The sequence below is a fragment of the Poecilia formosa genome, unplaced genomic scaffold (genome assembly GCF_000485575.1).
Source record: "Poecilia formosa unplaced genomic scaffold, Poecilia_formosa-5.1.2 Scaffold14, whole genome shotgun sequence".
Taxonomy (NCBI): Eukaryota; Metazoa; Chordata; class Actinopteri; order Cyprinodontiformes; family Poeciliidae; genus Poecilia; species Poecilia formosa.
Window position 1 is genome coordinate 2,204,275 of NW_006799953.1, and position 72,089 is coordinate 2,276,363.

At 39.2% G+C, this 72,089-nt stretch overlaps 2 protein-coding genes and 1 long non-coding RNA gene across 11 annotated transcripts in view; 1 reads left to right on the forward strand and 2 right to left on the reverse strand.

Annotated features, from left to right (window-relative positions):
- Positions 1 to 5,303: 5,303 nt before the first annotated feature.
- On the reverse strand, positions 5,304 to 15,329 carry LOC107835582 (protocadherin alpha-C2-like). Of its 4 annotated transcripts, none has more exons than XM_016668300.1 (3): positions 12,729 to 15,329; positions 11,316 to 11,352; positions 5,304 to 9,414 (listed from the first exon to the last, which is right to left on the reverse strand). In XM_016668300.1, exons 1-2 carry the CDS (start codon positions 15,144 to 15,146, stop codon positions 11,341 to 11,343), a joined length of 2,430 nt encoding a protein of 809 aa, XP_016523786.1. In that variant the 5' UTR covers positions 15,147 to 15,329; the 3' UTR covers positions 5,304 to 9,414; positions 11,316 to 11,340. The 4 variants fall into 4 exon arrangements, with proteins under 4 accessions (XP_016523786.1, XP_016523785.1, XP_016523784.1 ...); XM_016668299.1 differs by having other exon boundaries at positions 5,304 to 9,417; XM_016668298.1 differs by lacking the exon at positions 11,316 to 11,352.
- Positions 15,330 to 19,975: 4,646 nt separating this feature from the next.
- On the reverse strand, positions 19,976 to 26,232 carry LOC103134004 (protocadherin-10-like). Its single transcript, XM_016668296.1, has 4 exons — positions 23,287 to 26,232; positions 22,146 to 22,204; positions 21,949 to 22,061; positions 19,976 to 21,583 (listed from the first exon to the last, which is right to left on the reverse strand). Exons 1-4 carry the CDS (start codon positions 25,819 to 25,821, stop codon positions 21,306 to 21,308), a joined length of 2,985 nt encoding a protein of 994 aa, XP_016523782.1. The 5' UTR covers positions 25,822 to 26,232; the 3' UTR covers positions 19,976 to 21,305.
- A 39,847-nt stretch (positions 26,233 to 66,079) lies between these two features.
- LOC103133923 (uncharacterized) overlaps positions 66,080 to 72,089 on the forward strand; it is a 67,081-nt gene continuing 61,071 nt past the window's right edge. For 3 of the 6 annotated variants that reach the window (XR_475790.2, XR_001661394.1, XR_475789.2), the window contains exons 1-4: positions 66,080 to 66,617; positions 69,628 to 69,765; positions 70,512 to 70,625; positions 70,700 to 70,775. This is a non-coding gene — a long non-coding RNA (uncharacterized LOC103133923). Of the gene's footprint in view, positions 66,618 to 69,627; positions 69,766 to 70,511; positions 70,626 to 70,699; positions 71,132 to 71,248 lie in introns of those variants that run through there. The other 3 variants (XR_475787.2, XR_001661393.1, XR_475788.2) reach the window with 3 other exon arrangements.

Sequence of the window (72,089 nt, forward strand, 5' to 3'; positions counted from 1 at the left end):
CCCCTGTTTTTCTCCACGACACCTATAAGTGTGCAGGCTGCGCGTTATCTAAGCACAGGTCATTATCGGTATCTGTATCAAAACGCAAACCGATGTAAAATAAAGGCAACCGGACAGATGTTGTCTGTGGAGATCTGCGGTTTCCTATGGCAGATTTTTACAGATGCTGTAACAGATTTGTACTCCTGTCTTGTCCAGCGTGCCTCCCTAAATCAGAGTGACAAGCTGCTCATATCAATTCCCTCAGCAGAGCTATGACTGTTTCATCTTTCTAACAAAGCCCCATCTCAGACTCAAACGAGCGAAGCATCAATTTTTTCCCCTCCGACTTGCCGTTGGAGCCACACATCACTAGACACTTGCCGGAGATCTCCTCGGTTCATCCGTCCGACTGTTACGCAAACCGAAGCTCTAGGTGAAAAAGACTCCTGACCCCATTGTGCATGGGCTTCGGCCAGAGGATCGCGGAAAATGGGTCAAGCGCTCACAGCGTCTCTGACACTTTGACTGATGATGTTGCAGTTCCAAAAGCAAACATGGATTTTTTTTTTCTTTTTTAAATCAAGCGTGGCTTTCAAGAGTGACAGAGCAGGCGTACCAGCTGACATGACATGACCTAATGCAATCATGATTTTCAAAGAAGTGAAAAATCGCATCACCGTGAATCAGTGTAGATATGTCCATAATTATAAAGTAACCCAATCATTTTTAATCAGTTTAACTTCAACCTGTCATTTTCTGTCTTTTCTCCTGAACCCAAAAGAAAAACTGACTGCTTTCATCGGCGGACACATTCAACCGGGTAATAATGAAATTCAAGAGATAAAGCAAGGTTTTACATTCAAATATTAATGATGTACGACGAATGATTAAAAATAGTTATTAAAAAAAATAAGATTCTACATTTGTACCTCTTGTATCTTTTTGCAATTTTTCACAAAAGACCAACAAAAAGTAATGTTTAGTTTGAAAAGTGGGATATTCTTTTTATGTGTTGAAGCGAGTCTTGCTTGAAACTGAAGCTGCAAATGTTTTTGCTGTTTGTCTCTATCAGCTTTGCTAATTAGCGGCTGGAAAAAAGAAAAAAAGTACTCATTCTTCTTTACAAAGCACCTGTGGCTTTCTCAGATTGATTGAAAACAGCCAGTGAAGATCAGTTTTCAAGTCTTTCAACTAAATCACCGTGGTCGTAAACTGAAATTATTCTTTTGTAGCTCTGGCTGTATGACGGTGTGATCATCCTGTTGGAAATTGAACCAAAGTATCAGTCTTAAGTCTTTTTAAAAATCTCTAATTATTCCAGGAATACCCTGAATTTTGCGCGTTCGATTTTTGCATCGGGACTTCATAATTGTTTCTGGTGAAGAAAAGAATTCCCACTGCATGATACACCCGCCACCATGTTTCTCTTAGTGCATGGTATGTTCATGATGACCAACACCACACATAGCATTTGGTATTTGGACAAAAAAAACAAACAAAAAAAAAAACACCTTCTTCCACATATTTGCTACGCTTCCAACATTGTTTATGACACACTGTAAACCAGGCTTCTTATCGATCTCTTCATGCCATTGCAATATAGACCAAATTTTGCAGTAAATGACCATTAGTTGTTATGCTAACTTTCACACCTGAGTTGTTGATCTCCACAGCTACAATAGGGCTTTTGGCTGCTGCTCTATATTAATTCCTCCCTCTCTGTCAGTTTATGTTGTCAGTCTTCTTACCCAGTAAGCAACTGCAACAGACAGACAGAATTTTATCCAAGGGTACCAGCGTAAATTGGGGTGCAAAATCTTCAGATGTCAAAAGATGTTGTAAACAATTCTTTTGCTTTCCCTTCACTATTACTCATTACTTTGCGTTGTTCTGTCACAAAGGCGTCAGACGAAATACATTGAATTCTGCGGATGCAAATAAAGTGACGTGCGTGCATGTTTGTGCACAATACTGCTATTGGTTGAAAATATGCTTAGGCACCTACACATTTGAAGTGTTTTTTTTTTTTTACTTGCAACGCTGTACTCAATATAGAACAGCAGTCTGTAGTGAAAAAACACTTACTGGATCAATACACTGGGATCTGCAGGTCTATATCTCCATGCAAACAGGAGCAGTTTTCTCTGTGATGGAGAAAGAATGCAAAATTATTTATGATGAAGACTGAAGACTACACATAACAGTGTTGCTTTTAAGAATTTAATGGCTCACTCATTCATCTTTCCACCTCATCTTGTCGTGATGAAAATTGTGTTTTGTACTAACATGGCATTTTAGTGGTTTTGCATCTGCAGCTTCCTGCAGATGGTCAGTGTTCACTAAGTCTGACCTTTTAGACTCCTATTGTTCAGGCAAGTATTTAAATTATGCACAGGGCATTTGGGTTATGATAGAAGAAGAGGAAATGGGCAAACTATGTAAAGGTGTTGTTAAAAGTTATTAAAAGCTTTGACATAATTCAATCTTTTACTGCATTAGCACTATATCCCATTGCTAAAATACCACAATGTTTTAATTTGTATTACCCTACCCTAACCCATTTATCTATTGGGAATAATATACAAAGTTAAGAAATATTTATAATAGTATTTTTGAAACATTTGTTTTTTTAGATTTATCAGAGTGTATATAAAGTTTTAAGTCACCATGACTTCCTTTTTCATTTCTTGGCAGTAATAATGACAAGACTGCGGCTCATTTCTCATAGGCATCCTTCAAAAGACATGTGCTGACCCTCATAAGTCAGGAAAAGGCTGAAAGTATGAATTTACCAAAAAAGTGACCCATTTCTACAGGCACAGCATCAATTAAAAGGGTCTAAAAATCTGGAACTCCGACCAAGAGGGTTGGATGTAGACCGAGATTCTCAAATGTTGGACAACTGCATCAACGTGTGATGTCAAGGTCTAACTTGGTCTCCATAGCAACAATTAGATGTTATCTATGTACCGCAAGTAGTTGTTTGGGACACATTTCAGGAAACAAAAGCTTCTGTCTCCTTTTGGGATTTCAACTGGAACCCTGCACTTTTGCCAAATGAGGAGAAAATCGAGCTTTTCAAAATTATGGATCTTTTCCCATCCGTTCTTCTTTTCAGCTCATCGCAGTTTAAATACGGGATTTAGATCTGGGAACACAACGAAAAAAGGGTTATTTTTGGTTGCTAGGAAGCCTTATATTTGTAGATTTGGCCACTGGATAATCTTTGAAAACATATGACAAGATTTACAAAGCAGGACAACAGTAATGACAGCGGATGAATGATTTCTCTCAGATGCTCCCACTTTGTTAAAAGTAGAAGGAAAAGTCCCGGCTAATAAAAGTCTCAGCGTGGTTTTGCCTGAAACAATCATTTCTTAATGTGAACACCAAAACAAATATGACCTAAATATATATTTGTAATCGAATTTGAGTGAGATATTATGCTTTTGCAAAAAAAAGAAAAAGAAAAAAAAGAAAAGATAAATTTATTTCAAGCCTTTTTGTGCATCTTTACCAGAGGTGCCAATAAGCCTGGAAGGGTTATGAATGAGACGCTGACTGCTGTGTTCCTCCAGCCAGTCAGTGCATGCAGAAAGTGCTTGTGAGGAGATATATCTAGAAATCTTTTGCAGCACATAAAGGTTTTTGAGAAAAGTACAATCCATCTTTTCCTTCAGGTTATTAAAAGCACAATTCTACACTTCCACAGTTTGGTTGAGAAACACTGCCAGGGACATTGCCCACTCTAAAGAAAAAAAACAACAAAAAACGGAGCCCACAGGGGAGAGGAACTGATGGCAGCAACACTCAGCACACGTCTGTAGCCCATGGTGCACTGCTTAGTTCTGCTGACCTACTTCGGATTCGCACAAGCAAGTTCTGGAGCTCCAGGTCTAATAATGTGGCAGTTTTTAGGAAACCGAGTAGTGAGATTGGTTGCGAAACGTTTGCTTAATAATTTTGAAATTTAGTGGATTACACTCTTATTTGATCTCAAATTTTTGGATCGTAGCACAAGCGCTGTCATATTTTCACAACATTTGAATCCATTCAAAGTCTTCATATTGCAGACCGTTTCCAAAGCTTGTGAAAATGCTCAGTTAGTCGCATTACATCAAATATCAATGCATTGTCGTGGGATTTTATAAGCTGGACCAACACGAAATGGAATATAACTGTAAATTACACCTTTTCCGTAACATTTTATAGTAATGCGAATTTGAAAACTGAGACATTCATACATATTTAGCGACCCTTGCTCTGACACCCCCACATAAAATGAAGTGCAGCTGAAACATCAATGTCTGGATGAAAGCATTTTCATGTATCATTGGGTCACACGACTACTTTTACAAGACACTGTTATATATCTTAATATTACTGATACTTAGACAAATACTGTTACTGCTTAAAAGTCAGATGGCATAAATAATCTACACAAGGCATCAGCCTGTGCTATAAACTGTCTATCAGACATGGGAGCCTGCAGGACTGCAGTCTGAAAGCCCTGTGTGGCTCACAACAAACAGACTGGAAGAGTCCTATTATTATGAAAAAGCTATTTGTCTGCTTCTGAAATTACATCTCCTTTATATAGTTTTTAATTTCGAAGAATTAGTACAGAGCTTTATAAAGAGAAAGTGGGTCAAACTCCATGTGTGAGGGAATTTCAGAGGAATGGCAAGGGAGAGAAGGAGGGGGTGGGGGGGGAGCATTTTAAGAAGTCACTTTTGATGACTTGTGCAATACATTTCTATCACAGACACAACGGAGAGATGGATTAAAAATCTTTATTCAAACTAGCATAATCAGGCGTTACATTAAAACCCAATAAGCAACATCAAAACCGGTCAATTAACGAGACATGAAAGTAAAGAAAGCCCATTCTCACTCATACTGTCTCTGATTGGCGAAGCGGGATGAAACCGGAGAGCGTTTGGCACAACTCTTGAAGCTTACTGTACAGCATGAACGGCAAAGTAGCTGCTAGGAAAAACAAAACAGAAAACAAAGAAAAAGACAATTAACTCACTTACAGCCTACTACACTGAGCACAAGCATCCCCTGTGCCATTCGATCACAGTGAATACAGAAGATATCAAAAAGGTATGTTGTATAAAAACACAAAGTATAAAGCAGTTTAATTTACAATTAATGCGTCTATTGGTTCGTAACAGAACCACTGTTCTGAGTCTAAAGGTGCCTATCCAACAAGCAGCTCAAGATACTGTAACCTGGGAAAAACAAATCGATTACACATAAAAGGAAAAAAAAACAACAAAAAAGAGACAACAAAAAAAACTGCTGGGTTATTTTTCCCTCTTTTATGGGTTTATTCTGCTGGGACAGAAGTCGGGTCACATCGACGTCAGGTTAAAATTTGCGACTCTGTCAGGTTTCAGTAGACGCCAGGAAGAGACTCGCCATGTTTTCACGGCCGAACATTTCGAATAACGAATCAGAATTCACTGAATCTCCTCCACAGAAGTTAATCAATTTAAGACTATAAAAATAGAATGTATAACAATGTCAATGTGTTGAATTAATAAGCAGTTCACAATAAAAAAATAAATAAAAATGTTTTGCTCACTGGCTAGTGCTAACTCTGTTCAACCTTCACATTTTAACCAAAGAACTGGCCATGAAGTTTATGTAGATAGGCCTAAAATCTGTATGTATTTATGTTTGCTTTTTTTTTTTTTTTTGCAATGTGTTAGCAATAATTGTTTTGTTTAAATTCATTTTTATAGTTTGCTATGTTTTGGAGTTGTGACCAAAATTCTGGGTTGATGCTGTGTTACCTCACCACTGAATCTATAACTATAGTTATAATAAAACAATATATTATTTTCTCAATGCTTCTTCTAGCTGTGTTGAAATTTGATGCTTTGACCAAAATAATTTGCCATATTCATAGAATCTGCTTTAAATTTTCATGAGATTCTGTTTTAACTTTGAAATGCGTTTATAGATTTTATTTTTTTTTCTATTTTTTGTGTTTATGCCATCAGGAAAAATCATTGGTAGTGTTAACAAAAACACTGGGTAAAAACCCAGAATATGAAGTCAAACCCATAACTCAAACCTATTGAGTTATGGGGTTAAATTGTTAAATCAAGCCCATAATTTACGGAGCACCAGTTTAAAAAAAAACAAAACAAAAAAAAAACAAAACAAAAAAAAAACCCAGCAGTTTTTAGTGTGCACGAAATGCTATTGTTTCATTTGTCAACAGTCATCTTGTACAAGGCAGAAGGCACGCGAGGAGCTCATCATATGTGCAACCCGATAACTGCATTAACACTGTTGGAATCAATCAGTTCTGCCACTGATTGCACATCTAACATGCACTTGACCCTCATTATGCGACATGTTCAGGCTGACAAGCAGCCAGCTAGATGCTTTCATAGGTGAGCAGCACAAAAAAGAAGAAAATAAGACGTTGGGGGGCGCGGGGCGGGGAGTTGGAGGTAACATTTCACTGACTCAGAGCGTGAAGCCGAATACATCCAGAAATATTCCCCCTTCGCTGCATTTCCGCAGGAGTGCTGCATGGGATCACATTTACATTCCGTGCATATCCCAAATTCAAACCGCTGTCATCCGCTTAATACATTTTGTGCACTGTCAGCAGAGTCACTACAGGAATACTGTCGCTGTAATTAACACAATGTTCTCTTTCCTCTCCTAATCCAGCCTCCCTAAACTCAACGCCGGTTACATTTGATCATGCAGCAGCCTAATTAGCACTCTTAATAAGCTTCCTGTTACAGAGAAATTGAAGTCCTGGACTTGAAGGCGGTGCGGCAGCACTACCTTTGAGGTCATAAAATGTTTTCTTTCTCCATTGTTTTATTCATGTACACAACTAAAACGACGGCACTACACTATAAATATGCAACAAAATGTCCTTTAAGAAGCTCACGAAAGCAGCCATAAAAGTTACTACATAAAATATATATAAAAAACATTAACATTTATCAAAGAATATCTTGCCGCTACCTCCAATCATACACTGGCCAAGATTATTACTTCTTCTTCTTTTTATTTTTTGTTTTTTTTATAGTTTTACTCTGGCTATTAAACATATTTATGATTATTTATATTTTACTTTAGATTATGACCTCATATATCATCTTTCTTTTTTTTTTCTACCAGTTGTGTAATTCCTAAAATCATTTCTTTAACAGTTTTTTTGGGGGGAGATATTTGGGGGGAAATTCCTTCTAAAAGAAACATTTGATTTTCAGTCGAGTCGCTTTACTGTTTGCGAATGACGCATTTATGAAGCTCTTCCCTCTGGCAAAACTTTGTAATTGTCACCGGCAAGCTTCCTCTCACCTCAACAGGAAGAGATGAACTGATTGTTTAAAAATGTACAACAGTTTTTGATTTTTTTGCTTAGAAACTTGAGAGTTTGCATTGCAATGTACAGTTACTGTTAAAAGTTTACATGCAATCATCACAAACTTGACTAACGTACATTTTTGGTTTATAGTGATGCATTTGAACAGTTTTTTTTTTAAAGTTGGATAAAAAAAAATAAATTTAATTAGCACATTAATTAGGAGCAGAAATTTATCTTGGACTTCTGCTAATCCGGGCAGCAGGGGCGGAGCCGTTGGTGGTCGTTCCCATGGGAAGGGAACTCACCAGAAAGAGCGCGCCTCTGCAATAAGCAGTTCCCCTCCAAAACAGTTGGTGGCAGCAGTAGATGGTTGGACAGCATATCTTTATAAAAATAGGCGTATATTTATTTGTTTCAAGAAAATATTTTCTGTTTTTTGTGAATTATTTGGAAAATACGCATGATGCTCTCCAAAATGGCTCCCGCACAGATCTGTTGTCGGCCACCTCTCAGTGATACGGTCTCAGCCTATGAAAGGCTCTGCCATTGAAAATAAAAAAAAAATAAAAAATTATAACAAAAAAAATATAAATAGCTCAATTATATACATATACACCAACACTAATATTCTGGCACAAACCAAGTTTTTCTTTATAGTTTTGTCTACAAATTTTCAATCGGTTTCATTTCGGGGTTTCAAAAGGTCAATCGGGAAGCTTAAAAAAAGCCTTACCGATGTAATTATGTTGTGTTTTTTGGGTTGATTTACCCACCTGAACTCTAACCTGCTTCCAAATTTTAACCATATTATACAAACTGAAACTCTCAGATTAAAAAGACATTAACTACAATCGTCAAGAACCAAAGAATCACCAAGAGTTCCACTATACTCCAAAAATAACACTGAAATTTTTACAATCTTTAGAAGGAGACTAATTTATTATAATATTAAGAAAAATGAGAATGTTGGGAGTAAATGTAAGCTTTTCAAGGCCAACAACACAGGGACATGTTGTTGGGCTGTGTATGAGTATATTCGAGTCAAATTATAAGAAACCATCCACAACAAAGTCAAGCTTTTTGTCAAATCATCTCTCAGTGACGATCTGAAATAAATAAATAAATAAAAACTGTTCAAATAAATCACTAAAGCTCCATAATTAACATCAGGTATGGTGATGAGTGGATGTAAACCACTCTCCAGAAACGCATGTCTTGCACCGATTGCACATCTATTGTTGGTGAGCGTTTTATCTTGTCTACCCTCATAACGACTCATATTTGAACTACAATCAAATAATAAGAAGGGAAAGCTTTTTTATGTTTACCTGTTTTCTTTCATTCTTTTTTGTCATTTTCTTTTTTTAGACATTCAAAACTTGTTAACCACGACATTGTATATAAAAAAAGACCTAAAGCTGAATCACTGATTATTACTAGGTAAAAGTTTGAGTCTTATCAAACAGAAAGATTCTCCATACAAAATAGGACAAAAAAAACAAAACACCTAGTTTCAGGCCTGAATGTTATAACCAGCTACAATAATGGATTCATCAGATGGAAGAAGCTTATTCACCCTGATTCGTGTGTATATTTATGATTAGGCGTGTTGTTTCAAACTCCAGCATTAAAAAAAAACAACAACAACAACAACAACTTTATGGCAACTTAGGTAGATTTTAAACTGATGGCTTCTAAACCTACAACCCATGGTAAAACCTGGACAAAAAAGGCAAATGCATCCACTGGGAGTCTTTAGTTATGTTCTATGCCAACGAGCTGGAGTCAATGCACTACAGCTCGTTTGTGGTTTGTCCAAATGCTAGTTAAGAGAAAGTATTCATACCTAAGAGCAAAAACAAACAAACAAACAAACAAAAAAACACACTGGTAGAAGGATATGGTGAATACTGATTGATTGTTGGTGTGTGGGATTAAAGGAAACAGGGGAAATCAGGAGCTGGAGCAGAGGGACTGACGATAGAAAACTGTTTATCTTCTTTGCAAGCCCCTGGAAGGTTTCAGCCAGAGACTCCCAGGAAGAGACGATTACATCACCGCAGCTCTCTTCTGGGCTGCTGCTGAAAAAAGAAATGAAAAAGAAAAACAAAACAAAACAAAACATGATATTAGAAATCAAACAGTCTTGATGGAAAGTTTTAGAAAGTCCTCACTCATGCAACAGTGGATTGTGACTGGTTACTGCCACCATCAATATCATGTCGTTGGACTTACGGGTCATTCAGAATTACGGGGGCAGGGGCCAGATCAATGATTTTTGCTTCTTTATTTTAATGACTTATTGGTTATTTTATTTTGCAGTTTAGTTTATCAAAAGAAAATGTCTCAAGGTCACTAACAGAAATAAAGAAGAAAATGTACAGCTTTTGTTCAATTAGCCCACAGATGATACTGTTTAAGCATGCACAAGCAGTCATCACTACGTCTAATTCTGGAGTCAAGACTGCAAGCTGGGATTGGGTGATATGCCATATACCTCAACTCTGAAAATAGCAACAGCATTGTTTGAAATACTATTTTTAAGTCTGCAAAGGTATGGTTACATTAAGGCATGAAAGGCTATTATTTCCAATCTGTTTTTCTCTCTTGAATTTTAATGTACAAGAGAATTGAATTTGAATACAAGTCTGCAGTACAGCAGACGCCCACGAGTAGCTAGAACCTGTTGAGATTCCCCCCTTATTAATGCCTATTTTATTACTTCAAATACCAAATATACCTTAATATGCCTTAACAGACAGTTTAAACCGTCTTAAGGCTCTGCATTGTTGACCCAAAGTGCAAAAATTAATTCTCCTTTTTACAGTTGCATGACATTTTGTTCTCAGTCTTGTCACAACCCCCTTGACAAATATTGCATGCAAAGCTACTGTGTAGTTTTTCAGAATTTCATGGGAGTACTTCTTTTGCCAAAAGAATGACAAAGACCCAGTTCCTTCTGGCAGAGCAGGATGGATAGGTTTGAGAGCGGCAACTGAAATATTTTTGACGATACAGTCCAATTAATGATCCTTGAAAATAATGAGGTCATAAATATTACTAATTCAAAAATGTAATTAAATGAACTTGCTGTGTGCAGATTATAAAAAGCTAACTTCTTGATGTAACTGGCGTCATGAAGAAAAATGGGAATATTTCTTAAGAGAAAAATGTGTTTATAGAAAAGCACATAATCATAAACCTTTGGGTCATTATATGTATATTTTTTTAGTTGAATTACATCCCATATGAAAAAGAAGGTACTGCAATATATTTTTGTAGCACCTTTAATTTTATTAAATAACAATATCAGAATTGTTCAAAATGCACTAAATTTCATGGTGTTATATGATAACATCATAAGCCTTTCATGCTAAAATGTTTTGAGAAATATAAAGTCATTAAGGTGTGGATAACACCCAACCCTATTACAAACAACTTCAGATTGAAATTGTCTCAAATTTACAATTCTGACACATTATAAACATGTTTTGACAAAGGTGTTGTTTAAATGAACAGATGACCTTATTTCCTGACAATTGGCTGAGACAATTCAGTCCTTAATCTCCTTAATTTTTCAGTCAGCGCCATCGCAGAGAGACGTGCACGACATGGATCTGACCGGCCGCCAATTTTAGTCTAATCTCAGTTCTCAATATAAGCTGGTTTTCTCGTTTGATAGAAAAGCCAATTCCCCTCTCCGTGCTCACGTTAGAATTAGATTGGAACAGATTGTTGTGTTTGTAGGGGGACATTTTGACCGAAGCGTAAGCAGAAATATCGGATTCTGTTCTACTTAATCGGGAAAATATGTTGACGGAGAAAGGATAACACAGAAGATTTGCACTGGAAACTGTGGCAGTTCAATTCTCTTTCTTGCTTTTGTTTTAGTCTAACCAAGAATGAATATGAAGTAGAAACGGACAGTGAATGTCTATAAAATAATAGTGGCTCTACAGATTGTAGTTAGCAACCAGCATACCTCCAGTTGTAGAATGGACTTCCTTTCATTTTGAGTACTTAAGAACAGAAAGAAGAAACAAGTTCAGTGGGATGTGTGACACGCAAATGCACAAAACAGATACATCATGCACAACTGCATCTCGCCCTCCATCTGCACCTGTGCTTGCATATTTATATTGTTGATTCTTTCAGAGCACCGCTTGGTTCAGATTGCTTTGTAGCACCAGCTGTAGGAAAAATAAACAACATCTGGATGGTTCTCGGCACATATACACCGACGACGGTCTGCTGTGCACCAGAGTGCTGCTTGAAATTTATAACGGATCTCATTTAGTGCAGCTCTATCTCTTGTCCTCAGAGAACCCCCTCCAACTCTGGGCTTCTTTGTAGTGCTCCCCCTCATACGCCTACTACTCTTGCTGCGATTGTGTGTTATGTATCTGCAATACATGACCTACATACCACATAAGACATCAAACACTTGCAGATTTGGGAGGTGGAGGAAAGGGGGGGGGATCTTGGCCTAATTATGGCTAAAAATGCAGATAGTTTGATCTACTGACGCACAGCTAATCAAAATCAGCAGGACTCTGTTAGAAACTGTGTTTCGAACAGAAAACTGTTCGATATTTCTCAATATGGTACATGCATTAAAGTGTAAGGGTGGAGCCGGCTTTGACTGTGCGCATCACTTGCTGTACTGTACATCAAAACCTTTGTAGTGCAATTTAAAAAATAACGGGATCTCAGAGGAATTATGCAAATCTTCTTCAATAAGTGAGTTGTCAGATGTACGGAGTTGATTAAACACAATACCTCTGAAGGAAATACAATAAAAGCATATGTTACAGAGACGTCAAATTTCAGGAATTCTGCATATTTTTGTCTAATGGATGGATGGATGGATGGATGGATGGATGGATGGATGGATGGATGGATGGATGGGATCCCGTACCATACATATGTTACCCTAAAAAAAACCTTGATGTGAATATAAAGCACTCAAAAAAAAAATTCTAATTTGCAAATGTTGCTAAGGTTGCAGCAGTATAAACATTTCCCACCACAATCACCAGCTCAGACATTTCACAGTTTCATTTGATACCATAGCTATTAATATTCTCAAGTAATTTTCAACCTTAGCGTAAAACAGTTAAAACAGTATTTCAAAAGCTGAAATATTCAATACTACTACTTAAACAAAAAAAAAAATAGTGTGTGGCACAACTTGAATAGTGAAACAAAATGATCATAACTCAGTGAGCTGTTTGCACAGGGAAAAGTATATACCGCTGTGACCCTGTGTTTGAAAAGTAGGCTACTAATAAACCTCCAATTACAAAGGGGGAGGAGAGATGAAATACATGCAAGAACATTTTTTATAAAACAATATACCCTGTGATATCAAAGGCTATCTACCAATTCAACATACCTCCAGTGTGGATGCTCTGGAGTCTGTGGTTTCACTTGGGCCTATGCTCCTGGGTATGCTGGATACAAAATATCCTGCTCCTTTGGGAATGATTGGTTGTCTCACCACCACCTTGCCCTTCCTGGTTTCTGCGAGGAACAAGCTATACCAGTAGGCATCACTGGAGATCAGGGTGGAATCTGCGATGGTAGAGCTTCTCTGGCTGATCAGGCTATTTCTGTTGGCTGGGGGCATCTTGATGGCCTTTGGCTTTGGCTTTTGACATTTGAGGACGATGATAACCAAGATTGTTATCAACAACAGAAAGGACACAGCGCCTAAACCAATTACGAGGTATAGGTTTAGGTTGGTGAAGACTTCGTATTCTAATGGTAACTCTGTTGTCTCTAAGAAGGTCATGGCGTGCTCCACCGTTGATATCTTGATGGTAACAGTGGCAGACAAAGCAGGTTGTCCATTGTCTTTTGCAACAACTACCAGCCTCTGCTGCCTTGGGTCTCTGTAGCTGAACATCCTTGTCGTTCGGATCTCTCCGTTGTACTGATCCAGGCTGAAGAGAGTTGAGTCACTGATCTGCAGTAGCTGGTAGGTGACTCTGGCATTCTGCTCAGAGTCCGCATCAACGGCAACCACTTTGGCCACCAAGTGACCTTTCTCTGTGGACCTCGGTATGACCTCCTCAACAACTGAGCCGTGCGCTCGCCATGGTGATACAATGAGGGGAGTGTTGTCATTTTGGTCCAGGATGACAATGTGAACCGTCACATTGCTGCTCAGAGGGGGGACACCAGAGTCCCTGGCCTCAATGTGGAACAGGAACTCCTTCTCTCTCTCATAGTCAAAGGTCTTAAGGCCATAAAGGTCCCCGTTCTCAGGATTGATGGAGAAAAGCATGGACATAGACATGTTAACTATCTCTTTCTCCATTATGAAATAAACCAAGTACTGGTTCTCATTCAAATCTGGGTCATGTGCACTTAGGGATGTCAATAACGCTCCAGGTGGATTGTTCTCCATAACATGGATTGTGTAGAAGGACTGAGAGAACATGGGTGCGTTGTCGTTGACATCCAGGATCTCCAAGGTGATGGTTTCATTCTCAGACAGGGCTGGGAAACCTCTGTCTGTCACTATTAGTTTGATGTCGTATTTGCCTTTGACTTCTCGGTCCAGCGGTTTCCACACCAGCAATTCGAAGTAACCTTCTGAGGACTTGTTCAGACGAAAGGGTAAGGCCTCCTGCTGGTTCAGGTGGAGGTCTACGGCGCCATTGTCTCCAGAATCTCTATCACTGACGCTCACCACAGCAATCAGTGTCCCCACCGAGACATCTTCGGCCACCGATCTCTTCAGGGACTTGATGGTCACTTCTGGGTAGTTATCATTTAGATCTGTGACGTAAACCATCACTTTGCAGTGTCCTGACAGCGGGTTCGCCCCTCTGTCCTGAGCCTGAATGTACATCTCAAAACTCTGACTCTCTTCATAATCGATCACCCCCTTCACTTTGATCTCGCCTGACTGTGGATCTAGGGAGAAGAGCTCCTGCGTCTTCTCCGAGGTGTACAGGGTATACGAGTATATTAATTTCGCGTTTGTGCCTTCGTCTAAATCAGTCGCGTTCAATGTCATCACCACCGTCCCCGCTGGAGAGTTCTCCGAAACGTTGACAGCAAAAACGGGCAGACTGAACGTGGGGGCGTTATCATTGATGTCCAGCACGTTAATAATTATGCTGGCCGTACCAGAGCGGGGAGGCACACCTCCATCCACCGCAGTTAAAATCAAATTGTGAATCGCACGCTCCTCTCTGTCCAGTTTGCCGTCGAGCACTAGATCTACGTATTTGGAGCCGTCGCTGCCCGTCTGGATGTCAATGCTGAAGTATTTGCTTTCGCTCAGATAGTAGGTCTTGACCGAGTTCGCCCCCACATCCGCATCCACGGCGTTGGTCAGGGAGAATCTCTCACCGGGAGGGGTTGCCTCAGAAACGTCCAAGTGCATTGTCTTCCGACGAAAAACGGGCGCGTTGTCGTTGATGTCCAAGATCTCCAGCTCGATGTTGAAAATGCGAACGGGGTTGGAGAGTATGACATCCATTTTCAGGAAGCATGAGGTTGTTTTAGTCATGCATATGCTCTCCCGGTCCATCTTCTCGCGGATGACCAGCTCGCCCGTGTCTTTGTTAATGTCGAGGTAATTTTTGCTGTGAATGACATCGAGCTTCGCATTGCGCTCCAGCAAGCTGCGAACGTCCAGACCCAGGTCTGAGGCCAGGTTGGCAACAAAGGAACCCTCTTCCATCTCCTCCGGTATGGAGTAGCGGGTGATGGAGAGCGCAGATCCCCACAGCGCGACAAAAACCGTGAGAGCGGCCACGAACGAACGAGTCCGTGTAGTTGCACAATTAAGCGCCATTGTTAGCGTTAACACAAGAGATAAATGTCACAAATCTGTTCTTACGACCGTGTTGTCTTCGTGCAAAGGATCACCGGTGACATTTCTAGCCTCCGCGAGTTGTAGCAGCCGCTGCAGCAGGCCATCTGAGGTGTGGAGCCGCTGGAGGAGCGGTGTGCGCGCTGACGGCCAACGCAGGGGCGTAACACAGATCCAGGAGGCAGCGGGGCTTTTTGTTTATCACCAAATGGTGCCTATCATAATAGCTGCACTGAAGCAAAAATACCTTTACATAAAATAATAATAATAAAAAAATAAAATAAAAAAACGAATCTATGTTTTAATAGTATGTTTTCAAACTGTTTTGTTTCAATTTATTTAAACCACTTAACCAGAAAAACAAAACAAAACAAAAAAACCTGCACATATTTAAAGATCTTACAGTAAAACACAAAATACACATTTTTATGTTAGAGTACCTTGAAAAATATCTCGACTGAAACTTGAGCTTTATTATTGTTCTTTCATTCATTGTTTAGTAAACATATATACTTTATATTTGCCCCTGCATCATGTTTCTCTTTCTTTTACAATATAATCTGATAGGTGTGGCATCTGAATATATCGCCAACTGACTTCACTCTGAATCAGAATTCATCACTATTAGTTACTTTTTGTCAAATTCATCATAACAAAGTTCCTCTGATCATTTCTTGCTTGTTTTCCATTTCTGAAGGTTTAGAGTGATTACATTCCCATGTATAATGTTATTGAGGATGTCTGAATGCAATTGAACAAGATGCTGCCAGTATCTGTATGAGTTTATTGTAAATACCCACAAATCTTCCGCAGTATGAACAGCCTCTCTGCTTTGACAGAATAACACAAGATGACAAAGAAAGCAATATGACTGACTTGTCATCAAACAGTTTGTCTGTGAGCAGCCTGGACTCTATTGTTCACATTGTCTCCGCACTGTCAGCGCTGTAGCAGTTTACAAAGTACAATTGGAGAGATTAGGGAAGCTATCCGTCTAGTTTTAGACGCTCTTTGAGACCTTCTGGATGAGTCCTTGATTCTCTCTTGGAGGGATTTTTGTAGGGAAGCCACAACTTAGAAGTTTCACCAGTGCTCCCTATTTCCAATTTATGTGAGTTATTGCTCTCACTGTCATCCGCCACATGGAATTCCAATGCCTTAGAAACGGTTTGGCAGTCATTCCAAGACTGACAAACGTCAATAACTTTACTTCTCGTGTTCTCTTGAATTTCGTTAGATTATGGTATTTTGTTTTCCGGAGATCTCTTAGCCTACTTTTCTTCTTACTACTTTTATTTCTCTTACAAATCCACCTCATAAAAATTAATAATGAATTTAAATTAAAACCGTTTTTTTTCTTCTATTAAATGATTATGTCATGACGACTTGAACATTTCAGAGAACAAATGGCAACAGCATTTTGAAAATGTAATGCACAAAATTTGCATTCGTGTTGAAAAATATCTGGTTGCGAATTGCAAGAAAGGCTACATGAGATATGCGGCTGAAAGTCTATGAAATATTGTTTGCAATCATTACGATGCCTTTCTGCCATCTAGTGGCACTGCCAGGAAATACATCTATCTCTTCAAACGTTTTGCAACTACTACTACTACTACTAATAATATTTTATCTATAATCTATGTTTATATTAAAATCTGTCAAACTCCAATGGATTGTAGACATATTCAGATTCATATACGCATATTTAGATTCAATTACACAGTCTTGTTTTATAGTACGATCAAAGTTCATATACAATTGGTAAAAAAAAAATATATATATATATGTATAAGCATGTGGTGTCAGTGAGGAGCAACAAAGCTCTTTCAACAGCAGAGAAACTACAGCAGAATGAGCTGCCATCTGTTGTGACCAACTCGGCGCTGGAAGAAGAGGAAGCACAAACAAATGAAACTAAGGAACAAACAAGGACAGAAGCGCAGAGTTAGTGGCAGCAATTGGTCCATTAATGGTTTTGCCAGTGAGAGAAAAGCAGCTTAGAGAAAATAACCGAGGCTGTAGTACTGTCTACAGGACGGAAACCCATAAAATGGTCAACAAAGAAAGGAAGAAAAAACAGAAAGAATTCAAAGTTAATCACTTTGATTTGTTACAACACCCTGATTTCCTAAATACAGATCAAATTTCTTTTTTAAACATATTTTCACGCCTTCTGTTTCCGAAGACTGATATAGCCAAACTATAGACAAGCAATGATAAGATGCAAAAGTGAAAATAAATAAATAAATAAATAAATAAATAATCAAAACAAAAACAACAACAACAACAACAACAAAAAAATATCACCATCTCAGGCGCTGGAAGACTTGATAGTGAGAATCTGTGGGAAAATAATGCCCTCTAGTGGATATTAAAAAGAAGCTCACATGTCCAGGAGGAGAATATAGTTTTACAAATGAATAGAAAATATGTCAGGGAAACAATAGTTTCTAAAAATGATTCTTCCAAAACAAAACTACCTCATATTTATTTTCATTGTTCAGATCATGCAACATGTTATTCACAAATTCTGACTCTTTTCTCTTGCGTGTGATACATTTTCAAATAAATTTCAGGCTGATGAATTGGAATAATTGGCAGTATGTAGCAGTGGGACTGTCGGGATTCCTCCTTCAAATCCCTTCAACTCCCCAAATGTCATTTCGGACAGATGGAAGATTATTATTATTATTTTTTTATCCATCTGACATTATTTTCCAAGGGTTTGATATAAATTCAGAGACTGGCCCCTGGCAGCGCAGCGTTTTGAGCGTGAAGCTGTTCACTGAGGCGGTCAGGCTCAAGCAAGCTCAAGATTAACCCAGTGGTCTGTGGCGGCTCAGTTAGAGGCGGCGGATCTTAAGGATAATCTCTGTCGCTGCAGTTTAAAATCTGAGGTTTACTGACCAGAATGTCAGGAAGAAAGGTTAAAAGACATTTTCTGCCTTGAGTCTGAAAAAGCTCACATTTTTCCAATTCACCCCACCGCCGTCGCAGTCTTGTCTTGTCCCTGGGCTGGAGCTCCTGTCTTTTATTAGCAGAGAAGATTAGTAGGGTTCACGGCGCTTCATTACATCTGAGTATGTTATTACATACTTTATCAAACTGGGAATTGGCAGAAACGGAATGGATTGTTCTGAATAAATAAGACTCTGGAGCTCAGCTTTGCTCAGAATCAAAGTCAGCTTCTAGGGAAATACTAATCCTATTACTTTTCCAAAGGTTGCATAGACGACTAATTTTTCTTTTTATCAGGTTTCTCTCAGCCTTTTGAGCACGAAAAGATCTCCTTGCAAGCTGAATTGTATGTTAAATGCCTTAATGCTGTATTGACACAGAGTCCCTTTGTTGATGCTTTCTAGAGACACATTTTTAAGTTATTTTTAAAAATTTAAACCAGCTCTGGAAGCTTTTGGAATGCTCTCCTACTCCACTTTTCTGGCATTTATCCATGAAACCCTTCTTATTCACCAACATGTTCAGTTATAGATATATTTTTTTGTTCTACTTCCTGCAATGACCTCTTATTTCTTTATGTTCTTTCTCAGATTTTCTATCCAAACAGCTTACGGAAACAAATCGGTGTGTCTGGTTGCCTTTACCACGTCAGGGCGACTGGACACACTTATCCAAGTTCATTTACTGCGTTTATTCAATTGCCAACTAAAACAAACGTGAACAAATTTAGTTGGATAAACTTAGCTAAACATGTGATCGATTAGAGCTGCATTCTCTCTTTTTTTTTTCTGTGTTGCAAAAACAAAAAAAGGAAAACAGAGGAACATTTTTGGAGCTTGCTTGTTTAAAATAAATAATGATAATCAGGGGAATCAGGGTGGTTAGTAACTATATGTTCCCATTGACTTAATGCGATTCTTATCTCGCCTATTCAGTTGATCCCTTTTTACTCAGTCTGCTCTGCAAATAAATAGTGTGTTTGTGTGACATTGGCTAAAATTAGAGAAAGCCTGGGTCGGGTGGTTGTTTTGTTAGGTTACTACGTTTTTGCTTAATCTGTTTTACAAAATAAATTTAATAATGTTGCTTCAGTTAGAGGTCTTAGTGGTGGTGGTGGTGGTAGTAATTTAGTTTCAGGTATCGATCGGAAACAGAAGCCCGGTTTGCCATAAACAAACAACCAAACAAATACTAACACATGACCACCTCTGCTGTTTCCCAAAGCTGTTCTCCTGGGTCTACATACATGTGTCTGTGTGTTATTGCTCGTTTTCCAGAAGCACGTGTGGCGAGCACACACAAATTAACCGGCGGAGTACGTCAGACAGTGCAGAGGTGCCTGCAAACAGACAGGTGGGAGGGTATCTCTGTCTGGGAACGGCCTTCGAAAGTCTTGTGATGGGGACGAGAAAACCACAGGCACATGGTGTCAGGGCAAACGCAGATTGGCTCCAGGATCCAAACAAGGCAGTCACCACAACATCATAAGTTCATCCACAATGCAACCCTCCCCTCCCTCTTCCCCCCACTCCGACCAAGGCCAAGTAAAGGACTCCCTGCAGAGCCATGGTGGTCGAACCCAAACCAAAGACGCCAACTGCTACCCATCAACAAAACCAGCGGGGGCTGGACCACACTGAGTGAATTAGCAGCCTCTGCTCAGTACACGCCTTGCAAGTAAACTGTGAATTTGCCCCCCTGGCTCCACCAACACTCGGTCTGAAGCTGACCCAACCGCCACTTGGATTTAATTTTTTCGTGAAGCATCCTTGGGCTTTTTTTTTTTTTTTTTAAATAAGTTGTCAATAATTATATTATTGTAGTTGCAGTGAGAAACAAAAACCAAGAGCGATTTTCAAAGAAGGATTTATTAATAATTCATACCGATACCCTATACATTATTCACTGGACCTAAAGGGATCCCTCTGACTGAATGTAATAAAAGATTATTTAGTCACATGTGGATCATATCTAGTGAGCTGTAGGAAACCTGGAAGTCATTTTCAAGCGGCGACTTTGCAGCCTGGGTAATGACTGCCTTTAATCAAACTGACAGGAAAATGACTGCAGATTTTTCATCCAAAATATACCTGTGAATATCAGCACCCGCAGAAATGCGTCGTTTTTATCAGAAAAACAAACAAACAAACAAAAAAAAGAAGTAAAATGAATCAGTTGTAAGCAATTTGAAAAATTATTTCTAGGTTTGCTTTGTCATTTTATGTTAGGATTCATTTTTAAAGTAATGATCATTTTTTCAGAAGAGCTGCAATAAATTGAATTGAAAAATATATATATGTTTATGTGTGCTTCAATAGAATAAAGTAGAATGTTTATGTACAATGGACTATATAGTGAATTTATTTACTTTAATACAGGAAATACAAGGTTTGTTAAGTTTCTCAAGCGGTTTAACAAAAACATATTCTATACTGCATCCCAAACTCCCACCCTACTCCATCTCCTCAAAGACATATGTAAAAATCCTTAAGATAAACTAAAATAAAATAAAAAAATATGTGCTGTTATCCATTGAAAAACTGTTCTAGGTTCCCTGTCTCCATTGCCATCCTGCGAAAAGTACTTGTGAAAACTGGTAATTCATGTACCTGGTAAACAGAAAGTCATGAATCAGAAAGAACAAACTCCTAGACACTGATTAAATAATAATAATAATAATAATAATAATAATAATATAAAGCCTTCTTCAGATAGATTTACCTCGACAGGATCTGTGCTCTCTTTGGTTTTGCAATAAACAATGACCTTTTTATGTAGAATTATTTTTTTCCCCATTCAAGAAATGTATTCAAGCAAGAGCGTGGACATTCCTTATGTTTTTCAGTGGAAGGTTATCCTGCTCAAATGAAAAATGCATTGATTTCAGAGCTTTTCAAACATTTGTATCAAGGGTGGAAATGAAGGGGAAGGCTGCTGTGCTAAACAGTAATATATTTCACTTTGTTTCAACTTGTTTCCTGTCAATATGCATCAAGAATGACTGGGTCGCCCCTGCGACACGTTCGTTATATAAACTTCAGTACAAATCTGCCATCGATCCGCAGAAAACTGACAGTCTTGTGTGCAGCTTGGGGCAACACTCATAGTCTCTAAGAAAAAGTTGGATCTTGTTTTTACAAATACGCTGCTAACGTAACAGTTTCGAAGTGTCCGGCCGTCTCATTTGAAAATGGAATTGCTTATGACGCTGTCGTCGTCCGCATCAAACGTCTGCTCGTAGTTGGAGATGAATTTCTTCTTCTTCTTGCCAAAGGTGGAGAAGGTGTTGTAGACGTCCAGGTCTCCTCTGGGCGTCAGCTTCAGTGTGCTGTAGCCGGACGGCGTTCCGGGAATGTAAACGTTGTGCTGATAATCTGCTCCCTCCGAATGAAGCTGAGCGTGCTTCGGAGTCCACGAGTAGTTGGGAGGCGCTCCCTCTTGAAGAGATCTCTTGCAGTCTGTTTAAAAAAATGAATAAAATGAAAAATGTGCATTAATTAGCCTACATTGGGGCAAAATTCAGGAAATGAGCTCATATGTAAATACACTTTACTTGATCTGGACACTGTGGCTTTTAAAAGCATCTTCCTAATTCAGCTTTTTAGCAAATAATACCCCTTGAGGGGACTTAAATAATTCTCATACTGAAGCGGTAAAATCCCCCTACGTCCCCTACTTTTGGGATTTGGCATTATCTGCTTTATGGTTTATCATTTCATGTCTTTGACAAAAATCCCTCTGGAACAGACGCAGGGAAAGCCTCGCGCTTAATCTACTTATAACCTCTTTCATATATGCAACGGTATACTAAAACTGGACCTACCGTTCATTTGGTTTCCCCAAGTCCAGTACTGTGGCGCCACAGTGCAGGCGAAACCGTCAGGGTCACACTTTGCCTGCCTTGAAAGAGTTCCCTCCATATTAGCTGAGCTATATCTAAAAAAAAAAAAAAAAAAGAAGTCTTAACTGATAATCTGCATGAATATTCCAGATTTTAACTGAACATCTGGATAAACTCACCTATAAGCCGAGTTACGCTGGTTCTTGGTCCAAGTCAAGTTCTTATGCGAATACTTGAGCTGCAACGTAAAGACACTTTGTAAATCACAATGAGATATTGAATAAATATGATCGAGCGAAAAGGAAGCAATAATGATCAATCAATCTGAGCCACGTCTACCCACTTCAAACAATGAACAGAGTGGCAACAGAGGTAGAGGACTTCCAAAGCTCACCGTAAGATATCTGCGCCAAAAAGTAACAACTTGTGGTTTTTTAAGTGCTTTATAACAATCATTGTAGATAACGTACAGGTCAGCCAGCAAGTGACGTTGGAAGAAAGTCACTGTCTCTCTCCATATCACTCATGAATGCAGTTTTGTAAACTCTACTGAGACTTTAAATGGAATTATGTGTTGCAGTCCAATAAGGCCAAGATTGAGGTTTTTTTTTTTTTTTTAGCAGCAAAGGGTGAAAATGTGGAAAAGTCCTCAAAGCTAACTGTTAAGTACGGTGGTAGATCAGTGGTGCTGTGGGACTTAATCTCATTATATCTAAATGTTTCTGGCACAACCTCATCTATTTCCAAGATGCACAGAGAAGGACAAGGATCTGGTGACACGAAGACTGCAGCAACACTTGGAGTACCAGGGAACAACTTTATTAACAGATCAATGCAGGTTTTGTCTTGTATAATTCAAAGAGCCTGAGAAACTTGTCTGAGTCTGGCTTCACGATCCCTTTAAAACTCTGAGACGTTTGAAAATACACGGGCACTACAACAAAGAAATGATTCATCAGGCACAAAATCAACTTTCTTTCATGGCCTTTTCTTCAGGATTTATCAATGTAAGTCGTCAATCAATCTCAACTCCGACCACCATCTCTTTTCTCTGGAAAAGAAAGGCATTCCCCAAGGCATGGTGCTGCCAACACCGTGTTTCACCGAAGGGATGGAAGTGTTCCTGGTTCTTGGCTGTGATCGCTTTCTGCAAGCACATAGTGTGTTTGACCAAAGGTTAAACCAGAAAATCTCACACTGCTTGGCTCTGCAAAATCCTATTGAAGTAGAGAAAATTTGGGGCTATAGCATAAATGTGGGATACCAATACTTTTTTCACTGCCCTGTCATGTTTTTTTTTTTCTTTTTTATGACCTTTACCTCATTCGGGGTCGCTGCTCTGTTGTTGGACAGCTCATTGCGCTCCAGCGTGCTCCAACCTGAGGTCAGGTAGTCCGTGCTCTTGGTGTTGTTCTGCTGAACCGACAGGACAGGACTGCAAGGTTTGAGGAACATAAAGTCACTTTTGGATGACTCCGGGGTCAGGCACATTTTGTAGCAGTACACCTGCGGGTGCGCGCCGCCGCCAACGCCGTTCGTCTCCGCGCATCCTGACGCACCTGCAGCGGACATGCGGACGTTCAGGTTGGACTTTTTGAAAACCTCTGTGGTGGCGGCGGTGGTGGTGTTGGAGGAGGGCAGCTGTGAATGGGAACAACAGCCGCAGCAGTCGCCGACGGAGGGGAGGCCGGACGTCTTGCTGGGCACTCTGCCCTTCAGTCTCCTCGCTGTGACGAGGACGATGATGGCCAGCAGGAATGTGAAGGAGACTGCACCCAGAGCCATGATTAAGTACAGGGTGAAGCTGGAGCTGTGATGCGGGCTCTGTGACAGGTCACCCAAATCAGGCTGTAAATCTGGCAGGCTGTCAACTACTGACAAAATGATGGAAACCGTGGCCGAGAGGGGCGGCTGACCATTGTCCTTCACCAGAATGACCAGGCTGTGCCTGGTGGGCTCTTTCTCCTCTATCTGGCGCATAGTCCTGATCTCGCCCGTGTACAGAGCCACGCTGAACAAGCTGGGATCCGTGGCTTGGAGCATTTGATAAAACAGACGCGAGTTCTGACCCGCGTCCGCGTCTGCCGCGTTGATCCGAGCCACCAGGTAGCCCGCGTCCACCGATCTGGGCACGTTTTCGTTCGGCGCGGTGCCGTTCTGCGTAACGGGGGACACGATCACGGGCGCGTTGTCGTTTTGGTCCAAGATGAAGATGCTGACCGAGACGTTGCTGCTCAGAGGGGGGAACCCCGCGTCCTGAGCCCGCACCGTAACCTGGAAGTGTTTCAGCTGCTCGTGATCGAAGGAGCGCAGCGCGTAAATGTTCCCGCTGTCCGAGTTTATGGACACATACGTGGACACCGGCATCCCTTGTATGTTTCCCTCCAGAATAGAATACGACAAGTACGCATTCTGACCCGAGTCCGGGTCTTTCGCGGTCACGGAGCAGACGGACGCTCCCGGCGCGTTGTTCTCGGTGAGGTAAACCGTGTAGGACGGCTGTTTGAAACTAGGCGCGTTGTCGTTCACGTCGGACACCTGGACGATGATTGTTTTCCTTGTGAACAAAGGAGGGGAACCCATGTCTCTGGCAGTGACGGTGATGTTGTAATCTGCCACAGACTCTCTGTCCAGAAAGTCTGAGGTCACTAAGGTGTAGTAGTTCTTGAAGGAGGAGTGGAGCTGGAACGGGACGTGGTGCGGAATCTCGCAGTCCACGTTGCCATTCTCCCCCGAGTCTTTATCCATCACGCTGATGACGGCTATCACCGTCCCGGGCGGCGCGTCCTCCTGCACAGGTGTGGACACCGAGGTCAGGATGACCTCCGGCAGGTTGTCGTTCTTGTCCAGGACGTTGACGAGGACTTTGCAGTGGACCGCCACGGCGGAGGGACCCTTATCTTTCGCCTGCACGTAAATTTCGTGCATCCTAGCCTTCTCGTAGTCGATCACGCCTTTCACCTTTATCTCTCCCGTGCGCGGGTCCACGCTGAACAGCTGGCGCACCTTTAAGGGCGCGTGGCCGCTGAAGGAGTATGCGATATCCGCGTTAGGACCCTCGTCTTGGTCCGAGGCGTTGAGCTTTATCACCACCGTGCCTTTTGGCGCATTTTCTGCCAGCCTCACTCTGTAAAACGACTGGTCGAACACCGGCGCGTTGTCGTTCGCGTCCAACACCGTGATATAGATTTGCGCGGTCCCTGACCTCTCCGGTGCCCCTCCGTCCACGGCGGTCAGCACCATCTGATGGGCGCTCTGCTGCTCCCGGTCCAGCGGGGTCTGCAGGACCAGCTCGGCGAACTTGCTCCCGTCGCTGCGCGTCTGGATGTCCAGGTGGAAGTGCTCGTTGACGCTCAGCAAGTAGGTGCGCAGCGAGTTGGATCCCACGTCCAGGTCCTGCGCGCTCTCCAAAGGGAAACGCGATCCGGGCGCAGCAGATTCTGAGATGTCCAGGTTGATCTCGGTCCAGGGGAAGCTCGGGGAGTTGTCGTTCACGTCCAGGATCTCGATCTCCACCCTGTACAGCTCCAGAGGGTTTTCTATCACAACTTGCAGGTGGAAGGAACAGGACAAACCCTGTTCGCACAGTTCCTCTCGGTCGATCCTCTCGTTGACGAACAAGACGCCGTTCTCCAAGTTGACCTCCACGTACTGCTTCTTGGAGCCGGACACTATGCGGAATCTGCGCATGGACAGCTTGTCCAGATCCAAGCCCAGGTCCTCCGCGATGTTGCCCACGAAAGCCCCGTGTTCCAGCTCCTCCGGGATGGAGTAGCGGATTTGTCCCCGCACTTCGTCGAGGCAAAAAGTGAGGCAAAAAGTGAACAGGAGTCGTTTCAAGGCTCGCTCGCTCATGGTTTGCTGTCGGAAGCGAGAGAGATGCACCCCGGAATAACGTCAAAAGTTCACATCGGTCGTTGGGACTGGAGCTGCGACCCCCGGTGTCTGATAGAAAGTGGAAAGAGGAGAGATGCGCAGGGGCAGAGAGGCTCTCTCCTGAGTGTGCCTGCGTGCGAGAGCGTTTATTATTATTGGCCCCACTGTTTCAATACGTGGGGTGGGAAACGACATCTGCTCGGATAATCTCTGCTGCCTACTAGAGCTCGATCAGATTCCTGTCACAGTCCTTGGGCTTTGACCGCAGGTTAAAAGTACTGCGCTCAGTTTTTTCTTGTACTATGTGGCGCAGTATTCATGCGCCACATTAAAAGTTGGCCAAAGAAGACTTCAGAAGTTCCCGGATTTAAGTTTTTCCATAAATCCGTTACAATAGAAAATCACAGTGCCTCGCAAAAACAAAAAAAAAAATAATAATAATAAAAATCTCCACATCACTTTACACACTTTGCGGCATCACAGCCACAGATTTCGGTTTATTTGGGAATAAAGCAGCTAGCTAGTGCATCAATCGTGCAGAGGGTAAGAAAATAATAGATCTATCACAGCTAACTAGTGATTGCAATGGTGATGTACATTTTTTTGGTGGGGGGGGAGGGGAGGTCTTTAAGACAGACTTCTTCGATGAGTAAATACATGTAGAAATGTAAAGTAAAATGTAGAGATTAACCGAGTCAAAATGTAGAAACCGGTTGGAGGGATGAAGCCAATGAAGTCTCCCCTCCCACAAAACAAACAAACAAAAAAACAAACAAACAAACAAACACTAGAGTTACTTTGAGTGAATGAACATTTTGTCCAGCTTTTAGGGTACCTCTGTAGACGTTTTCCACACCGAGAGAAAAACAGTTTAAGATCAAGTCAGATTGGATGGACAAATATCACACTTCATAACTTGCCACTCATTCTCTATTGGGTTTAAATCTAAACTTTGGGCCATTCTGTGAACCACTGTGAATTGTTGCACTTCTGCCAGGCTTTGAACTTCTTCACAACGTTCTCGCTAACCTGCTGTGACACTGTAAACAAACTGGAACCTTCACAGCTTTAAATGAGGTAAAATCTAAATGAGCTTGCGGTTGTGATGGATTTTATTTTGAGGTTTCAGAGTAAAAGGGGGTGAATATACATGCTTCCCGTGGTTTTGAGGTTTCTAACTAGCAAATAAAAAAAATATGGTGTATTTTTGGCATTATATTCAGAATTAAGCAATTTGTGTTTGTTTGTTAGTATGTGGTCGTTAGGTAGGAATTTCTTTTTGCAACTTAATCTGTAGAGCAACATAGCAATGTAGTCTGTTTCTTAGGTGATCATGTAAAGTTACAGTAAGTTGTTTTATGCGTTACGCTACACAGCCTAAATGCGTAAGTCTGACTGCAAGCAGAGTCAACATCATTTGCAAACTCTTTCATAAATTACTATAAATTAAGCTTGAATGTTTCATTGCCTTTTCACCTCCATCTTTCAATGCATCAACACTCAAACAGAGCAGCTCTGTCTGTTTTCCTTTTATTTATTTATTTATTTATTTATTTATTTATTTATTTATTTATTTATTTTTTGTGCTCCATCCTTTTGCTCCAACAAACCCATTTCTCCTGGTTTAAAAAACCGAAAACACAATCTGTCTGCACAAACGAAACGGCAGCAGATGGTGAGGTTTTCCACGGGCTCATGCTCTTTTTAATTAATGGAATGGAGATTAGAGGGCATTTCCCTGGATCATTAGTGAACAGAGGAATTAAGACATTTTGTGAGGAATAATCCCAGGGCTATCCATGTGATGCACATGTTACCTCTTCCCCCCCCATTTCCTTTCTTTCTCTCTGTCTCTCTTCTTCTCTCTCTGGTCATATTGACCTGCTTTTCGAAGCACTAAGTGCACGGCATCACTTACACAGGGCAGGAACTAAGTAGCTGGGATAAGGGGACAGAGCCACCACATTTAGGGATAAAAACTACAAAAGAGATTATCTCTCCGTTGCTGCCTCTCTATTAAGCTCTCTCTCCTACACACTCATCCCGACGATCTCAGTGCCTAACTCAAGGGCAAAAGTAGACTATCAATCCCTTTTGTCATTGAGCACAATTTAGATTTAAATCCACAGAATTAATATAGCTATAGGATTAATATAGGCAGTGCATATTTTCAAGCTTTTAACACTGATGCGTTCTCTTTTATAAGACAGATGCGTGTCATGTTTATCTTCTAACATAATGGACTGCTTTGGTTGTGACTCTCCAGCACCATGCAAAAGTATGCCCACGCTGTTGACTTTCAACCACATTACGACCAGAAATCGAAATACGTTTTATATTGGGATCTTACGCAACAGACCAAAAGTAGCTTGTGTTTATGACGTGGAAGGAAAGCAATGCATGGTTCGAAAAACTAAATCTAATTCAAAGCATAGATTTAGAAACATAGTTCTGGTTGCATGCTTGGAGTCACTGAAGATCCACCTTTACCCCAGTTTCAATAGTTTTGAGATTTCCATGTAGTTACAGTTAAACCCTAAATAATTAAAGCGGCAGTGTTATGTATTTTCCAGGCACATATTGCCGTTTTCTAGAACAATCAAGAAACTATGTTACCTTCAGCTGTAACAAAAATGCAGCGTATATAACAGAAAGTAAATTTGACTTTGCAATTTGACATCTTGAAATTGGCCTCTGTCTCTTTAAGAAGCTCCTGCTCTTTCCAACACTCCGCCTTCAGCATGCTGACACAACAAGATGGTCACAGGAGATTCAAACATGGATGAAAGAAATCAAAGCAGTACTTCAGGTACGTCTTTTTTTAATGAAGGAATAACATTATAAAATTGTATTAAGGTTAAAAATCAAACAATTTTACATAATATCACCCTTTAATATTTCACTAAAGAGATGAAGTATTGAAAAAGAAGTGTTCATTTTAAAATCATTATCGGCAATACAGTAAACAACCGCTTCCTTTAATTCCTGCTTAGCTTTTTCCAGGTCTCCACTGGTAATTTGAGCATTTATGATTGTAACTGTTTGAGATTGGAAGACCTCCTTGCCATCACCCTAATCTTTAGCTCTTTTGACAAATTCTCAATTAGATTCATGTCTGACCTCGGATTTGGCCACTCCAAAAGGCCAATAGTACTTCCAATCAGAGGCCACGACATTTGTGACAAATGTCAAAAGTTGTCTGAGGCTATTTTAATTTCTACGTGAATGCCTACGTGAACAGAGCACATTGTAAAGTTTAAATCCAGGGGCGTTGTTTTACAACCCAACCCTGCTTTCATCACAGCTTTTTTCCTGACCTGTCTGTGGTATTTTTTTTTGGCCTTCATGATACCGTGTGTTCACTGTAATTCTCGAACAAACCTCTGAGGCCTGAATTTACAGAGAATGAATCACCTGCAAACTGACTCCATTTGCAAATTAGCTAAGATCTGGAGTGAACTGGTTTAAAGATGTTGGAGGAAAACTGAATACAAACGCACAACAAGTGAGTTTTAATTGCAATTCAATGAAATCTTGCATGTTGTGTTGTTCTGTCGCACATCATACAAGTAATATTCATCCGAGCTCTGGTTGTGAGGTGATAAAAATGTGAATAAGTCGAAGGGAGGTTTCAAGGCGTTGTATTTCCTTGTTATATTAACGAGACGGCGAAAAGAGCACGACTCGATAACCGCAGTGCGAATTTATACACCCTGCTGAACATGAAGCTTGGTAGGAATCCTGGTGGCACACGCGCATTTCTCACAAAGAGTGATAGTCTGAGTTCATAAAACAAGTTTAATTAAACAGATAACGCCACCAGAAGAAAGGGAGCGGGTTAGATCAATTTGGGTAATCCATCTTTACACGCAGATTCTCACATGAAAGAGAGAGTGATTCAACACTGTGTAAGAAACAAAATCCATTAGGATATTACCTCATGCGTGTGGTTGATTGTGGGTAGTATTAATGTCTCTTTTTGCAGAAGTGTTGTTTTATGCTTTCATCTAAGAAAAATCCCCGTTGAATGAAATCATTTGTCTTTGGGTTTTTAACCGATGCTCCGACAGAGCCATCTGTCGTGATGAGCAAAGCGTGTTTGCGGAGCTCTCTTACTTTTGAACGCTAAAATCACAATATGTCTGTAATGTTAAACAGAGTATAAATGGGTGATATAAGATGTGAAACTGCTCTTCCTCTGCCACAAATAATTATGCTGCTCACAGGTTTTCATCACCTAAAGCGTTAAGGTAATCGAGGAGTGTTTGTTTCCTTTAAACCAGGCAGAAACGCAATCAGGAAGACGGGCGTCAGGCGTGACTGCTGGCCTCTTAGACCAGTTAGACGCATATTAAAATAATCAGAGCCATATTTCTCTGTGGAAAGAGACTAAAAAAAATGTCTATAAATGGTCCACACTGCGTCAGGATCCAGTTCACAGGAATTGTATGCAGTATATTGTAATTATAGTCATCAATACAAATTCCTCATGCATATCCTTACACTCTAAAAACTGTTTTGTTAAAAACAACCCATTTTTTTCTGTTCTGCTCAACTCCTCTTCCATATCTATATATTTCAGCAACTGCAGACTTCATTTATTCAGCTGTGTGTTGTTTTTAGTGCCAGTTCATGTCAAAAACCACATTAGGAAACCTGACTATTTCATCCCAGCCACCATTAGGCTGCGGTTGAAATAGGATGGCCTTCTTGAAAAAGAAAATGGCGTCTGTCTGAACCACAGACAGGCATGGAGGCTATCTGCCTCAACCAGCTGTGGGATAGAAAAAAAGACAAAAAACAACTTCCCCCTTTTTATTTCAAGTTGGTTTTTGAAAAATTGAGTTAAAAAAATACATTACAAGGATCAATGACAGTTAAACATAAGCATTACATTAAGAGAAGCAGTGAGGCAAAAATTATTTTACAGACAAAATATCTAAGAACCTTTTAGGTAATTAAATGCAGCAGCCAATAACGTTTTTAGTCTTGATTAAATTTAGTCAACACTTTTTGCACATTTTAGGTTTTCTGGGAGTTAGTTCTGGAGCTGGGGAGTGTAGAAATAAAATGCCTTCAGTTCTGGTTCTGGGAACATTGAGTTAACATGTCTCTGATCATTTCAGCAATATGTTTAGGCCCTTTGCCAACTTAGACCGATAAGTGGGCATACTTCTCATGCCACCCCTGACGAGATGCCGCCCTGGGCACTTACCCATGCCGTCCAGATCAGAAACTGCCATTGCCTGTGTAAAAGAATGCGTTGAGCTTGAGGGGTGGACTTTCCAGTATGCTAGACCCACACCGTCACACTCCCACCACCATGATTTGCTGCCATATATGATTTTATATTCCTAGAAAATGTTTCACTTCTAGACCACAGAACATTTTCCCAAAAGTATTTGGGAGTTTTTTTGTTTTGTTTTTGTTTTTTTCAAGGCAATGTGAGGCAATTTGAAGTATTTTTGCTCAGCAGTCGTTTTTACCTTTGAACTCCACTACATCTTTGCCTCGTCTCCATCTCATTTTTGAATTACATGATATATGTTTGATATCAAGTACTTTAAAAACAAAAACAATAGGATTTATTTGTTAGATACATATTTGTCCCACCTACTTTGGTCCAAACACTGACGGATAAACATGTACCCTATAAGTAGCAGATGATGTGGACAATTGAACAGAAAGGAGAGAGGAAAAAAAAGTGGCTCTTTCAGCTCCAAGTCAGAGATTACCAAGTAATTCGGGTCACTGCTGGATATGGAGAGAAGCTTTAACAATTAACCCAGCAGCAGCAAACAGATGTTTCTGTGCCACAGCGCACCAGCATGCGAGGAGAGACAGACTGCTCAGTGTGCGCAGCCTAGTTTTCCTTCCTAAGAGGATGGGATGTTAGACAGCCACTTTGAGAGGCCTCTCCTCTCTCAGCATGGTGATCGCTTTTAGAGGGAAGGAGTCAGACAGAAGGAGAGAGATTGCAGACTTTGATCTCCTTTGTTGACCTGATATTCCCATCCCAAATGTTAGCCATAATGCTCTGATTTTATCGAAATAGATTTTAGACGTTTCTGTAAGCGTGGAGCAAAACGGCCTCTTCAATTCAGACTTAGTGCTGGTAAAGCAAGCTTAACCCTTCGCTGCCCGAACAAAACACAAACACGCATGTTAACGTATGAGTAGAAAGTGAAAGGTAAACGAGACAGGATATTTAGAGTCTTATGAATAAAAATACGAATAGGGTTTGGCGCTCCTTACTCTGGTGTCGCCAAATAAGCTCAAGCAAAGCCAATTTCCTTCAGAAGTTTTCAGAGTACACGCATTGGTAATTCAGTAACCAAATATATAAAGATACTTGTACCTCATTTCCTCTGGCCTTGTTAGAAACAAAAGAGAAGCAACATCATGCTTCCCAGTAGGAGTTAGAATGGACCAATTAAACAATTCAACAGATATTCTTTGGCAAGACTTGAAAAATTGCTGCTCACAGACTCCCCCGTCTGAACTATGGTCCACAGAAAACACATTGAATTGAATTCTTGTTAATGTAACACGGCAAAATGTGGAAAAAGTTCAAGAGCTGTGAAAACTATGGCAAGGCTAGGAAATAATGGAACACGCTTCTGTCGTTATTTTGTGTTTAGATTCTTACCTGAAGAATTTCAGAAGAAGTTGTTTGGAGAAAAACAAACTTTTCTTGAAGTATTCAGTTAATCTCTCTCTCTCTCTCTCTTTTTTTTTATTTTATTTTTTTTAAAGGTAACAGACCTTTTTCTTGGTTTGATGTGTGACTGCAGGGAAAACACAAGTTTATCTTTGGTAACTATATTCTACCCAAGAGAGGAGCTGCAATTCATTATTTACGTTATCAATTCCACCGGTGCTTTTCTTGCTGTGGAGAGTCCGAGCGACTGTTTGAAAAAGGTCCACAGTTCAACAGATACCAATGGCGAACCCGCGGCGGTGAACCTAATTATTTTGGCTTGATTAAAGCCTTCGCTGGACCCTGCTTGTACACACAATGCGGCGGCCAAACCATTTCACCCCGCCTTATTTCCCCAGAGGTGTTGCCCCACGCTGGGATGAAAGAGACCCTCATCAGCTTCTCGTGTCCCAGTGTGATTCCATCGTTCCCCAACAGGAGATCCAATCAAGCCATGCAGTCACTTGTGATGGTGCACAATGTCCAAGGTTGTGAACTGAAAGCGAGATTTTTTTTTTTTTTTTTTTCCCCGTTGGACATTTTAATATGTCAAAGAGTGAAATACACAGCTTGAGAGATTAAAACAAATGTTTGAATTTTTTTAATACAGTGATTTTGAAGGGTTTTTTGCATTTCGCCCACCTCATTTGCGTCTCATAGTTTAGGCAAACAAAAGCCTTGTAATTACTCAGGCTTTTCTCACCAGGACAGTTTGAAAAGACAGCGGTGGGAAGTGTATAATCAGGAAAAGAGCATCACCTCTTTGCATATCAGAACAATCTTACAACAACTTTGGAGATATTTTGTCAGAAAGAACCTAATTCTAAACCCTGCAATGATGCTCAAGCAAGTCTTTTCCCATCTCCATTTAGGGATTTGAAACATTGATGGAAATAATTTGTTGGAAGTTTTGAATAAAAAGCTCCACCTGTAATATCTGATAGCACTGCTTATTTGAAAAACTACTGCATCAGTCAAATTTAAGTTGAGTTTAACTCCATCTATCAATTTTCTGTACACCCTTGTCCCTTAGTGGGGTCAGGAAGGTTGCTGGTGCCTATCTCCAGCAAACGTTTTGGGCGAGAGGCGGGGTCACCCTGGACAGGTTTCCATCTTTCACACGGTATACATCAATACTTAAAAATATGACCTTATATTTTAACATTTACATGTTAAAATTCGTATTCAATAGTGTGAATGCCTAGAGCATTCACTCTAACGAGTGAGTTTTTAGTCTAGATTTAAAGGAACTCTGTCTTTTAACTGCTTTGCTGGTTTCTGGAAGTTGGTTCCACACTTGTGGTGCATAGACGCTGAGTGCCATGTTTGGTTCTGTTTCTTGGGATGCAGAGCAGACCAGAACCAAAAGACCTGCATGGACTGGAAGGTTAATATAACAGCAGCAGATCTTTCATATATTTTGGTGCCAAGCTGTTCAGTGATTAATAAACTAAGAATAGTATTATTAAAATGCATTCTCTACTGTAAGAATACTACAACGATTTTAGAACTGATGTGCTATATCCCCTTGGTTTCAGTGAGAACACGAGCGCATGTAAAAGATGGCATAACTTGTGATGCCTCGACAAAGCTGTTAAAAGCTTCATGTTCCACAAATGTCTGTGCCTCATTTTTTATTTCAAGGACTGCGTTTTCAAAAGCTGACATTTAGCACTCGCCTGTTTGTAATTTACTTCTGATTAGGCTCGCTGTAGTGCTGCAGTTGGATTTTTGTTCTCTGTTTGATACAAAAATACCACAAACCATAGAATCTGACATCTTTTTTTTTTATAAGAGCGGCTTAGCTTGATCCCTCAGTTACTGCCACAAATCTCTCACTGGGATCTAAAGGTAAAGAGGAGTTTTTTTTTTTTTTACATTCTGCTATTGTGGACTGTGCTTTCAAGCTGTAGCAAAACAAACATGCGAAATCTTGGAGAAAACATAGACAGAGCAACAGCTTATGAACATTTACAAGCATATCTTCAAATTAAAATAGCTGTGAGTAAAGGAACACATGCGGTGCCCCTCAGACGTGTTCATATGGTCATGAACGGTGCGTTCTTTTTCTCAATTTTTATATTTATTTGTGATTTCATTCAAACAGTTGTTTGTGGACATCAACAAACCTCTGCCATATTTCCCATTGGGTATTTCACCAACCTAGCAGTGATGTTAAATAGCTTGGTTTTCTGGCACAAACCTGTTTCAAGGATACTCCATTAAGTAGGGTTGAGGTCCTGGTCATTCCAGAAACATATTCAGAACCAATTTTGACGCGGTTTGGGATTGCTGTTTTGCTGGCACGTAAATTGCGCAATAGGGAGAGCGCCGTATTTCTTTAACTTCAGCTTAAATCAACATGAAGATCAGACACAAATAGGTCTTTCAACAGGACAACATTTGCAAATATGGCTTTAAAATATACCACTACCAAAGGGCAGCGCAAAAATATGAATTTGAGGATTTTATTGAGGGAAGTGGTCGGAAAAATGGACCCTGGAACACCCAAACTTCATTAATTACATAATAATCAGCACTGAGGTTCACTAGCATATTGGCCTGATTGAAGGGGTCTGTAGTAATTCAATAGTAAAATATTCATTAAAATAACAGCTTGCCAAATAAGTGTGCACATAAGAAGCAGTGATATCAAGAAAGGTATTTCCCTCGAGGGCATGAAAACATTTCAAGATTCTATGTTTTTTATCACTCTCTTTCTTTTTTTGATTGATACTCCTTTACATAATTATCTTAAAATATGCCTGGCTGTGTTATTCCCAACAGGGTCTTTCTTGTTTGGAAGAATCACCCCAGATATCAGCTGAATAATCTGGAGAAAATCAGGATCAAATGCTTCGTCAGAAGCCCAAGATTCTCATGACAAACCTTTGCAGCTTCAAAATCTTTTAACTTTAGGTTGCTATGACGAGGGATCGAATGATATTCAATTAACTTCGAAGTTAATGAACATTAACTTAATCACACAAACCTAATTTGCTCTTTGTTTTAGCCCCGCCACAGCATAATCTACTGGTATCATTTCATTGAGCTCAGGGATAAGTGCTAACACGGACAGGGCAGCTAACATCACTGTCATTTATTTGAATTAAAAGAGCAAAATAGTTTCTTTAAAAGGGAGTGGAGGGAGCGGCAGCGGTGGTTCAGGGGACCAACGTGCGGAGGGCTTAGTCTCTTCCATGTGGACGTCACGGGTTTGAGTCCTGACCCGATGACCTTTTCTCACACTTTCTGTCCATCAACTGTCAAATAAGTGGCAACAAAACCTTTCAAATAAAAGGTTTTGACTAAAACTCTTTTGTCAACTAGGAGTCATTTCCTTCTAAAAATGATGACGTCGTCGTGAGCTCATAGACTTTGAGTTTGGTTGTTTGTCATATATTTCTGCTTAGAGAATGTCTCAGTTCTGTATTCTTGTTTTTGTCTTCAGTTTTTTTTCAGTGTTTTTGATACTTATACTTACTTCATATTTGTAATTATTACTCTATTTAAGTTTTCCCTTTCTGTTCAGTCAGCAATCCCTCAGGACCTCATTGTCATTGTATCCTACTGACAGCTGCTATTCATTCAGTGTAATTATTCTCACCTGGTCTTTCCTCCACTTATTACTTCCCCTCAATTTTTAATTACACTGCCTTCCTTCTCCCCTTGGCAGATTTGTTAACCGTCCAATCTCTGTGGCTCCCTTCATGAATCTGTGCTTCAGTTTGTAAGCTTGTTTGAGCATTTAATAAATCCATCATGCCCTTCATCACTCCTACCTGCTTCCCATTTGCAATTGTGTTCTTTTTTCTTCCACGAAACAAGATTGATTCAATTAGCAATTTGCTCCGGGTTGCCGCCAGTGCAGAGCTTAATCGCTAATATAAAACCACCACAAAACAGTTTGAAACATCTCGAAAAATAACTACTTGAAGAAAAAAGTGAATCTCATACTGACAAAAAAATAAATAAATAAAAAATTAGTATACACATTCATTCTTGACCACTCTGGAGAAAAACCTTCACACAACTCTCCTACGGAAGTCATTGCTAAATAATTAATTGTGCTTCATATTTATAAGAAGAAGCAGTGAGACGAGCAGTTTCAGAGATTATCCTTTTCATCTGCTTACATTTGGACACCAATCAGTAGACTTAACATCTCTCTGCAACACGTCTTGTAAAAACATATAAACTTCAACCAGGAAGTCAGTTCGTATAATGATTTAAAGGCAAAAACAAAACTTTTTTTTTTCATCATTTCCAAATCAAACGGTGAGCCAGTGAAGTGAAGCCAGCTCTCAGGAAATTAGCTCTTGCTTCCCCGTTCAAGGTTAATGAGCTGAAATGAGGTGCTGCGCTTTGCTAAATCTGTTGAAATTAAACCTCCACTATTTATTGAATCAATTAAAAATTAGACACACAAAATGTTAGCTTGTTGTATGAAGAAATTGATTTTCATGTGATGATCCAATACGTGGCCTAGAGCAACTCAAACAGATATAAACAAGAAAAATAAAGCAGATATATTTTACCCCATATGGACTTCGGCGTTTTTTTTTTAATGCTTCAACTTTTATTTATTAGACAAAAGTTGGTTTTAAACAAAGATTTCCTTCTCTGAGTCAATAAGCCATTCTAACCAACGTTGCTCTTTGTGAAGCTGTAATTGCCCCTTTTTGTTAACTTGAAGAAGCTCCACATGAAGTTCAATGGTAAACATAAGCTGAATGGTTTGGATCTGATGCCATTTTTGCCCAGTTTTTTTTTTTTTTCTTAGTGTTGAATCATGAACACTAAGGCAAGAAAGACCTAAAATACTTTAGATATAGTTCATAGATTACCACTCCAGGAAAGGTTCACCACTGCATGTTTTTTTTTTTTTTTCCCACATTTAAAGTTAGTTGCTCTCAGTGTGAGAGCAATTAACTTTAAATTAGAAATGACTTCTTAACCCTTTCCTGATGGATGTCATTGTTATGTTTTCTTGAATTTTATTTAGTGTAGCTTTTGAGATTTTTAAGCCTAGTTCATGTTGTCATGTTCTTTTTCAGTAATCTTACAGGTCTGACGGGATCTTGCTGTGGTGTGACGTGGTTAGTTTCGATGGCTTTTGAAAACCGTGTCTTGAATTTATTCTGATATTTTTCTGATATCAAAATGGGTTTGATGAACTGAAATCTGACCAAAATAAACAGGTAGGAAATCTGTGAGGAAACAATTTACCACAGAAGCTCTCTCACAAATTAATCTACAGTTTCAATTCCCCCTGCCCTGTAAAGTCTTAGCACATTAATATTATGTTCCTTGTTTGTGCTTTTCTCATATGCCATATATAGTGTTTTCTACATCAGTGCATTTTGCTTTCTACCATTTTGTTCCCAAACTACTCTGCCATTGTCAAATTTTGTTGACACAGGATGAAAAGATAGAAATAAACAATGTAAAACAAATACATAAATGGCATAATAACACGCATAGATTCTTATGAACTACTTACAAAATGTTAAATGGCAACTTATTGTAAAAAGATGAAGTGATTAAAATTATAACTGACTTAATCAAATAATGTTTCAGTGTTTACTATAAAATCCTTTGACAATGTTTCTTCTTGCCTTGTAAAAGTTAACACACATAAGTCATGCTTTCCTCAGACTCTAGTAATTTTACAAATGGTACTCGTATCTTCTCAATCTCCAGTCAAATGAGGCAGCTGGCTGATCTGCCAGAGTTTGCTCATGTCAAAGTACACACAGGACTTCTTAAGGTTTTCTTTTAATGGTTCTGTTCTTCTTGCTGCTCCTCCACAAAAGCCAGACGTAACAACCTTTGAAATAGAAGTCTAGGAGGGTGAAACACAGATAGCAAATTAAATTTAGCTATAAACAGCTTAAAAAAACAAAAACAAAAAAAACAACAAAAAAACAACTCAGCGTCAAAGTGATTTACATTCGGTAGTTCTGGATTTCACACATGACTCAACAAATAAAAGAGAAAGTAATAATCTTCAGGGTCTCTTAAGTCAGAACAACAAACAAAAATACCAATTTTCGACTGAAAATAACATAATTCTTGTCTAAAGAAAATACAAATATAATACCTCAGCTTCCTGGCTGACCAGAAAACAGAAAATGGCAGGGAACCCCCACCAAACCTGCCATCTAAAACAAGAGATCTTAAAATGTAAGAGTTCACCGGATAAGAATGTCTGATGACAGACGTCCTCTTGGCATGAAGTGTGACAGTCAACAGAGTCACAGAAGACCAAGGGGAAGAGGTACAGTAATGGATGACTGAAGGTTTTATGCAGTCCACTGACGATGGAAGGAAGAAGGATGAGGAGGAGGAGGAGGAGGAGGAGGAAGAGGAAGGGATTTCAGTTGTGCATCAAGGTGTGACAGGAGGCATACAAACAAATAGAAAAGAGACTCTCTCTTACTTGAAGAGTCAGTGGTCATGACACCAGATTTGTGGAGTGCACAGCTGACAGTCGTCCTCTTGACACGTCATTTCAGCTGAGCTGTAGATCTCTGCAGCTCCTTCAGAGTTACCATGGACTGTTGCCTCCTTCTCTGATTAATACTGCCCTCGTCCAGTTGGACTGAGCTTTAAACTTCACAAGATTGTCCCTAATTTGTCAGCGGTCTTCTTCGGTCTTTGTGATGCTGTTTGTTCTCTAACATTTTCTAACAGTCCTCTTAACAGAACAACCGGATTTACACTGAGACTGTACCGTTCACTCTTTAGGTCACTTATGCTAGATATTGATTTAACTGGGTTTTATTCAGGGCTACCAACGCAATTTGCTGAATATAAATACATGCCATTCTTTTTAGATTTCTTTTTGGAAAAAAAAGAACACTTCACTCAAGGCATTGAGTAATTAGATCTTGTTTTCTGTTGTTGTTGTTGTTGTTGTTGTTCACCTTTATGTTCCCAATAAATGTAACTCAAGGTTTTGGTTTTAAAGGTACAAAAAAGTTCCAGAGTTATGAATACTTTCTGCAAAGCATGACCGACACTCACCCCCTCGCCAATAGTGTTGCAAATCATCTCAGTATTTATTTACAAAAGTTGCTTGTTAGGGTGAAATATCTCAGCCAGCACTCTGTTCAGCTGGTGTTTTCCGAACACGAGGAAGTGATCAAAAATATGTACATTCTGAAAAGCCCTTGTTCCTTGGAAATGGTTCCCGTGATTGGATCGCTGACCCAGGCCATACACGGTCACAGTCAAATACTCAGCAAAGTCACCGTTTCATTTTGTTGTGATTCAGTTTGTCCTCGTGAGAGGAGGGTAAATATTAGGAAGCCGAAGAAATCTGGCTGTGATAAAAGCCAGACTATGACAGACAATAGGGAGTATCCTGATGAAGCAAACATTGGAAAAGCACTTCAGGTTAAAGTTAACCAAGAAGTACAAGTTAGATGCCAATCAAACAACAACAGTGATAATAAAAAAAAACAATGATGACAACATGTCAGAATAACATATGAAAACAACATTTACAAATTGTGAAAAAAGCTAACCTACCACGTATTATATTTTAATTTCATATCCACTTATTCCTGGAGCTGCTGCTGGAGAATTTTGTTACCATCTCTCTAATTTTCAAATGGCTGATCAGCAATTTAGCCTTAGACATCGGGTGAAGAGCTCTGTCATCTGCGGGGAGCTCAAACCAGAAAGAAGCCGTTTGATATGGTTGGGACATCTGATTACGATGCCCCTTGACCGCCTCTTTTTCCTGCCACGTCCCAACGGGAAGAGACCCAGCGGGACGTAGCACTCGTTCCTACACTGGGAGGGAGGAACCCGTTACAGAGAGTAACAGAAGACCCGGAACTCTCTGGAGGGATTATGTATCCCATTTCGCTTGGGAACACTTTGGGATAGATAATTAGTAAACTAGCTACATCTTTTTTTTCTGTCACAATATTCACAATCCTACAGAAATGTCATTTCAAAGCTCAAACTTGTCCAAACATGCCAACTTTTGGTGGTGCGGTTGAGACATGCATATTCCACCGCTCGCAGAAATATTTGGATTTCTCATTGGTGTCAGACAAGGAATTAAGACGACTGAGGCTGAAGAATCTGAAGTCAGAGCGACCACTGAAAGCCTTAAAGGTGTGTCCTAATTAAAGCCGAGCAAGGTGAGAAATTCTTACCCCGCTGGTTGGGCTACGGTCAACCACCGGAGACGAGAAAATCGGCTTATGAATAGAACTAAAAGAACTGCTGAGAGCAGATCAGGTATGATTTTATGGTTCGGGTGAGTTTTTTTTTTTTGTCAGCCCTTTCCTCGCGTTGTTCAGCTACAACAGAAAATTACCATCCAGAGATAGTAAAAGAGACAACTAATGCGCCGCTCAATACAGAATTACATTACTTTTTGACCTCCGTTCTCATTCTTAGCATTGGAGTTGACAAGGCAGATAAATAAGCCGGTGTACGCTATTAGAGTCCATTTCTGCAGGTCATTCCCTCAATTGAAAGATAAAGTAGCTTCCATGATGTTCTTATCCCAGCTAGGATGTAAGAGGAAATGTTTTTACATGTTTTTTTGTTTTTTTTTTTTTCTGGATTTGCTCTGCAAGAGAACAGTTGTTTATGAGTAAAGATGAGAGACCAGAAAGAGAATTTACACAAAGCATCATGTGAGCAAGGAGAAAGACGAATAAAAATAGAAAACTATCACATTAAGATATATAACAAAGAGTTATTACATCAAAGTTAATCAGAATATATTTTGATACAATGCAGAAGTTTGTTGTCTTCTCTTCCTGAACCATAAAGTTTAGTGTTTGTTCTTTATCATAACTTCATAACTGAAATTACCCACAGCACAAGATTTTCTTTTTTTTATATCTCGCAAAGCAAGAGCATATTTAGAGCTTAGAGCACACATAAAATTTTATATCAACAAATTACCTTAGAACTGAAAAGAGACTCCACATGGATGAATGGGCCTCAATGGCCCATAATTCTTTTTTTGTTCAAAATAATTTTTTCCTCTCTTTTTTTAAATCAGTCTCACTGGAAGGTCGGGGGAGGGAGGGGGGGACTAAATTAAAACCTCTTACATTTAAGAAAGATTGAAGCTACTGAACTTTTGTATAACTAAATGCTGCAGCAGCGTGCTCTTCTCCAGTTACGCATCTCGAATCACATCCGTCTTGCAAATTTCCAGTTTGCTTCTTGACAGCCACCATTACTTGTGGACTATATATGGACAGATAAATGCATAACCCAGTTATGTCTGCTTAATGCAACTGGGTGAAGTTGGAGGAGAGTTGCTCCAACTTGCAAAAGGACACACGGCTTTTCTAAAAGCAGAAGGGGTCAAATGTTGCGTCCAGCTAATTCTGGTGTGGTCTAAAACACTTGCCACTCAACTTACTTGGGTGATACCGATGCAGCTTTGCTGTCGGCTTCATATCAGTATGCTGCTGAAAACCAGCCCAGTGGCAGCTGAATATGAACAATTTTTAGACACAAAGCAAACTCTGTCAGCTGTACCCTATCCGGATGAGGTTAAAAACTACTTCATTTCGACCCCATTATGCACTCCTCAGCAGCCCGGATAGCAACAAGTTAGAGCCAGGGAAGCACTTGACAGAAAGAGACCCCTGTCTCTAGCACATGTGCCAGTCACCATTAATGCTTGTTGCACCAGTAAGGCTTTTCCCTCTGCCTGACACTCACTTGTACTCAGTCTACCCTCAATTGCTGTCACTTGTGTCCTAAAGGCTGTCATCTCCACTTTGTGCTCCATTGCCACCGCGTCTTCTCCACTGCTTTATTTTTCCCAGTTCAGTCAAGCTTGTGGCTGTTTGTCAGTAGAGGTTGATAGCCCTGTTATTTGGTTTAGCTGTCTGCTTCCCTGTTGCTCTGCCACTACATTTTGGCTCCTGTGAGACATTTTATTATCCATCAGTGCCTTAGCAACACCGATTTCCAAGAGCAGCTCATGCTCATTATTGTACTCAATTTAATGACCCCACTGTCAGACATTCTGAAAAAAAAAGAAAAAAAAAAGATTACCACAGCTAACAGGAATCCATGAGCACAAATACAGATCTGCAGATTGCCTAGGAGATTATTTGTTTGTTTTGTTTAAAATCCCTTCTTTCCATGCCTCATAATGTGTCTATCAAGAATGCAAGTCAAAATCATACCTGTAGAGGTCAGCATCTGTCTAATCTTTATCTAATGGAATATGTATGCTGTGTGCAGAGTGACATCAGCCTTCCTCTTTCAAGCAGCATTTCTGCAGGGATGAGACAAATTATAACGCTTAGCTAGAATCAGATACTATATATATATATATGTATATATAACTGCTGAAAGTAAATGAAAGTTTCCTCCTTGTTCCAATTTCCAAGCAATATCATGCTAGAGCTCAGCTCCACTTGGAATATTTGATTTACACAAAAAAAAAAAGTAATTTTTTTTTTTTAAACAAATGAGCAATTAGTCAATACTGCTTTCATGAGACAAATTATAACGCTTAGCTAGAATCAGATACTATATATATATATATATATATAAAACTGCTGAAAGTAAATGAAAGTTTCCTCCTTGTTCCAATTTCCAAGCAATATCATGCTAGAGCTCAGCTCCACTTGGAATATTTGATTTACAAAAAAAAAAAAAGTAATTTTTTTTTTTTAAACAAATGAGCAATTAGTCAATACTGCTTTCATATTAAAGCTGGCATACTCCACCGCTTTCCCATCATAATGTGACACTGAGATCTCATTTTGGAGAATAATATTTTGCAAGCACATGAAGAAAGGTGTTCTTCATGCGAGTCACAGATCTTGTAATTATTCGCCTATCCTCATTGTTCATAAAAGTTGAACTCCTTGGCATGTAATGGTGCTGAATTAGTGTGATGCCTTTGATATCTACTGAATAAATAATTTAGTATATGCAGTTTTATGTATTGATAGACTAAGGACTTCATACATTATTGCTTTTTTGAAATTCCACCAATGGTGGTCTATGGATATGAGGTCAGGGAAAAGGGCGGGCTTCCCATAAAAGATGTGCAGCGCCCCTAACCCCCCATTATTTAAAACTTGAATAATCCATGAAATAAACATTTACATAAGCGCTAATTAAAATAAATGCATATTAAAATTATATAAATAATTTAAAAAAATAATTATATTTTCAGAAATGACTAGATACATATTTAAGTAAGTACATAATTAATTCAGAAAATGATTAATATGTTTTCTTTTGATATGTGTATATATATTAAAACATTTGGTCATTCTTTAATCGTTTCATAGTTGTACTATATGTTATGTTTATTTTCAGCTCTTCAAGAAATTCGGGTGGGGCTGATTCATTGCTACACATTTGGCTGGTCTGAGATTCAGTTGCTACACAGGTTAACCAATAAGATGTTGGCACATAAAAAGAAATTCCATCTTCAATTAAACATGTTAAGTAATTATTTCCAAATGTAATTATTTAATAGTGCGGTTAGTTAAGCGTTAACCCACTGAAATGGTTTTAGATGCACTTTTAATTTACTTAATGGATTTGTTTTTATTTTAATTACAACATTAGCTTAGTGTTTGGTGTGACGTGCCGAAGGATGCTTTCTCATTATTTAGATTCGACTTTTATACAAAAGGCAAGCAACAAGAAAAAAAAAAAAAAGGTTCCATTTGCAGAAGCATGATAAATTATTTCATTTCATCTGTCAGGTCCTGTTAGCATCTACTTAAGGACTTTTGTCAACAAATAAGAGTTTTTGTGTTTAAAACTTGACACAAAAACCCACTCCTCTTGTTTTCCTGTTCTCAGGAAGTAGTTATCGCAAAAATGAATCTTTTTTCATATCTGATATAAAGTAGATGTTGCACGTATAGTGAGTGTGTGTATCTTATCTCATCCAAACATATTTAATATATTCCCTGCTTCATCTAACCTTTTATAATTAGCTAAAACATCTTCATGTCACAACACGCCAAAACAGATTAATTGCAGAGGCTTTAGGTAAAGCATGTAAAACACAAATTAATCACAGCTCTTTGCAGCCACATCTTTTTATATATATTTATAAATATATAAAAGCAGATATATAATCCTGGCAAAGAAACAAGATTGTACGTTTCTCCAATTCAGCCGGAGCTGAGCGTTACATCACCCGAAGCTCCGCCGATGAATAAGAACGTCTTTCATCGAGACATGCACCAACAGCGCATCTGACGCACGTGTTTAATTGGAAAGGTCAGGAAGCAGCACTGTCGGATGGAACCCCACTCCCCTCTTGCCGTGCTAAAGCAATTTGGGTCTTTGCACTCACACATATTTAAAGCGTGTAATGGAGATGTATTATCGGTTGCTGTAAGGATCGTAGAAAAAAAAACACACCCGCAGCTGAAAGCTCCTAGAAATCAAAACAGCAAACTCACAGTCATCAATCAGAAAACTCCTTTTCTGAGCCAACGTGCTGCCTGATATTTTTTATTGCCAGTGTTCCAACTGGATTTGCATTTGTTGTACGGACATTTAAGAACAGGCTGGAGCCTTTTTATGACTTTGTCGTTAAAAAAACCAGAAGAATTTACTGTAACATATGGCCAAACAGAAACAACATTTGAATGTAAATCTTTGTTTGGAGATGCGGGTCTTGCACGGGTGGCACCCTTTTCAAATCCAAAATATCCCACGCGACAAGAAAATACACACTACATCCAGCAGAGACAACTCAGCAAAAAATAGAAACTTTAAATTATATATCAGAACCATTAAGAGCTAAAAGCAATAGTGCTACGTCTATATTTTCAACTACAGCTACACAAATGTGTTTTATATTATTTAAAAACTGATTTTTTTAATGTCCTACCAAATTATAGGAGTTAAATTGTATAACAGGGAGGATGAACCCATCTGACTGGACATGTTGCTAAGAAGAACTGATTGTTGGTTTAGGGGAAATGAAGAAAAAAAAAAAATTCTAAAAGTGGTTGTGCAGCCCTAAGGAAATGCTCCCCTGGACAAAGAGCCATAAAGCTAATGTCAAAAACAGCCACAGCTGATTTTCAGAAGAACCTGCTGTATATGCTGCATTTTGCATATTTGTCAGGAAACCTTACCATATGATGAAAACTGCGTCGGTTACTGTGAATAGTATTGTAGATTGCAGAATCTGAGTAGTAATTTGAGATCCAAGAGCAAAGAAACAGACTTTGACAAACCAAACAAAAACTGCGTTACGGTTCAACAGAGATCCCCCGTTTCTGCAGTCTGCAAAACACTAAAGCTAACATAGCAGTGTGCACATAGACGGCAAAAGATCATTCGGTGTGTCGGGTTTGCTCGGAAGCGACAGGTCGGGTCTGCATGCATGCAGTCAGATGAGAGATGCAGTTCAAGTTGGAGGGCTGGCTGAGTGGGTGGACAGGTATTGGATAGAGGCTGTAGAAACGGTGAGCAGAGCCAGTGAAGATGGGTTAATTTCACCTCCCACAAATCCTCCAACACTTGATTGCCTGGGTGGGCAGTGTCTGAGGCAATCCTCCCTGCCCTCCTCTTTGCTCTGGCATTACACGACTGCTCAGTGGAGAGCAACTGGCAAGCTATGGCCCCTCTCAGCTGGATGACAAGCCGCAGTTTCTTCCCTGGAGCAAAAAGAAATGGAGCTGTGGCAGATTGCACGGGGATATCAGGACAGTCCTTATTGTCGATCTTTATCCCTAGACAGGATGTGCTCTGATATGTTTGTCATGCCTATTTGTTACGAAGAAAAAAAAACAACAGTTTTGCAAGAAAACTGCATTTATTTTAGACATTGTGAACAATAAAAGCATTTTATTTATTTTTTTTCCTCCAGTCAACATTTACGGGGGTAATTGGTTTACTGGTGCACCGAAAAGACTCATTATTTGTTTATAATATTCAAATGGCTTCCTGACATGATACCACGGTGAAATCAATTAATTTCAGGAGGAAAAAGTAATTGTCTCCTATGCTTGGCAATGTAATGGCCCACATGGCTGTCTGTTGGCAATTACTTCAATAAGGCTTCTCGGGATTAGCTTTTGACCCATATCGCGCCGCAGCTCTAAGGAAAAATGGTATTTATACTGTGTAGAATTACCAGACTGAACTTTAACAGCAAATTCAGTGAGGAATGCATACAATGAAGACAGAACAGCGCAATCGTAATTATGCTGTGAAAACAGAAAGTCCTTAAAAGATGTTGATTAATAAACACTGTGATCAGAGTTTTATGAATTGCTTTCTAAAGGAAAAGGTTTGACATGTATATTATACATATACGGTTTGATTGGATTGAATGTCCCATTGCAGGATTGCAATAGCACAACGATTTCCAAACTTGCAGCCGTTGATACGAAAAAAAAAAAAAGTCCATAGGAACACATAAAGATAAAGAAATGGAAGCAGAGAGCACACTGCAGCATCACAGAATCCATCTGAGACTGTCTCAGTTGTCTTTTCACAAAACCTGACACATCCTTACAAAGGTTCGGAACAACCCAGCCTGCCAAGTACCTGGATGAGCTGAGAGCAAATTCAACAACAGTGATGGGACGCCTTACATTTTATAGGTGAACAAAATGTCAATGAAAGATTCCCTTGTGTGTGTGTGTGTGTTTATTTTTTTTTTTTATGTCAGTACTACAATAAAAACCAACGCATTACGATTGCTTAGTCTGACTTCATTTGAGTTGCTTTGCATTTCTTATCGATTCGATACGACGACTTTGACTTTATCTCAACTGAAGCCAAATCAAATTTGTCCCTCAAATATGATCTTCAGGACAGACTGTCCTCACTCATGTGCGCAGGTGATGGAATCAAAATATTTGTCAAGACATTTGCAGCCCACGCAAGGCATGCTTACTGCCATAACCAAGCAGCTATCCTCGACAGCATAAACGTATAGCTCTTGTTGATATTCTCCTTTCAGCATTTGATTGCGCAGACGCCTCCAAACCAAAGTGCCAGAAGACAATTCACTTGAGCGTCTGTCCATGGACTGCTGTTCTCAGTGTTTTCTTTCAGGGTGCCCTGCTGATAGAAGTATTGATTCCTCTCTGCACTTCCATTACTCTGGATTTGTTGTCATTTTTTGTGCGTCCTGTGGCGACTGAGTAAAAGACACTTTGAAATCTGTTTTTAGTGGACAGACTGACACTGCTGAGAAATAATCTACAGATGCCTGATTGAAATTTCATGTCCAACCCAGCGTCAAATATGATTTGAAAGCGATGACCCAAATCAGCACAAATTGTTATGTTGTTTTTTTTGTCTGTTTTTTTTTTCAAAATATTTTTCAAAGCTCTGATAATATTCCTAAGAAAATATACTAAACTGTTCGAGCAGTCGAAGCAAATTGTACAACGCAACGTTGTCAACAAAGTTACCATTATGCCACATATACTTCGTGGCTGATCAAATGATTGTGATTTCTAAATAGTGCAGAATATGTATAAGCAACACTTTGTACTGCATAAGCATATCTGTTTATTGTGCTGACCAAAACATTTCCTTTTTCATTCCCTTTGATCAATATGCAGATTTCAACATATTGGCCAGAGCTCTTCATAAAGATGTGCAAAGAGCCTGAAAATGTTAAAAATATTACAGAAAAATCAAAGTATCTATTATTAAGAAATGACTGAAATAAATTAGTCATTGTCACAGTTGTTGGTCACCTGGATTGGTTTTCTTTTAAGTTGATCCAAGTTTTCGGGAACTTTTCCTCAGCAATCAATGACTTTGTTACCGTGTTGCACTTTTAGGCTATTTAGGTTATATTAATGTTCATAAATCAATCAGTCTCATAATGTAAAAATAGATCGGAAGGACAGGCACTAACGTGTTCTTTCTAGTATCTAATTTCTGCTCTACATCCAGCTGCAGAGATTGCGCTGTGCAGCGGGGTCTAGCTCATCATGCAGGGCCGGTCCAATGTTGAATGAGACCTTGAGCAGAATTTGACTTAGGGGCCCCTCTTCCTGCTGAGAACATCAGCACCACTGACAGCATTTCACCATGGATTTAGTGAAATCTGAGAGAGAGAGGGGCCTAGTTTAGTTGACTGAGCAGTCAAACTGTAATTGTAGTTACAGTTTAAACCGAGAGCATCAGGTTGTTGCTATGGTAACAAAACAACCTAACTATGAAGATTCCTCTTTGAACTTTTACAAAGTAAACCTGCCAGATCTGTAAAACCTTTTAAAGATTCTAAATTGTTTAACATTTAAATTTAAGGTTTTAAGGATCAAATTTAACTGCGTTGATATTCTCTTATTTCCTTACTGCCTTGGGCCAGTTCTAAATGTAATAAGCATTACATTGTGTTTTTATATCCACTAACTGATTACTTAATTTGGATTTAACAGAAGTGCAAATAATTGATATTTATTTTATTTTTTTTAATTTGTTGAACGTAAGATTCTATAACTGTGGGTTTAACTATTGTCGCCAATGTCTTCCAGTAACATAATTACCCAGTAATATTTTACGTTTCCTATCTACTTAACATATTTTAATAGAAAACACCGCTTGTAGGGTTCACATAATATTTAAAATTACAACACTTTTTACTCTTTAATTCTGGATTTCAAAAAGAACAAAATAACATTGTTCATACAGGAGAAACTGACATCATGCTTCTGTTGTCAAATTGAAACAAAGTTAGATGGATTTCAGACTCTGGAGGTCTTGAGTATGACGACATGAAAACTCTGGTGAGCAAGTCTTGAAGGAGCCTGGAGAACAGCAGTTCTTCTAGATGCATCCCAAACTAGAGGTAGTAGCTCTCCAAACATGCAACAATTATTACCTCTAGTTTTGGATGCCATGCACCTGAAAAGACTTTTTGCTCGATCGGTTTTTCAAAACCGAAAGCAGCTGATTAGCATCTCAAAAGCTGAAATAATTCCTGAGCTACAATCCCAAATCCCAGAGGAGTTTAAAAGGAGGCTTCATAGATGAAGAGCAGGAGCAAAGAGCAGAGAGAAGGAGGGAGTTCAAACCTTCGCTTCTTTTTGATCATAATGTGCAAGGATCATGCAACTGACTCCAAAGTCTTTCTGCCTGGCTTTCTGACCAAAAGGCCAGACGGTGAATTAAACAGGAGCGGCAAAAGCAAGTGAAGTGGATTAGCAGTGCTTGCCGACAACTGATGGTGCCTCCTGGGGCATCTTAGCATGGAATGTTGCCAGCATGTCATGACAGTCATGAAAACTGTCATACTGTAGCCTTCTTCAGTCAGAGGCCTCATCAGGTTTGTTGCAAGACTGACTGCTAGTGGAAATCCATCCTGCCTACGACAACACTATGCACAGTGACTCATTGAAGATGCCTAGATGATATGAGTAACAGCATTTCATTTCAATTTGGGATAATAAAGTAGTGAATTGAATTGAATAAATGTGCTCAAATTAAAAACTTGATTTTTTTTTCAGGCTACCAAAAAAGTTTTATGTATCTGAGTTTTTTTTATTTTTTATTTTTAGTTTTACACCATTGTATGACAACGTACTGTCGAGGTCTTCAAGCACACTAAGACTGCCAAGAGTCAGGAGACAGACCGCTGACACAAAAACAGCTAAAATTCTATCCTTTGACAGGAGCTCAAAATTCAGGGCCTTCGATTTCTCCTCAAACAGACGCACGGAGGATTATCTACAAGCGCTGGATGAGATTATAATTTAACTTCTTCGTAAGAGCTCTTACTTCAAATGACCCCCTCTTCCTTCATTTCATTTGAAGTATTTAAGGACTTAAACAGAAACATCAGAGGAGGATGAGTGTAACTCGTAACTCTTTAAGATCGAGTATGCATCTTAAATGTCACACTTTGAGAGCCTTTTTTTTTTCTTTTTTTTCTCCCCCCTCACTCTCTCTCCCATTTGCTGTGTGGATGTTGGATATCCACACAGCCGAAACCTGTTCAAAAAAAAAAAAAAAAAAAAAAAAAAAGCAAGAAAACAAATTGTTGTCATCAAGCTGAAGCATGCTGATAATGGATTCACCTTCTCTATTGACCTAATAGGGCAAATCAAAAGAAGGGGCTACAACAGACTGCTGAATCAATATGAAGCACTTATCCTGATTGGGCACTACACAGGTACAACAGCATTAGGGGTGGTTAAAGGGGTTAGCTCGCTTTCATTCCCTGTCTTTCTGTCTCTTTTTCCAAAAACACTTAATAACTGCTGGAGAACTTAAACTCGGTTCCCTTAAACGACAGAGATTCACATCAAAAGACATAATCATTAAGAGAAAGCAGGCATAATTGTGTGTTGAACACATGCTTCCTCTCGGTGAATGCGGATCCAGCTGTAAGGTATGATGCGTGCATCTCCGAATGCAACAAAACCTTTAGCGTTTAAACATTTTGCTTTAAACATCATGCTTTCCTTTTGCATATGCTGAGCATTTGACAGTTTGTTGAGAATAATGTCATCAATATCTTGGCTCTGTTGAGATGGAAAACACAAATTACACCTCAATTATTAACATAGCTGTGCTTAGGTTGTTATCTCAGCAGTAGCACAACATTCGCATAAGGCAACGCGTATGCTTCCCAAAACGTTCACCCCCCTGAAACGTTTTACATTTGTTGCACTACAAAAACATTCTTGTGTGTTTTATTGTAATTTTATGGGACAGAACAACTCAAAGGGGTGAAAAGAGAACAACACATAGCTTTGAATTTTCTTTTCACCTATAGAAATTTGAAAAGTTTGGTGTCCGTTTGCATTCAGACACCCTGAATCAGCGCTTTATGGACTCGCCATTCGCTGCAGAACAGTGTTCTGTAACACAGTCAAAGCTTGTAATGCCAAACTTTGATTTACACTCACAACATTATACCTGTCCAAAATATTTACTCAAGTTTTTGGGCTGTAAGGTGTCAAAATATGTTTCAAGCCTTAGTAATACTTCTGCGTGGAACCATAGTGATTGGGGAAATGTTTTCCTTCAAGAGTAAAAGAGTACTTCAAAAACACACTGGTTTGATATTTTATATAGCATCAAATATTAGGGTTACCTGACCTACAAAAAAAAAAAAGTCTACTGGGAGTGCTATATTTTCCAACACTGCACCAAAAAGATTTAAAGACATCTGTCTTAGTGGAGAAATAAAGTGCACATTGACACAACCTGGCACATTTTCTTATCACACCCAAACTTGCACCTTTGCATTGATGCTATTGGGGGAAGTGGCATCTTGATGTGTCACAAAGCTTTTAAGCTGTTCACTATTGGCAAGCTGGCTGTAGTAACACTTTTAACAGGTAATACGTGCAGGAGGTGAGACTGAGGGCTGCTGAAATAAAATCAACAAGCATTCTTAATGGATCCAGGTCAGTTTGTCCAATAACGCCTCTTCCTTGGATTCAAGGCTAATAAAGACAGGGCACATTAACTCGCTTCTAGTTACCAAATGGACTATTAGAATTTGAACTGGAGATTTCTGACTTTGACTTTAAAGTAAGCAGCATCTTTGTTTTTTTTTAATTCCCTATGGAGATGTCTTTAGAGTCCTGTTTATCTCTACAAGGTGAAACCAGGAATGTTATACCTTGATGCATTTATTTCTGATGGAGCTTAACGCAGTGAGGTGACAATCGCTTGCTCTCCTCCAGCCAAATGACTGGCGAAATTTGAATGTTTAATAAAATAGTATTCAATTAAATGAGTGGAGGTGCTGATTGGTATTAATTTTTTATCATTCCAAGTCACGTGAACATTTTGAATCTGGTTAGAAAATGGCATTCACGTGTCCACATTGTTCTATTTTGCTCTGGAAAAATGTGTTTTGTGATTGGCTTTGTGTTCTGCAACACACGGTTGTCTTTTTCTGCTTAGTGTAGATGAAATACACTAAGCAGCATGGCAAAGAAATTATATAATCAGCTTCTGAGGAGACAGCCAACTGACCGCGAACGCATAGAATGTGGTGTGATTTATGAAGAAGCAACGGAGAAAACTTTTTTTTTATTAATAAAATGAGTAAAAGACTTTTATGAATGGAAAATACTTGCTGCCATTGAAACTATGCTGACCATGAGGTACGTAAGGGGATCCTAATGGTAATAGAAAAGTCTGGCAAGGATTGCAAGGAAAAGAGAGCATGTGACATGACAGGAGTGACAACTGGAGCAGGAAAAAACTGAAACCGATCAACTGAATGGGGAACCAGGAGTAAATACAGCAAACAGAATACAGCGCATAAGAGAAACACAATTACCAAAATGTAACCCTAATCAACACATGCAGAATTCTAAAAATATATAAATAAGTAAATATTATAGGGCTTTTTTTCGCCTTCATTGCCTATCTGCAGTATAACATGATTGTTTAAAGTTTTACTCCGATAAGACATTGCTGTATTTTTGCTTTTCACCTGGTGTACAACTCTGTAATCATCCAAACGGCGTACAGGTGGATAATATATTGGGGTGCCTTTGCAAATATTTGAGATGGACTGCAGGATGGCATGAAAACATGAATAATGGAGCAGTTGGTTTCCACGCAGACTGAAAGCAGGCTGCTGCAAGCTCAACGCTAACTAGATATTGCAAAAGCTTTATTAAAAACATACCTACAATCTAAAAAAAACACAAAACAAAACTTTAAACTATTGTATTTTTTAACACGGTTAGAAAATGACAAGCTAAATGAGTGCAAACCTATGCATGAATGGGAATTTGTGCTAAAACAGGCAGTCTGGCATTGCCCATATATTCTACAGCAGCAAACCAAGCTTCAGATTAGAATTTCAGTAATGTTAACACGGCGTTATACACCTTTACACATTTCGACAGAGAGTTATATTACTTTCTCACAGTGGGACAAAATTGTATACCTGAAAGCTACAATACCAACAAAGACCAAACCCTATTATTGCAGGTAGAAAGAGAGCAGGAATAAGCATCTGCTTGAATATTATTCCTGAAGGACAGCTGGAGGGAATTTGCAAAGTTCAGGACACTGTAACGTATAGCGTTGCATATGCGGTTTGTGCTGTGTGTGTAATGGGGCTGGCTGCATGGCAGAGGGCTTTGTGTGCGCAGCATGCTGAGAATGTCGAAGTGCTTTCTTGGAGCAGCAAGGAGCAATCTTCACAACTCTGTCACCTGAAGTGTAAAAGAATTGAAGTTATCTCTGCAGTCTGTCAGAGGCTGCCAAAGTTGTGCTGCAGCTGGACCGAATGAGAAGTATCTCATACGTCACACTACGCTGCAGCGCAGTAAACAACCGGAACTCAAGGTACGCTTGCTGTAAGTCTGCGAGCTCGTGTGCGTTTGTGGTAATCCTTTTCCTGTAACAGACAGAAACAGATAGGCTGACTGTGTGATTCACTTAAAGAGCTCCACAGGGTTTGTTCAGCTCTTTTTGTCTTTTTCCCCTTTTCTTTTTGCCGTCAAGCTATCTATCACAAATGACTTCCTTATATGTTTTATAGTGGTTTTCAAAAGTGTAGACAGCACCGGGAAAAATGTGTTTTTAAGGTTATGATAGATCACGTTGCAAACCTTTTACACCCTTGATTTGACGTTTTTTCCTTTACATTTCTGTTCAATGCCAAACAAATCGGGGAGAAATATAAAAGTAAAAGCGCGCTAACCTGATTCCATAAGTGTTCACACTCGAAACCAAGCACAATTGAATTTCACCATTCGGTCGTCCCTATTTGTAGTCTATCTGCGTGCCGTTGGTAATATTTGCCCACTTTACCTTGCAAAGGTTCTGCAAACATGTCAAGTTGTGCACTAAAACAGATTCCACGACATAGTTCTACTCTCATATTTTGCAGCATTTCAAACTAATTTTCCTACAATGATTCTTTCATACTGCAGAGTGAAATTGTTTGGCAGTTTTAAGAAACATTTAAGAAGTTTATTCACAAGGCCATGATTTTTGAAATACTATTCTTTTTCTCTTTAAGGATTCTCTCCCCTGACAAGACTCCAACATCTTTTAAATAATTGATCAAAGACAGTTGTCTAGTGAATAATCTGCACAGATGTGGCACCATTAGTGGGTATGATAATTGATGACATTTGACTTATCTCAAGGTGATAGATAGAAATTATTTATTTTTTTACCTCTTGTTTCTAGATTCACAGTCAACTAATAGACAATGATCCACATATGTGCATGACATTACCTTGATCTTCAAGGATCTTTTTTTTTAGTCCCAGACTGCCTGGGACTAAAGCCACAATGGGGAACACAGTAGCTTTTTAGATAGGTTCGTCACATTTTAACAACCTACAGTAGCAAAGCAAGATATTTCTTTTGCTAATTGTCGTGCTTGTTGTGTTTAGAAATGCCAATGAAATGAATGAAATTGCCTTATTTTTATTTTAACATTTACTCTTTTAATTATGTCAGGTATTGTTATTTGTCTGTTTGAATTTTGCTATTTTTGTATGCTAAGCTTGTGTGCTGGCAGCAAGTTAAGCCTGAATTTAGTTTATCCACTCTGAATAAATGCCCCGCTGAAGACAAAACAGGGCATTTAAAACAGTAAAAATAAAACAAACTAGCATACTAATAATTAATATTTCCAAATGTTTTAAAGGAGTCTCTAGAACCAGAATACTTTAAACAAACTATCCCATCAAAAACAAACTGATCAAAGAATTGATGTGTTTTTTTTTCAGTTGTCAAAACTTTTTTTCTTTATTTACTTTGACACCTGATAAAATGATCACTACAAATCCCTGCAACCTATTTGCTGATGACATGTCCCAGTAACACAAGCCACATTCATCCCCAATTCTTAGAACCGCTTCATGCCGCCGACTTATCTGATGACATCACTGAGTAATGCAGTTCACTGCACTGTTTTGCTCTACTGTAACAATTCAATTCTCATGTGATGCAATTTAAAGCAATGACTTTTAAGCTATTGAAAAGTAAAGTGATTATAAGAAGCCAAGTGTCAGCTGTAAACTAACCTGCGGTACAAAGCAACACACAGGAGTTAAATGCAGTTTGACTCCTTTTTTTCGTATCATTTTCGCTACACTTACAACAATCATCAGTGGCTGTTTTAAGTAAAATAATCATAAAACAGAGTTAAGTGACATACATCAGTGAAGTTGATAAGTCATGTAAAGTGATGGTTTTGAAAAGTTTGGAGCTCTCTGGCTGGCGGTATTAATATAAATCACTAATATTGTGGAAGAAGGAAGGCATATTATTGGCACTGGAGGCGAGATCAAAACAGACTGAGCTTTTCATTTTTGCTGCCATGCTCCACATGACATGCTGTATTATGAACAATCCTCCCATTTTGCCAAGCTCTTTGGATATTTACTTTTCAGCTCTTTGTGTGTGTGTGTGTGTGTGTATTTTTTTCATTTTGCTTTGTTTGCATGTTTATGTGTCGTGAGAAGAAAACTACACATCAGTGTTCCAGATCTTGACACAATAATGGCATTTTTTTTTATTGGAAAGGGAGATAGAATGGATCATCGTAGAGCACTAAATATGAAAACTCAGACATTTCTTTTTTTAAGATAGCATTAATTCATATTTATATGAAATGCCCTACTTCTGGATCCATTTCCATTTATTTTAAATAAAAGCCTTCCTATGGAGTACAGTACAAGACATTATAGGACTCATCTTTCCCAGAACGTGCCTAATTTCCTCACATTTACACACATGTAAGAAACAGTTTTAGATACATATGTGTTTAGTTGTGAGGAGCTTGGAAGGTCTTTTTAACCCAATTGAAAATACCTGACTTTCACACAAAACCTGCAATAATGAACCTATTTTCAATGATAACAGGCTGGTAATTAATGCTTTCTTTAGACTTCTGTGAATGTTCCTGTAACATCAGTTGTTTACAATAAATTCTCTTTCTATCGTTTTCTCTACACTTAAATGCTTAGTCCAGAATAGAATGTCGTACTGTAGTGTAATATAAGTTTTCAAGTGTTCAACACTTCTAACAAGGACAGAGTTGTTGATCAGTAATTGCATCTGAAACTATTAGTTTTTTTTCTTTTTTGATAAAGCAAGGTTAGCAATTTACTTTATATTATAACCTGACAGAAGAATCGACAATTTTCTTTTACAGCATTGATTCGCACACTCTCTACAATAAGTACCATCTCAGTAATTGCAAGGTATTCCAACTACCACCTAGCTGACAGACACAGGGGTGACAGCGAGGTCAGTTTTTCCAACGCCAAGGTGAAGGGGAGTCAAGAACCGGGCCCTCTAACTACCGAGTATAGTTAAGATTATAAGATTGAAAGAAAAAAAAACCATAGAACCTGTTCTAAAGCAAAAAATAAAAAATAAAATAAAAATGAAGCAGATGGAAGGGAGGAGAATGAAAGAGAAGAGTACGGGTGAGGACTAAGTACGTTTCTGAATAATGACACATTTTCTAATAGTTGAAGAATGCTGTGGATGGGGCTCCATCTAAGACGTTCTTGTCCTGGGCCCAGTCAAAGCATCCGTCTGGCTTGCCAACTGGCATAAGAGTGGTACAACAAGACATTCAGTTTGTTGTGGTCTGTCTGTCATAAAGACACAACTACAACTACAAAACATCCTCTTTCCTTCAATCTAAGAATTTTACATTGATTGTCTTAGCATGTGGTAGACATGAGTTGTAAAACTTATGACTTGCGTCAAGGGATTTTGTCAGTCCTTACGATAGATTTTCACGATACCTTGGTTGAAATTTGGCCCATTCCTTTTCAAAGAATGGGCCAAAAAAACCTTTTTCTTATAAGTTACTTACCCCCAACTATAACCAAATATGACAGTCTAAGTAAATTAAGGCAAATTAAAACAAATACAATCTACTGGTCCATCCGTGTCCCCCTTCCTCCGCTCACAGTTCTGAACTGATGGCTGCCTTGCTCACACACACGTCGTTTCAACTCTGTACACTAATTTCCTGTAAGATTGAGGTCAGGACATTGTGATGGCCACTCCAAAAGACTGATATTTTTTTGTCTTTAAGCCACTTTGTAAGTAATTTAGATTTGCATACGCAATTCATTTGAAAGACCAGTTTGTGACCGAATTTGTCTGAAAAACAGTCTCAATATGATCCTTCAGTATTTTCGTACAATACCCTCTCCTCGTGATGCCGTCTATTTTATGGAAATAGATGGCCGAACACCTCATCAACCAGATACTGCAACCCAATTGAGGTGGGCTTGCAGTCCTCCCATTTTCTCTCCAAATGTAACAATAATCATTGTGGTCAAACTCTTTAATTTTCATTTCATTTCACAAGTATTCACTCTTGAGTAATTTGTAAATCTTACTGTTGGGATAATGGCTTTTTTTCTCCCTTAGTGTGCTTTCAACCCCCATCAGTACAGGACTTTCTTTTACTGCACATAATAAACGTCTCACCAGCTTCAGCCAGCAAAGGTGTTTTGCTTTTATTCAAGGGTTGATACACACATACACCAAAACACTTTCATCTCTGGGACACAGAGCCCATCTCCTTCTTCAGCAGCATGACTGGTGATCATTCTCTCCATTATCTAACAATGCATCTGTTCGTAGCATTGTTTGAACAGATGAACGTGGCGCCGTCAGACATCTGGAAATTGTACCACAGTTGTTAAGGTTAACAGTTGCCTTCCTGACATCTTGGATGATTTCTTTTGATTTTTTTTTTTTTGTCCATGAAATCACAGAAGAAAGTAGGTGAAAACTGCATTTCCCATTTACTACGATGCACAATGACCCATGTGAAACTTAGATCATTGTCTGTGTCTTTTCCTAAATTGTTTTAAGACATAGAGGTCTTAGTGTAGGTGACCGTTTCAAATAAAATAAAAGAAACAGCTATGAAGCTTTCTTTCATCATTTTTAGATCTTACAAAATAGAAATACCTCTGCTTAGTAATACTGCCTGACCCAAAAGAGGACAAGTTTACTTATTTAATGTAAGAAAAAGAGGTTGTGTCTTTTCATGCAGCTTTTTTTTTTGTAAATATCTGTTTTCAGCTGTGTGGTGTCCAGCCATATCATTACAAATCAGATGGATAAGATTCACCATCGTCCTGCAAACCTCATTGGCTTCCACGTAATTGCGCCTTCCTGTCACATGATATAGCTGTATGCAAGTCGACAACCGTGACTGGAGTGTGTTAGTGCTTTTTCCAGTGGTGACAAACTGGGTTGTAGATTTACCCATGATCACCACGTAGCGTGGCCGTGACGTTTGCCCAGGGGACGGACAGCAACAGAAGGAACGAGCACAGGCAGGTTGAGTGCTGACCAACTGTGTGTTAATGAAAATCTTATAAGCTGGGTTGATTTGAGGTCATCATGAATTGTTGTTGTGTTAATGCACAGGGCAGGATACATAAAGCTTCTTTGGGGAATATGCAGATTTTTGTCAGTATATAGACAGGGGTGTTAAATTATATCTATAATTTTAATGATTAAAGGTCGCAGGAATTAATCATCTTTGCATTAATTATTTAAATACATCTAAGTAGTCAAAGGAAAACCTTTCCTTTTGCTGGTATGCGGAGTAGACTCAGTGATGGGACTGATTAATTTACTTCCCTAAACTGTCAAAGCAGAAGGGCTCAGTGATGGGGGGAAGCATTTCAAATATTCAAAGGGCCGAATGTTCTTGTAAAACATCTATTAATCATGGAGATTTTGGCCAGGCAGATGAATTGTGGTGTCGGCTTTCAGTGCATGCTGCCACGGAATCATTAACTGCGACATTCTCTCAAACCAGAACAGATACGGAGGCTAATCAGCGGCTGTAATGGACACACTTCATAATTGTCAGTCCTTTTACAGAATCCTAAGGAGATTGAAGCTGGGGAGGCTGAAAGCACAAAGTGTGAAGGCAGCTTTGATCGTATGAGCTGAGAAAGTGATGGGCCTATATACTCATTATTTTTACCTTCGAGTTTTGTGTCTAAAGAACACAGAGGATTTCCAGCATTTAATTCCACAGTATTTTTAAACTAAAAAAAAAAAAAAAAAAAAGCCATCCCATTCTTATAGCTACTGAAGCGAAGTCAGTTCTCTATAATTAAGGCAACTTTATGGGCACTGTTCCCATGCGAGTGTATGTACAAGTACCTGTGCTAGATGTTTCATCTTTATTAGCCACAGCATGGTAAGCCGGGCTCTTCATGCACTAATCCCCAGCTAAAGAAACAGCTTTCAAGGAATTAACATCAAAAGTAAAGCTTTGCGTGCCAGCGGGGAAGCTTTCAACGCAGCCTGCTTCAACTATCTCCTAAGTATTTTCAGAGCCTGGGGGATGAAGTGGAAGTTAAGTTTAACTTGCTCTGTGTTCTTCTGTGAGTCTTTGACCTTGTTCTCAGGTCTCTTTATAATCCCAGGTATGTTTAGGTCCATTGCAGCTTTTCTTGCATTTGTATGAGCCAACGCAAGAGGGTGGGGAGTTTTCACCTACAAGCTGCTTATTTCTGTGATCTTGTGGGTTAGGGTGCACCGTGCTGGGTTCCTGGATTAGCATCTGATAGGCAGAGATACCTGCAATAATCGTTGATGCCTACATGATCTTCCCATATCTTCATGTGCTCGTTAAAGAAAAGCTTACCAACAGTCCATAGCACAGGAGCTACCAATTTTGATGCATTTTATTGGGAGTCTTGTTTGATAGACAATCAAAAAGTTGCATATCTTGTTTACAGTTCCCATCTTTTAAAGCTGCAGTATGTAGCTTTTGGAGTGTTCTTTTATCGTGAGAGTATGTTATGAGACGGATAATCTCAATCGATTTCCTCCACCTCTTTCCTGTGCTACTATTGCCGTCTGAAGAAATAAACTGCTTCTGACCAAAGACAACCAATCAGAGCAAGGAGGAGTGTTTTAACACAGGTAATCTGCTAGTATTCGCTACTAAATCTGCTACTGGTGGTCAAACAACCGAGTGTTACAGGGAAACCGTTAGCATAGCCACCCCTGTCATCAGTGGCTATGCTAACTGAAGGGGAAAAACTGTAGCAATACCAGAGAGCAAGGGGAGGAAGGGAAGGGAGGATGAGCAGTGCCACAGGAGATTGTGATTGACAGGGCTAATACCTGCCTCTGGGTTCTGATTGGTTGTTTCAAGTTGGCACTGGGAGCAGTGGGAGAAGGCAGTGTCTCATAACATACTGTCACGACATAGAGAGACGTTCAACAAATCCATAAAAAAATATATTTTTTGATGAAATTACATAATGCAGACAGAAAAAAATCTAAAATAAAATCCATAAAAATGTGGGATGTAATTAAACTCAGCCACTATTTCTGATATGCCCCCAAAATTAACTGTTTACCTTCAGAAGTCACCTAATTAGTAAATTGAATCCATATGCGTAAAGTTATCCTGTGAAGGTCTCAAGAGACGTAGACATAGGTTGTTGAAAATGGCATTAACACTTTTCCAAGTTACTGTTTTTAACATATTTCTTTACAGAAAAGATGTGTGTAAAGAAACCAAAAATTATGTGTGTGTTTTATTTTTAAGGTAACATTAGCATACACTAGCCAGAAACTTTGGAATAGCTCCAAATAAACTATTGCACTAGTTGTTCCAACTGCTTCCCGTCTTTTACAGCTGAATACAGCCGACAAACGGTTGGAGCTTGTGTAACGGTTCTATTAAATCTTTATAGCATTACGTCTGTAAAGCAGCACACCACATCAGACTCCTAAAACTCATATGAAGACATGACTGTTTGACCTGTAATGATTGCTTTCACAATGCTTGCTCTTGCTTATATGGCCGTAACTCATTTGCTCTTTCACAGACTCCGACAGGCTGGATTGAGCTAAGGGACAGCGGTGACTGATTCATGGTGTCTTTCCAAAGTACAATTGGAGAAAACGACTTTGGCTGCTTTGCTTTGTTGCTCAAAGCAATATCAAAACATAAACCTTACGTCTGGGGAGGGCCACAATGAGTTCTCTGTAGTGCAATAAATCACTTGTCCACCTGATGTTAACATCACATCAGGCAATCATCTTTCTCCATTCCAAATGTGTTCATAAGCTTTGTGAACCCCCCTTCCCCCCAAAAACAACAACAACAAAAAAAAAACAAAAGCTTATCTCCTATCTGGAAAACATCAGTTTTGAATAGTGAATAATCAAGCAAATGCACAGCAATGTTGCTGCAATACAAGTTGGTATTTAACTTGTTGGCACAAACTATTTACATTATATAAACTGACATTGCATGCTCAACTGACTTTAATTCCCTTCTAATAAAATTAGGTTGGATTGCAATAAATTCAATTCGATCAAATAAGAACTGAATCCAGAAAAAAAAGAGAAAATTGAAAGAACTAACACCACTAATGCCGTTTATTTTTAACATCGGCTTTGGATGTAAAACTCACAAGAATTAGATGTTGTTGCAAGTTATATTCTAAACTGTAAGTACATAGCAACTCTTCATCTTATGGTATGGTTATTGTTGCCAGGAGACACGGATGTAGATTTGCACATTGATGTGTCTTTTGAGTATTATGTCACATTTTAAAATAATCAATCTATCTAACTATCTATCGAGCTATAAAAATGAAATGCCAAAACATTTTTGATTATTTCGAATTTTACGATGATTTTGTGGCTTGACATGACTTATTGCTTGTCTAATAATACGTTTTAGGCCGTCTTTCTAGTCTGACATAGTACATAGGACACAGGATCTTTGTTGAAGGGCATGGCTGATTGCTGCAGATCACTCATCTGTCTGCAATCACCTCATCACAATCTGCATGTGATGATCAACCATTCCTACGTAGAGTCAAAACCATAAAGATGACAGGTTTTTTGTGTGAATATTGTTTATGCTTTGCAATTGATGGGAACTGCAGGGCTCAGTTCAACAAAGAACTTACTTCAGAACGCTGTTTGTGAACCTTCTCGACCCTACACTTTCCAATACAATACTTGAATACATTACGGATTTCTGAACAATCAGGTTGTTCAGCAATGTTGTTTTGTGGCTTGCCCTCCTTGTGAAAAGTTTCAGTCGGTCAGCATTTTTCCTGCGACTGTTCAGCAGTGTCAAAGTCCAGTCCTCGAGGGCCACTGTCCTGCATTTTTTAGATGCAATACTGGTCTAATAAACCGGAATCAAATGGTGAATTACCTCTTCAGTATGTAGACAAGTTATCCAGAATCCTTCTAACAGCCTAATTATTAGATTCAGGAGACGCACATCTAAAAAATACAGGACAGTGACCCTCTAGGCCTGGAGTTTGAAACCTGTCTGTAGACCATAACATTCCTATTTATTGACCTTAGGACTTAATTTTGGCTTTTCGTTAGTTTTGACCAACCTTATTACACTTGATAAAGGTGAGTGCTTAAAATCTGCCAGTCTGTGTGTGGAGACTCTTGGTTTTTCATTCTCAATTGGAAGTGAGCCCTCTACAGTAATAATCCTACTGAAGATACTATGGTATTTCAGTCTTCTTTATTTTCAAAATGAGCAATCTCAACTAAATAATTTGTAATGTTGAAAAAAAAATGAAGTAGTTGGTCTGCAGAGCTGCAATTTTGCTTGTATTGTACTGTCCTGCAACAGTGAAACGTCTTACATCTGTCCGACACAGATGCGCTGAGGACAATTTTTTTTTACAAATATATCCACATATTGCTCTTAGAAAAAAATGTTGTGTCAATGAAAAGGCTAAACCTTCACATCTTTCTAAGCTTCCATGGAGACAGAACAAAATGTGAAATGCTACTTAAAAATGGATTACATAATTTTTCTCATATTCAGTCAATCAAGTTCATTTATATGGCACATTTCAGCAACAAGGAGTTTTGCTATTAGAGTTTTGCGTCATATCTGACCTTCTCCAAAATACAAAAAAAAACATTTTCTAATGTATTTTACTCTATTGCTATGCTAAAAGTTGTGAAATAAAATTTATTGATACTAAATGTGGTTTATACAGGGAACACTGATACCCTGAAACCACTGTCTCCCATCACTCCTATCCCCTCACATACACACACACACACACACACGCACACACACACACACACACACACACACCCAGTCTCACCTTGTGAAGCAAAATTGCAAGAACCAGCGGTTTCCTGTACTTTACCATTAAGGAGTCTATAAGGCGAATGGACTATTTCACTTCGGCACTCAGTTACAATCACGGTCGCTTTCATGTGCATCTCCTTACACTGTAGATGTGGTGTAGCACAGATGACTTTGGGGTTATTTTGTGTCTAGACGATCCAAAATAATAATAATTTTATGCCCTATTGAAAAAGATATTCAGAAGATAAACATTATGAACAGCCAAAACCATTTTCTTCCAGGATAACATTGATCATGTTTATGCTAGCAGAGGCAGATGCTGTCATGCTTACATTCACTTTTAAAATTAAAAGATGCCTGCAGGCATATCATTCTCATTGTGTATACCCACTTATGCAATCACGGGTGGGGTGTTGTCTATCCCAAGTGGTCACTGGGTGACAGGCGGTGCAGATAGAAGGACACATCAAACAAACAGCCACACACACACACACACACACACACTCATCCCTAGGTGCAAATTAGCAAAAATAAATTAGCCATGTTTTTGAACTGTGGAAAGAGAAAAGAAGTAAACATGCATGGGAAACGCCATTCAGAAAAAATCCCAAGGCTGGGATTCAAATAATTGACATTCTTGCTGTTTTAGTTTTAATCACTCAGTCAAGCTCCAGCTCCAGAATGTTCATATTTAGACACGTTTTAACTAGAAAAGAAAGGTTAGAGAAAAACTTAGTGCTTCCTAACAAAAGGGTAATTGCAGTGTACCTTTTTTGTCTTGGCAGTACTTCTTTTATTACTGAGAAAAATGTGTGTGTTGGGGAAGAGAGGTTGTTCATGTGTTTCTATAAAAATATACAGTTGGTGCTATTTTTACTTTGCAAGAAAATGTATTTTCTGCGACATGTTTAGTGTCATTTAAAATTTACATTTCTGTTGTTGAATTATCCTGACCTTTGGACCAATGAAAGTAAATTACCCTGAACCCACAATTTTACCTGGGGTGCTTGTCTTGTGTATTTCCACTGCTTTCGCTGTTAATGTTAATTATATCCGCAGTCATTTAGAGGTTGATTGGATTCACAACCTTGATACCTGAGGCAGAAAGTGAAAAGTTAAATTATAGAAAGGTATTAGAAAGCTCACTTTAAAGCAGATGAAGATGCGTCCTCACACTTTCAGGACGCATAGAAAACATCACTACATGGATTTACTGCGATGTAAAAATATTAGCTTTTTACATCACATTTAAATATTTCAGATAAATACACAAGTTTTAAAATGAGACACTTATAAATGAGACACCAAAAGTTATTTTAAATTATGATTTTATTCATTAATAGGAAACGGCTCTCTAAGCCAACCTAACCTTGCTGAAAAAAGTAATGGCTCCCCCTCTTGAATTATGAATTAACTGTAATTAACAAGATTTTTGGGAAGCTCCATTTCACTAGCCATATTCACACCTGCTTACTCTCAAACCTGCATAAACAAGAAAGTACTTAACCTGTCTGATAAAGTAAGTCCCTGAGATTTACCGGTCTTAAAAAGTGCTACAAAACTTAAAATAGAGAAATCATGGAGCAGCGGTGAACCTCAAACTAAAATTTCACCGAAAGAACATTGACCCACACATGAGCTCACAAAACCCCACTGTGGTCTAACTTGTCTCTTAAGGTCAGTGTGTGCTCACTACTTAAAAATAAGAAGAATACTGTGCCAAAATGTCATCCATGGGAGAGGTGCAAGGCAAAAACCACTGGTGATGAAAGAAACACAAAAGTCTGTCTCACATAAGATGACTTTTATAAGATTAAGATAAAATTAATGTGAAAACTAAAAGGATGATGTGTGCCTCTTGATGTAAATTTTACAAAGCATTTAATAAAAGAGCAGTGTGAATGGAGATTGTACTTTGATGGTCTGAACCTAAATCTATTCAAGAGGCTGTGTGTGAGGATTTAGGTTTCTGTGTTTTTTGGTTAATTTAGTCCCTGTGTCGTGTGCAATTCCAGTGCTACCAGTGTGTCTGAGTTCTTAGCCTCTCTGTTCATCTGTACTGCCTGGATTTCTGTTCTCTTTTTTGTTATTATCATTAAAACTATCGTCATTTTCACTACAACCTGGGTCCAAATAAATACAAAATAAGGTAAAAATATTGAATGAAAATGTTTAGATACTTAAGTAGCACATTTTTATAGGAAAAGTGTCAGATGTAGATTGCATACTAGCATAAGCTAAAGCTAATGTTAGTCAAAAAGTTCAAAGAAAGTAAAATTCACCTTTGTATTTGTGTAACAAGGCGTACATCTTAAAACCTTTCTCCAGCTTACTTGTTGGAGCTTTGGATCGAGGTACATCATTAATTGTTACCTTGGGCAAGCCCTGTAAGCACCAAGAGTGAAATGCAATTTTCAGTAGACCGGAAGCGACCGAGCCGCTTATCCCCAAACGCGTAAATTGACGCGCAAAGAGCCCATTGGAGAACCCTCGCCCACTAAGCCAGACATTCCCCTCTCCGTCTCCAGCACCAGCCGCAATATCAGCCCCAGTAAGCGGGCCATCAGCTCCGTCCGAGCATCACAGTGATCCATCCCTGTCTACTATTGCTCTGCTCAGTCCTTCCTCCGAATCTACCAGCGAACTTCCCAAGCTAGCGGCTAGCCTCCCCCGACTTGGTCGCTAACGAGCCGGCGCTAACAGCTAGTTTCCACGAGCCAGAGCCTAGCTTCCTAGAATCAGAGCCAGCAGCGAGCGAGCACTAATTACCTGTGCTGTCTGTCGGCGGCGCTCAGGTCTTCCTCGTAGCTTCAGCCGACCTCCTGGGCTTCCTCGTGGCCTCAGCCGGCCTCCGGGCCACCCCCACGCTGCCTCCTCGTGGGTCTGTGCGGCCTATCGGCCGCCCTCCGCCGTCTCCTCTTGGGGTCAACCCGGCCTCTGGGCTACCAACCGGACCAGCTACGATGTGTCCGCATCCTTCGTCACCAGCCGCCGGACCTCTCCTGAAAGGTAAGCCTCCTACGTCGCCTCCCACCGGACCTTTTCGGCAGGCTCCGTTTGTTTTGGACTGAGTTGTTTTCTGTTCTTTGGACTACCTCGGTCCAGCGCCTCACCACCCACTCTGGTTGGGTTATTATTATTATTTTTTTGGACATTGTTGGGCATCTGGTAGCTGCCCTTTGAGGGGAGGGTACTGAGGATTTAGGTTTCTGTGTTGTTTTTTGGTTAATTTTGTCCCCGTGTCGTGTGTCATCCCAGTGCTACTACCAGTGTGTCTGAGTTCCTAACCTCATCGTATTTTCACGTATCCCGGTTGGCCTGGAGATCTGTTTCCCACTAATACATTTAACCATCTTTGGAAAACTACAGTTTTTAATCAGGTTATTTTTGTCTGAAATCCAACTGATGAACTGAAAGAAATTTAAGGGTGACAACACAGCAAAAACTTTTAAGTACTGGTCAATTGGGGAGATTCAGATTAAGGGTGACAGTTGATAAAGCAGCTAACTGTTAAACTTTATTTATTTTTATTTTTTTTTGTAAATTTTTGCAAACCCAAGCTCCCCCACTTCAGCTCGCTTATTTCTCCAGCACAGTGTAGCTGTTCAATTCTTTCATTTGAAACTGAATCATTAAACTGAAATTGCAAGAGGAGCTATAGTTTCAGATTAATGTTCTTCATAACAGCCTTGATTTTAATAATCTGACAGAATGGTTTTCTCATCTAGTATACATTCCGACATATCTTAGTTCATTCCATTAATGGAGGATATTATGTATAAATGTACTTCTCCTGTCGTGCCAGCTCTAAATTCAATTTTTCAGCTTTGCTTTCTATTCTTTTTAGGTCTTTAGTTTCCCAATTCCAAGTAATGTCTGACTAGAACTGCTTTCTTTTCAAAGTGCTAGTATGAGCACCCACATGAGCATCTCACATTAACTCTGCAGAGTCACTGTACAATTGCCTTCGAAATTGGTTGGAGCATTTTAACCCTCTTTCTGTTTTGTTTTTTGTTTTTCTTTGCTCAGAAATAATCCATAAATGCTCACTGGGTTGTTCAAACAGCTTGCATGTTTGTAGCAAAAGACTTTAATTTGTTGTGCCATTGTTGAATTTTAAATGTGCGTCTAGGTCCTCACAATAAGGTGTCAAGGGAAAATTATGCATGCACACTTATGAAAAGTAGCAGAATCGATGCTCTTACCTTCAGCATAATGGCATTTCAGTTGAAGTCAGTAGTGTTTCCCAGTATTCTGAATGGTGACAGGATTTGCAAAGAAGGACTTAAAAATTATGTTGTCTATCAACATATGGGGCTGCTGTCATTTTTTCCTGGCAGATGATGTCCTAAGAAACATAAATCAACTGAAGTTCTAATATTTAACATAATAAATGAAGCTAAAGTCTTAAGGCAGTCATTAGTGGTCCCACTATCTGTGGAGGAACAGACGTTTTCTTGTGCTTCAGTGGAGAAGAAAAATGTGAGAAAGACTTTATCAGTTATTTGGTCAATCAATAAACTTGTAAAACATAAATCACAATGTTGCTGCACTTGCAGCCAGCAACATATTAAAGAAATCCAAAAGAAACCCTCCCATCTTATTATTTTGTGTCCATAACAGCAGCTCAGAGACATCTTAGAGATTTTAAGGAGAGCCGTCGGCTAAATACGCTCTGGAACAAAGCCTGATAATCCGAAAAAAGAAGCTCCACTGAAGCTTTATCATGTTCAGAAATCAAACCATTGGGTGTTATTAAACCCAATCTGGGCAGAACACGATGCAGTGAGATTGACAGCCATGTTGCCGTGACCCTCTGGCCTTCTTTCTGTTGTCTAGCAACACAGGGGGAGCCTTCATTTACACTGCAGTTTTTCTTCGTTGTAATTGCAGCGGCGTGCAGCTATATGCTGGCTGGGTTTCGGTTTAGTGTTTCGTTATTAAGGATTATCTTCAGCAATCAAACAGGTCACAAGATCATACTTTGCTTTGACAGGATGTGGAAATGTGAAACGCGCTGCATGCTTCTGGTTGTGTTAGAAAATTAACTGAGTAAATGCATTACATTTTCATTTGATCCTCGCATGAAGTTTAAAGTAAGCTGATGTTCAGAATACGGAGTTCTAATCAGCAGTTTAAAATACTGTTTAGAACTCTCATCAATATTGACTTCAAATTCACTTTGTGTGATAAACAATTTAAGTCGAGCATTAATTCCCCAAAGTGGACCGACGATGTAAAGCGCAACTTCAATAATTATCAAAATCATCAGATTTCAAGCTCTGAAGGTGAACTAATCAATGTTTGGATGCTACTGTATTCAATCTGTCTGTGCCTGGCAAGCTAACGCCGTGTTGCGAGCTCTCTGCAGATGTCAGCCTGATGTTTTGTCAACATAAACTGTGCAGATTAATTAGTGAGCAGGCTGTCATCTTCTCTACCGTCTGCACTCGGAAAGATCATTAAAGCGGATGTCTGGCCTAAGCTGAGACATCTGGTAATGCCACACCTTCCTTAGATGTATGCAACACCATGCAAACCTTTCAGAATATGCAAAAGGGGGGACGTGATGCAGGTCTCCTTTCTGTCGTAAAAAGATTAACGTTTGCTGACTTTGAAATCACTTTGGGATGAATTGCTATGTAAATGATTGTTTTTGATTGATGAACCACTGAAATTTGGAGTTTAGGTTTGAGATTTTCCCAAAATAAAATTGAAAGTTGTCCTGCACTTGGTAGCAGCAAGAAAGTTCTTGGTTTGAATACCAATGTGGGGCCTGCTTGGTGATGAACTGGCAACCTTACAAGTCATGCATTAGTTTGCGTCCGTTTTCATAATAAAGTACTAAAGTTTGCATTGTTAAAAAAAAAAAAGAAGAATTCACTTTAAAAAAGCAGTAGGAGTTGCTGAAATTGCTTAAATTCCAATGACTGTTTTATTATCAACAAGAAATGTATGATATTCCGTTTTCAAAAATGACAGGATTATGAAGTAATTTTGTTTTTCTACCTTTTTGCAGGGAAAATCTGGCAAGCTGTGTCCCTGAACACTTTCAAATAGAGGTTTCAGGTGTTAATTAGCTTGTTTGGGTTGTGGGTTTCCCAAGAAAGTCCAGCTTGTTAGACTCAGGAGACGGCCAGAATGCGGAATACAGGAGGTAGGTGTTGCAAGCGTGTTTAAAGCTTATAGCAGCTTTAATGATGGAGTGTGCAAACACACATGCACACAAAACTGAAAAAAAAAAAAATAAAAATCCAAGGCTGTCTCACACTCCAGAAGGAGAAAACACTCATCCAGTAATGGATGTCCATGTGTAAGTTGGGACGCAGAAAGGCAAACTGGCCGAGAAAAGCGCAGATGCAGACAAAAGCTTGCTCTTAGATGCAGTGGGCACAATGATTACTGGCAGAAAATACAGTGAGCAAACAAGCGACGGAGTCAAAGAGAAATGAGGCCAAGAATAAAAAGGCAAATGTGCTTCATAAAGACAAAGACAAACAGAAACTGAGACAGAAGAAAGAGGGGAAAAATGCTCAAAACACAACTTCAAGGCAAAATTACCATAGTGAAAGTTTCAACACTTTTAGACATTCATTCAATAAATTAGAGTATTGAGTTAGAGCACATTTATTTCTGGAACTTTACAGTAATGTGGGATTAATGAAAAGTATGTGGAATGCAGGCTCAGCGGTTGTCTGTTTAAACTGGTACTTTTCTCACAAATGGACCTCATCTGAACACATATTCTATCTCCTTTGGCATAAATGTAGTTTTGCAAATCTGGTGAAATTTTTTTTCTTGTATACATTTTAAAGCATTCCCATCCTATAGTTGCTCTGATTGTATGCTGTGGGCTGTATTCCTCCTGAAAGGCGCTCTAATGTTTTGCTGGTTTTCTTCCAGGATCTCTTTGAACCTGCGGAAGAAAAGTAACCTACATGATGTCTTTTCCAGTGGAAAAAGTCCAGTTTTGTGCAGCACGTCATCTGTTTATCTGACTCGTCTCTTACATGCTTTGTAAGGATCAAATTTCTGGAACACAAAACAGTGTTGTGTCATAATACGTATTTTTACTCTGTGGTTCTCTGCAGTTCCTGCTGAGCCTCATGACTACTTTTTTGGAGTCAGTAAAAGAACCCAGCCTGCCAGTTGGATGGGAATGTCTTGGTAGGTCTCCAGTTATGGCACACTCTTTCCATTATTGGATGATGACTTGAACAGTGCTCCGCAACTTGTTTAGAACTTTGGATATTATTTTATGACCTGGTCTGCTCTAAATTACTCCAAAGCGTAATCCCTGACCTGCCTGGTGTGTTCAGTGGTATTGATGATGCTGTTTGCTCACAGATGTTCTCTAACAGTCCTCAGACATTCACAGAACAACTGCATTTATAAAAGGGTTATATTTAATCCTGTCAGACAATAAGGGCAAAATGAATGTAACACTTTTCACTTTTGTCTGTTAAATAAAATGTTAGTTTGTAACATAAAATTGTAATAAAATAGATGGAAGTTTACCGCAACAAAATGTACATAGGTATGCAGCCATGAATCCACATACTAAATTCAGTTTAGAATGATCAGAGAAAAGTAGGCTACGTTTTGTATTTATTTATTTATTTATTTTTTTGTCATTGTAGGAAAACGCTAAAATAACTGGAGACAGATTTGAATTAGTCTCTGGTGGGTGGAAGAGTTTTAACTTCACTGCAATCAACAATCAGCCTTCAAGCATTTTTTGAAGATGTTTTTCTTTCTCGAATGGGAAAAAAAAAAACATCCTTGTGAAGACAATACAGTTAAGATGCCAAGTCTTTTCACGTCGCCATTCCATGGTTCGTAATACAATGAGAGAATGGAAGAATACTGGAGGTCGAGTGGAGGTGTAGAGGCAGAACGTTTTAAAAAGCAAATCAAAACACTTTGCTGCGTTTCCAACCTGACTGCAAAAAGACAGGAAGGTTCTTCAGTCTCTGGTGTTGTGTTTTACTGCTGTCACTCCACAAATACCAGTGCTCAAATCTGACATTGAGGCAGCAACATTGAAATTATTGGGCGGAACAAACAACTTGATACACAGTTGAAACAAGCTGGATTGGTATTGAATTAAATGTTGTACGTTTTGTCTGGAACGGAGAAAAAGAAATTGACAATATTTAATGGAAAGTACTTTTAAAGACACAAGTGCAATGGACATTTACGCTTCAGGCCGCCTCATTTCCTATTCAGAAGTTTCTCTCTGCCGTTTGAGATCATGAAAAATTTTACTACACCATTTCCCTGCAGTTGTTGACATTTTGACTTTGGCGTATGGTGAACAAAATACTCACAGTAACTGAAACTTTAGCACCTTTATTATCATAGCGTAGGATAGCAAAGTTGGTAATTTCAGAGTCCCGAGGTGAGGGAGGTAAGTCATAAAATAAACAGCACCAACAGGGAAAAAAACCCCAGAAGGAATAGCAATAATAAGATAACATA

What these genes read in the sequence shown, in the direction of transcription:
- LOC103134004 (XM_016668296.1), bottom strand. Translation starts at nt 25,821, where the DNA reads ATGAGCGAGCGAGCCTTGAAACGACTCCTGTTCACTTTTTGCCTCACT. An exon ending in CAGCGTAACTCGGCTTATAG is followed by an intron (nt 22,062 to 22,145) that starts GTGAGTTTATCC and finishes TTTTTTTTTTAG; the next exon opens with ATATAGCTCAGCTAATATGG. An exon ending in TTGGGGAAACCAAATGAACG is followed by an intron (nt 21,584 to 21,948) that starts GTAGGTCCAGTT and finishes TTTTTTAAACAG; the next exon opens with ACTGCAAGAGATCTCTTCAA.
- LOC107835582 (XM_016668297.1), bottom strand. Translation starts at nt 15,146, where the DNA reads ATGGCGCTTAATTGTGCAACTACACGGACTCGTTCGTTCGTGGCCGCT. An exon ending in CCAGAGCATCCACACTGGAG is followed by an intron (nt 9,418 to 12,728) that starts GTATGTTGAATT and finishes CATTTCTTTTTT; the next exon opens with CAGCAGCAGCCCAGAAGAGA.